Below are 72,089 nucleotides of genomic sequence, written 5' to 3' on the forward strand. Positions count from 1 at the left end.
GCACTTACACAGATCAAGATTAAAGAGACCTTTAGTAAACAACTCAGTGAGCTGTGTGCTTAAGCCAAAATGTTTTCTCTGTATTTTGTTCATAAAAATGGCTTTGAGAAAATGGCGCAGGATGTTTCTCTGAGAACAGACTTGTTGCCACAATACAGAAGAGGGCTGTACAAGTTAAGAAGGACTATGCTAATATCTGTGTGTTTGAAACAACTGGAGCTGCAAAGTAGCATTAAGTAATAATATGCAAACATAAAAGTAAAATTTCCTGTTAAAAACAGTAATGCTAATGTAACTTGTGGGATTTCAGTTGATTCAGCTAATATAATTAAACAAAACCTCCTGGATGAGATGCCTAGGGGAAAGAGTACCATAATGAAATATAAATGTAGTTTCAAGTTGATTACATTTCTTAGCAAACTCCTATTTCCCTACCACAGGTTGTGTAAAACACTAAAAAAAAAGAATCCCCCAGACTGGAATGTAGCTTATGAAAGTGACCGGCAGCTCTGGGCTATCTGTATTATCATTTGTAATGTCTGCCAGATGCTCCAAAATCCTAATTTTAATCTTCCTTTTGGTTTGCCCAATATACCATTTAGCAGCACCACACCCACAACCCAAAATGTAAACAACACCACATGAATGGCAATGGAACCTGTTCTTAGATACGTATTTATGCCCATTAATAAAAGTGTTTGAAATATTCTGAATTCTTCAACACACTCTACAATTAATGCATGGAAATGACCCCACTAATTTAGAAGTTGCAAGCCATCCAAACCAAGTACAACTTAGCAACTACTTAAGATTACAAAACCAGCCACAAATGAACATAATATTTTCTGGGAATAAATACCCCAGAAATTCATCCAAAACAATCCTAGGCCATAAACTCATAACCACCTTTCTCAAAACTTCAGTGACTTTATTTAGTAACATAAAAAAAGCTTTTTATCACAGTCCTTCTCCATCACATTTAACTTGTCATTATGTGTTCTGCAAGTTCTATCATTACTCATCCCTTTAAAAGCTCCCCATCCACTAACCTAAATGTAGTCCTTTCCAAAACATCCTTGGAATAACCTCTATCCAAAAGTCTTTGTTCAACTTCAGATAAATAACTTTGCCTAAACCCTGAATCAGAAGTATTCAGACAAATCCTCTTAAACTCTCCATAAGGAAGAGAGTTAATAATATGTGGAGGGTGCATACTTGAAGCATGAAGAACATTATTTACAGCCATAGTTCTTCTATAAGGCCTAAACTGAATTTTTCCACTAACATCCACAAAAACTCAACATCCAAATAATTGACGGCAGTATTATTTACCTGATAAGTAAACATTAAACCATTGAGGGTCCACAAATTTGGTCAACCTATATGTTTTTGAAGCCTTGGTGTCCACAATCAGATGTAGAGGGGGGTTCTGGATGGATTTATGTATCTTCGGGATGCTGAAGATGGTAGGTGTTCTGGGGGTTTTACATAAATTGAAAGGTCTAGTGGAAAAGACGCCTTGGATTATTAAAGATTCATGGGATTTTTTAGGTAGAATACATCCAGATATGTATGATGATGGCCTTATTATGGCCACATTGGACATCAAGGATCTATTTTCAGTAATCCCACATGAGGAGGGGCTTGATTGGTTTTATGAATATCTTTGTAGGCATTCTGATTTAAGTTTTGACACCAACCATGCCATTAGGACCTGTATGGAACTTGTTTTGGAAAATAACGTTTTAAGCTTTGATGGCCACCTCTTTAAGCAAACTTTAGGGGTGGCCATGGGAGCATGTTGTGCCCCTGCGTTTGCCAATGTGGTTTTGGCACACTGGGAGGAGGAATACATTATGAATTCATGCTACAAAGACCGTTGGGTCCTATGTGGTCGTTATTTGGATGACATAGTCCTTTTATGGAAAGGGGGTGAGGACAAGTTAGGAGAGTTTTGTGAATACCTTAATAGTACCACTGATATTTTAGAATTTACCCTGAATTCTGACATAGAGAGCTTGCATTTTTTAGATGTCATTATTGTGAAGGATTATATGAGTAAATCTTTTATATCTAAGCTGTACAGGAAACCTACGTATTCAAATACATTTTTACATTTTGAGAGCTGGCACCCGATTCATTAGAAAAAGTCCCTAGTTAAGGGACAATTTATCACTAGAATGGTGTCAGATGAAGGGGACTTCCAAACAGAATGTGATTAAACTTATTGACATGTTTAGAAGAAGGGGTTACCCCATGAATTTTTTAAAAGAAATTGAAAATGAGGTTATTGTCAAAAGACGGAATGGGTTAATAGTAACAATTTTATTAAGTGGTTGTGGTATTGATGATGGAAAGGTTAGAGATAGATTACATTCTAATAACAATATTTTTTCAAGATCATGCACCCTAACCTTCACCTTGGATTTTTATGAAATCAAAAACACATTGGTTAATTTTTGGTCAGTGATGTTACTGGACCAGAATTTCTCTAAAATTGTAGGGGATAAACCAGTGATTGTCTACAAAAAATATTATAGCTTTAAAGCAGCCTTGGAAAGACAGAAGAAAGAGAACAAAACTAGTGGATGCCTTAAATGTGGGAGGTGTGGGCATTGCCCATATGTTATGGAGGGTGAATATATATTTATCAAGAATTTTGGACGAATCTACCCCAGTAAAAAAACTTTTTTGTTTTTCGAAAAGGATGGTATATATTGCAAAGTGCGGGTTATGCAACTTATTTTATGTGGGCAAAACGAAAAGAGCCTTTAAGCAGAGAGTATATGAGCACTGCTATGATATTAAATGCAAAAATAAAAACAATGCACTTTTCAATCATGTGGACAAATATCCGACGCATTTTTTTAGGTTTTTTGCCATTGATCATGTGGACCTGGGACCCCAGGGTGGCCCAGTGGATGATTATTTAGAATTATTAGAGTTAAAATGGCAAATTAAGTTGAATGCAGGCTCATATCCTGACATTAACGAGCGTATAAGTATTATGCCATTGTTGAAGCTAAGAGCTTTGTTTTAAAAAATATTTAAAAGGTTTTTATTGTTATTTCATGGGTTTATTACCCCATTTTTCCGCATCATATTATTTACAGTTGTTTATTATATATGTATATACATTTATATTCATTGGTGATATGTATGTGTGTTTACATTTTTATATTTATATGTAATATGGGATTATACTTTTTCTTGTCTTGGCAATTTAAGTCAGGTATTATTTCCTTTAAATATGTGCATTAGTTGACAGGAAGTGATCTAATAGTAGGATGAGATGTCAGGGTTTTTGCTTTTTGGGAGGGTATTTAAATCCTTTGAGTTGTATTATGTGTATTCTGATGAAGTTGGTTATTCCGACGAAAGCGCTTAATCTGTGGACTATCGTGTTTTGAGTGTGGTTTTATTGAGATCCCAATAAACTGTCATTATGAGTACCTGCTGAGTGGTTGTCTGGATACCTTATATTTGTTTTTCTTGGTTTGTGTTTCCTTTGGACAGAACAGTTAGCTTACAAAAACTGTAATAGACAATTTTTTACAGCGGTATAATCAAAACATGCAACGTCAGACATTTTAGATAATACAGTTACAACTTTACCATGGAGTAAGGGGGTCAGGAACTGCACCCAGAGCCCTTGGTCAACTTCATACTGTTTACATACCCTCTCAAACATATGAATAAAACTATCAAAATGATCCCCCTCTTTAAACTGTGGAAGAAATTTACAGACCTTTTGTGCTTCTGTGGTCCAGTTACTCCCTTCTCCTTTACCTCCATGACTCTGGTGAAGAGTCAGCATCTCCTTCTCATGCTGCATCTGTCTCTCCTTTTCCGCATCTTCCAGGCATAGCAATTTCTCATTCTCCTCAGCCTGTAGACTCCTCTGTCTCTCAGCTGCTTCTATTTCCAAACGCCTGGCCTCCAACTCAAGTCTCTTTAGCTCCAGCTGGATTTTTAAATACAATGCAGAAAGGTTGAGTTGTCCAAACTCTGAGGGTATTATATCTGCACTGCCAGTCTGATTTTCCTCCTGGTTGCTATTTTCTGATGCCGCTGTAACCAAGGCTGCAATCAGGTCTGCCTTAGTCAGGTTTCCATGCACCAGTCCCCTAGCCTGGCATATCTCTGCCAGCTGGCTCCTTGTCAGCTTTCCATACTGCTCTGCTGACATGCTGCCTGCTCACCCTGACTAGCTAAGCTAACAAAAGAAATAAAACAATTGTGATCTGAACTCTGAATATTCATTGTGTGGCTGTTTTACAGTACAAAACACCTTCAAAGCTCACTGTACACAAGCTACAGTTTTCACTCTACCCACACCACTACAAGCCACTTAGTATTTGCCAACCAATTAATATGTGGTGTGGATATCCCACCACTGCCAAACCAAATGTGATGCCCGTGCCCTGGCCCAGCAATCAAGGAGCCTCAGTCCTCACCACTAACACCAGAGAGGGTGTCTCATATATGAGGAAAGGATAACAAATACACACAGTAAAGTGCAATTTCCCTTAAGAGCAAACAGAGATCACAGACAGTCCGGGGCTGGTCGCTTCCTTGCTCTCCAGGTCCCCAAAAAGACTCCCCATTGGCATAGCTATAGGATCCAGATCTCAGCCTGCTGGGCAAGCTAAAATCTCCGGCACCCTCTCTGTCCAACCAGTGCTTTGTGTCCCTGCCCAAGTAGCTGACACACACACACACTTTGAGATAAGAGTTTATACAGCCACACAGACACTTCTGGGGAAGGTTGTCACAGGTTCTCCAGCTGTGTCCTGTTTACCCAGAATATACAGTAGTACCACTTGCCACCACCCAGCTAATAATTATCAGCTACTCAAAGTCCCTTAAAAGGGTAGCCAATTATTACTGTGCAATGTTATTATCCAATTGGTAGTATGAATAAATAGTCAAGGCTTATTAGAGTGACTTGGTACAGGATCCTTATATACATGCAATGTACTCTTAGAGCTTAACTTATTTCTACACAACACAGCCATAGTTCAAAGGTTTTAAAATATTTAATAATAAATAATAAAAACACAAGACAATACTTCTTACTACACAGCGCTAGTCAAGAGTTCAGAGATCACAGAAATAATTAAAATAATTCAGTAGTACAGACTTGACATCACAGAAAAAACACTTAGTCTAATCTTTCTAGTTTCTAGCTATTTCCAAAAGAAAACACAAGTCTAAGATAACTTACATATGACAATATGCAGTGCTGTGAGTTGGATGGTCAAGACAAAAATGCTTAATAATCTTGATTCTCTCTATTTAAATTGCAATTTTCAGTCCTGATTCCATTACATCATTTCACACTTTCCTAGTGTTCCCAGGCTAACAGATATTACATAATTGTTATCTTGCACCTGCAGGAAATACTGCCATAAAAGACATTACATATGTAAACTCTAGTAATTATTCCTTAAGTTAAAACAATAGGCAGGATGTTTCACTCCAGACTCATAGACTCCAAATTTTACCTTCAAAGGGACAGACATGAAATAATTTTAAATTCAAAGGACAGACAAGAAATGCTTAACTTAGCTTTCTTTACAACAGAGGGCAATGTTGCTACATTGTTTTAAGTTTAACATTTCATAGCATATTCTTTTATTTAAGAAAACAAGCTTGTATTTCAACATTTCACAGTATTTTCTTTCAATTAAGAAAACAAGTCTGTAATTCAACATTCATATTTACAAATGACAGAATTATGTATAAAATTCTGTCTGGCTAGGCTGGCAGCCTTCATAATTGCCATTCAGTGTGTCCATATTTTTCAAATTCATCTACAACTTGTGGTGTGGGGGAGATGGGATTTTGCTAGGAAATTAAATCAACTTGAAACTACATTTATATTTAATTATGGTACTCTTTCCCCTAGGGGTCTCAACCATGAGGTTTTGTTGAATTTGGGTAATATATGCATTCAGTTTTTACCTGACCCATTAAGAAAAGACATCATACTAATATAACCACTGCAGATTATTTTTTTTTTGTCACAACCCTTGAACTGTTTACAGAGATTAGAAACAAACCACTTATTGCAATGACAGTACAACAACTGAACAAGACATCCTTACAGCTGATTCCAGGTAGTGAACCACCAAACCCCACTTCCCTGGCTGGCTTGTTCAACCTGGGATTTCCTTTCCATATTATACAATACAGGGTTACAGCATTTGAAAAGAGGAAAAGCAAGGAGGGAAAAAATGCTTTGCGACCACCCATAAGGTAGGGCTGTCTGTTGTTCCTCTTTCCTGGGCATACATAAACACCATCAAATCCCAATAAAACTCAGTTACTAACATGAATTGTCTAAGATGATTGCATGAATAAATAATCATAAATGCTGGAGAAGATCAAATCTCAATCATCAATCCTTTTCTTTAAACTTCTTACCTTCCCCACCACACCCCCAGAAGTTATATATACTAACTCAGAGATTGTTATACCTTAGAGGAAAGGAAAAATGCCAAGCAGGATCAACATCTAAAAACTCCTAGTATTCAACCTCATGAAAACCTAAATCAGGGGCCTGTTTGGAAACTCTGTGATTAAAGTACTTGTGAATGGTTTCTTCTGCTGAGCAAGTTAACATGTTAGTCCAACATAGCCTGGGAATAATAGATGACCAAGCCACTAACTATACTCTGTGGTGAGTACCACTGAGCCAAGAACAATATTGAAAAAATGTTAGCTAGCAACTTTATTTTAGGCACTATTCCAGTACCATGTCCACCAAAATGCAAAAGCATGTGTGATTGTCAAATTTGTTGCATAATGCTGTAAAAGGCTGATAAAAATTGTTTACAAGGCAGACCATGGAACATCATCAAATAATCTGTACTGAAATGAAATATAATCCCAAAATGATCCATTCAATATTGGTTCTTCTCTTCTGAATGCTATCATAACATAAGAATGACCAATAATAATAATGCAAGTAACACCTATAAAAGAGGGGAACTGACAACCTTAAACTTGATGATAGCCAAATTACATGGTCTATTTAAGAAAGATAGAAGAAAAGCAGCAACCAGGACTCGCTCTAATGATCACAGTGGATTGTCCTTCTTTGGTTTGATCTGAAGCCCTGCAAATACAGAGTGCCGGGAGATACAGGGGATGCGAAGTCCCTGTAAGGTAGTCACCACTGACAGGAATATAAACATGAACTGTTGTGCTAATTGACTTTAAGGACAGATCCTGATTTGATGACTTTAAATTGAGTTAATACTTCACTGAAACCCCATAAAGGTTAAGTCAGCAAGTAGTGAAAGTGCCCCTTAGGTTACCTTGTTTATAGATAAAAAGCTTGGCATGGTAAACTAACAACTAAAAAACACTCATACTCTATCAATGCTGATGCTCATGTCTACAAGTTAAAATGCTGATGTATATGCTGAATTACTGGGTGTAACTACATAGGATCATAGGAGGTTACTAGGCTAATGGCCCTGGGACCCTTACAAGCTTAGCCAAGAGTTTATCCCCCCAAAAAAAACCCTCAGTCAGCACCTGATACCCCTGTCAATGAGGGACAAAGGTGGAAACCCTGGGACAAATTTGTGGTTTCCCATCCACTCATCAAGGTTGCACATGAAGAGGGTCAGCGAGGTACTCTGTTTGCCATGTATGGGATGTTTATTCCAGAGACTGGCAGCCTCTGAGAGACAAATGTGTCCCTCCAGCAGGTTTTGTTGATGTTGCATATTAGATTCAGGCCTTTTGAGTGGGTAGTGAGTGAGGAGTTAGACTTATGGTTATGGATTATCTCTAGTAGAGCAGGATCCGAGATTGCCTTGTAGGCGAGGCATATATCACCTCTGAGCAATCTGTATGATACTGAGTCGAGTGATAGTGATAGTGATTTGAGCCTGTCCACATAGGACAGGTGTTGGAGGCCATGGATTCTCTTTGTGAGGTATTTCTTTGGCCTTTCCAGTTGGTGCAGATGTTTGGAGATATACATAACAAATGGGGTGTTATACTCAATTATTGGTGTAATGAGGGAAGAGTATAGAGAAATAATAACCTCCTTTTTTTCTGAATGCAATCCTTTTACTTATGAGATAAACCAAGTAGAAGGCTTTTCTGACCACTACCCCTACATGATGGTCGAATGTGAGGTTATCAACCTGAGTACCCAGGTCTCTCACCACAGGTTGTGTGCTTAGGTGGTTGCCTTTGATGTGCTAATCAGTAGGGGCCATGTTTTTGCCGAATGGTATGATGATACATTTTTTTTGCATTTAGCTTGAGGCCATGTCTTTGGGAGCAGTCACTAATTGCTGTGTGACCCTCTTGCAGTATGTTAGCATCATTTGGGGAATCAAAAACAGCACCCAACTTACACTCATCAACAAATTTGGTCAGGCAGAGTCCTTTTGTCTTTGCCTGTACCGCTGAGACATAGATGCAAAAGAGTAGGGGTCACAGAACAGATCTGTGGGGAACACCATTAGTGATAGCTCTGCTATTGGAGGTGGTGGCATCTATTTTGACATTGAGGATGCTGTCGGTGACCAGTTGACCAACCACCTAATGAGGCAGGGATTTACACCAAGTTGTGTTAGCTTTTCGATGATGCCTGAGTGGGGCATTGTATCAAAGACCTTGGCCAAGTCAAGGTAAGCTGTATGTACTGACTTTCGCTCATCCAGGGCCTTGGTGACAGTCTTAAAGAAGTCAACCAGGTTCAGCAGGCATGATCTGCCCAGAAATATGTCATGTATAAAATGATTTGAATAATAGTTGTAATACTTAACATCAAACCATACACCTCTGCTGATGATGATTTTCAGGGATATCCTTGATTTTGTCTCAAAATGTTTATCTGTCCCTCCTAATCTTTCTTAAAATTGTTGATTTTGGGAGAAATGGTGATGGATAAGACTTTTTTTTTTACTTCAGACAACACACAGTAATTGACAATTTCTTTTTCTGTCAATGTCTCAACACATCACTGCTATTTTAAAAATTGCTGAGTAGAGGTTCTGCCAAAGGACAGCCCATATCTTGCCTAAAATGCCTCACACAAGGATATACCCCCATTGGTACTCACTGCAGACTCAGTGATAATGTCCTCAGTGTATGATGATATTAATCTAACATGACATGTAGTACTCACGTAAAATGTATTCAGATGGTGGAGCAAGAGAACAAACCCATTCATCTGCTTCAGAGAATGTCTCTATGATGAACTATCTGAAAACTAGGTCCAGTGTTAACATGACATAGAAGGCCTTAGAACACTTAAGACAACTCATGACAGGTCCAGGGCTTTTCAAAAGGCAAAAGTAATAACAATCAGGCATATCACCAGGAAGCTGATGGCTAAGATGTTATCAGAAATCTTTATTTTTTTATACCAGCTGTTTTTCTTCAGGTCTTACAGAAATAAAACTAAACATAAATGCTAACTGAAGTTAAGAAACAAATGAGTTTGCTGTATTGAAGTTAGCAAGATTTGAATCATCAGGACACTGCAGATGATGCAAAAAACTTCTACATCCATATGCCAAAATTCTCTTACAGGTCACATTTTAAAAATAACAAAATAATGTAATGATTGCTGCCAAGAGAAAGAAAACAGCCATTATAAATGGATATTATTTTTATATATAACACCTATAAAGCATAGTTAAGGACTATAAGCAAGGCACATATGGTGTCAAAAGCAGGTGGTTCAGTGCTTTATTCCATTACAGTGAGTTATTAATGAATATGTTTAAACTTGAAACTTCTTATGAACATATGGTTCCTTGGGAACTCCTTCTGTTATAACTTCCTGGTATTTAAATACAGATATTTTAACTACACTTTAAGAAGGTCAGTTCATTATCAAGGTTGTGCTGCTATAAAGAAGGAACCTTATTTTCTTTGCTGTTCAGAATAAAGAATTACTATGAAAAAGTGAGTTTAAGCAACATTTGGATTTTTCTTTCATATAAAACTAAAGTATGGTATTTCTGCAGTTAAGGGCTAAAAAGAACAGTGGTCTTTGTTAAATATGTTTCATACCACATTTAATGTACTGTGCCCAGTTTGAGCTAAGATCGAATATTGATTAGTTTTACAAAATTAAAGTATTTCAAAAAGAAGACTTTGATTACATTCATGTTTTGACAACTGAGAACACGCTGGCAGACAAAACAGTATCAGATAGCTTTCTTATCAATAATCTATATGTATATATGTACATATTTGCTCAAATCTTGTGTCCGACCGTTAGTGAGGTGATTAAGGCTTTGATATCTTAGTAAGCTGCTTCTTGTAGTACAACGTTTGATTCCTTTCACCTCCATTTGCCTACTGTGAGTCTTTAAACAAGCCACCCTACTAGCTAGTGCTTCTGGCTTCCCACTGAAAAGGACATTTGTATTGAGTAAGCTTACCTGATTAACAAATGTATAAATAAAAGAATAGCAACAGCTAATTTACTGATGTCCCCTTTTTATGTCACACATAACCCCCCATTCCAGTACAATCCAGCTAAAGTTCATACTCAACCATATATGTACGCAAACACACATACACACACTTATTTGATATTTTCAAACATACAATGTAATTAATTTAGTCTCTTGATCTTCCTTTTGTATTTTGGAGACATAACCAGTGCAAAACAGAAAAGGACACTGTGAGTAGAAACTGAAAATATACCCTGAAATATGTATCTCTTACTTCAGGGTGGGGTAATTATTACAGGCATTAGTACAAACTGCAACTAAGCAACTTGCATATAGCTGTATATTTTACTATGTACATTTCAGATGCCTATTAAAATCCATACATTCATTGTCTTTACTCTTTGATTTTGTAACTCAGATGGTACCATCTTTTATCTAACTTTAATAGAATGCATCACCTTCCAGTGTTATAAAATAACTTTCTCTTACAGTCAGATGTGATGAGTTATTAACTTCTTTCCAAAGTGGTCTTAATACATACACAAGAAGTAGAAAATAAAAATTAAACAATTAAGTAATGGCAATAAAACTTGTTCACTTACTCAAGGCCAGTATGACATAAACTTGATAAGTGAATATCTGAAGCTATGAACTTTTATTAAAAAAAAAAAAAAAAAAAAAACTCAAGCAGTGATTATTTGTAATGCCAGCAGTATCAGTCCTGTCTGTTCCTGCAGCCACCATTCTGTTTGATGTTCCAGTCTTAAGATGTGTGTGATGAAAATTTGTACCAGCAGTCATCAATATATATGTGGTGGATAGGTATATGGTCCATTGATTTGCACTGCTTCTGTCAAATAATATGCAAGGGTGGCTGACCTTAAGTCCATATGATAAATTCACACTTCTCCCTTGGGTAATATCCACCATCTGCATCACCTAAATATGCTTTACACTAACCAGCTGCAGAGCAATCCCAAAAGATCAAAAGCCAAACCATTGAAAAAACAAATCACTCATGTTTTTTTTTTTTTTCTGGATAGCAACCCCACACCCCCACATCCCCCAACCACCTGTTAATTTATATATATATATATATATATATATATATATATATATATATATATATATATATATTTATATATAATTTCAGAAGGTCTGTAACCCTTCACATCAAATGCATGAGGTAAGTTAAGGCACTATGGCATGACAGTAGACATGTCATCCTGCCACGCATTTGTTTAAAGACCAAATCACTAATGAGGATCAATCTATGCCTGTTGCTCCAAGGCAGAGTTTGAATGAATGCATTTATGTTGATAAGCTAAACAGCTGGATAAACCCAAACACTGAAGACTCATGAAACACTACAGTGGTCACTGACTGAGGGGGTCAAACTCCTATATATCCTATAATCCTTACATGACTAGCAGACTTAGCAGATTAGTAGCAGCTGATTCTAAGGGAAAAAGAGCAAAGTTATAAATGTGACTGCAGTAGAATCTTGGGGAAATGTTTATGTTAAGTAGCATAGGGGGAATACTGGCTTTGTGGTATTATTACTCTTAGGCTGAATCATGTGGTAGGTCAGCTCTGTGGTACAGAGGTATAAAATGCTGAATAAGAGCCACCCTTATATAGGTTAAATATTGGCCCAAATACTACCGGACCTGAATGGCGGGGCAAGAATGAGCAGCCCCTTACAGGTACAGTTTCTTTTTTTATTTTATACCACAGTCTATCTAACTTCCCAACATAATGACATTCTGGTCTTCACAATTGTTGCATTTTAGCCTGATATTCGGGTATTGGTCATTTCAGCATGTGAGATTCCTACTTCCACTACAACATGTAGAGTTATATCTGGATGAAGTTATAGCCAGTTGAAAGCAGCTAGTTATGATCTCACCCCACAAAAAAAAAAAGCATTTTTAATGGGAGTAAGCCCCCTTCTCACCCAATGTAAGAGTCAAACCCAAGAAACACTTCAACTCAATGGTTGCACAAACAAGAAGGAAAAGATCTCACTGCTGGTGCAGACTTGAAAATTTGTAAGACAATGATTTTGTGTGGCTGACAATGACCATTGAGTTTACTGAGTGACTTTAAGTGGATGGCACCTCACCCAGTATAAACTTGATATGCAGCAGGAAAGCCAACATTTCTAACTTCATCCCTCCACAAGTATTTTTCTTGCTTTGCACACTTCTTTTTTTTTTTTCAATTTTCCCACCAGATTCCATTTTTTCACTTTAAGATAAATTACTGAAAATTACTCTAACTTCACAAACATACTGGCATTGCTTTCTCTTTTTTTTTGGTACACAGTTGTTCATTGCCCTTTAATTTTCATATCCACAAGCTGGCATGCCATTTCAGTTATAGAGGCAGGAAATGGCAGTATATCCTCACCTCTCATTTCCTTCTAGGTGTCTCACTAAGAAAAATACACTGGAAGCATCTTAACTCACAATGCATTTTTGTCACGTTAAGAGAAAAGTACAAGTAAACTACATTAACACCAGGGCTATACAATTTACAAGTACATAATATTACTATTAGAGTTGTATATTTTGGAAAAAAGTATGTCTGTGTGCTGTTGTTCACTTGCTCAAAATGACAATTGCCAAATGTCTGCTAATATGTTCTTTCACCAAAAACTTTGTTTAACAATAGATGATGTGAACTTTCTTCTGAATTTCATTCTGCTACACAAGGGTGACACACAACTTGAGCATATGTTAAGCCTTCAGAAATTTGTCGCGATGCAAATATACATAATATGAGATATTCACGGGAACTGCTAAGGCAAGACAAATGCTGACATGTTTTAGACTTTTGTCTATTTATCCATCATGTGTGAAAACAGGGAGACTACATGATTCAAAATTCAAAATTCATGGCGATGGCTTGGACCTTAAAAACAATTTAAAACTGGAGTAGTAAGTTATGAAATTTGCTGTTTTTTTTTCACAATAGCATTTCAGTTAGTTTTCAAAGTATTAAATTTAAACAGGATTGGTTGAGAAATGCTGGTTATGCCAATACCCTTTAGAGCAAACAAGGAAATGATAAAAAAAAATTAAAATAGAATGTTTCGCTTTCAGAATGCTCACAAAAGTAATGGAACAGTTAAAAATCACCAAATACACTTTTGGTTGATTGATGGAAATATTGAATAAATGTAGATCAAATTTGTTCAGATAAGGTAAGTGTGGAGTTGTGATTTTATTACCAAAACTTCTGGATATACCTAAAGATTTGACATGATCACATACAAAAGTGGTCAATATAGATTTCAGGTAAACTTTCTTCAAATAAAGAAAAGGCATTAGGGTAGAATAGTTAATTGCAAAGCCATCCCAAGTTAAATAGCTGTCCTACAGCAAAAAAATCTGGTGGCCACAATCAGCTGCAAGCAGTGGTCTGAGAAAGCTGTAAGATCAACAGAAACTCAGTGCTCTGTCACGTCAGGAAGACAAGGACATAGGCCGAGTTCAAGAAGAATGGCAACATCTCAAAACAGCATGTGTAAAGAGTAGAAAACCTGAATCAGGTATTGAAATAAGGTACATAAGATAAGCTTATAGTGATATGTAGAAGTCCAGAAAGTTATCAAATGAAAGAAGGAGTGCAAGAAAAATTGGTAGAGAAAAGAAGATGGACCAGGCTGAGAAGTAATACTGGTTGGCTAACACAAAGGTTAAGAGGACAGTCACAATACCTAATTGCTCACCAGTACCTAGTTACACACAGGACAACTAGTTTACAGTGACAAACACTGCTCACATAGTTGCAAACCCGATAAATACTTCTGATATTACATTATATATTCTCACTACAACCTCTAACGAGTAAAAAAGGCCTGTTGCCATGGGCTTGGTGAATATGGGCATACAGAGGCAATGTAGAAATTACCTCATGTTTACTGACAACCAGCTAATTCTCAAACAAACTGATATGGTATGTGAGAGATATATTTATACAATGCCATTACAGGCAAAGCTCTCACATAAAAACACTCCTAATGCCAATCAGATTGTCAGTAATACGGACCCTGCACCCATCACACTCAGTTCAAAGCAAACACATAGACTCACATATGCTGGGGGATGTAAATGTAACCTTTCTAAATCTCAAAGACCTCCTAGATGAAGTACACATAACAAATACCATCAGCAGCCCCAAATGTACTCTTTGAAAACAGCACCCATATCAACACATGTGGCCACATCTCATGGAGACTGCACTTCTAAGCCCATAAGGCAAACCACCATACAATCCAACATTCTGGTAATCGGAGACTCCATTGTGAGACACATGGATGTTCCTCTCACCAGGCTGAGTAACAAGAAAGTCATAGTCAGTTGTTAATCAGGGTCCAGGGTCTTCCACATTTCGCATGCACACACTCAGGTCATTGGACCACAAGTACCAGTATGACTAAGTTATAGTCCATGTGGGTGTAAATGAACTGAAACATACCTCCCTAGACTATATGAAGTTTATATGCACATACATCATGGAAGTCTCAGAATATGTGTCCCAGGCTGATATTATCTTAGCATTGAGTGGCATTTTACCTTCTCCAAGGATAATGCCACAATACAAACAGAAGATGACTGACTTTAATAATTAACTTAGTTTTTGGTATCATTCTAGAGGTGCAATATTGATCAGCATGGAAGGAAGTGGTCAACAGACCATGCTGCTTTGCACTTCTCCCTTCTAGGGTTTTGAATATTAACTGAGACATTGTCCTCTCCCATGGTGCCTTTTTTAGGCAATGCCAAACTAAAAGTACTTCCGACATAGCAAATCAAAACCAAGAAAATCTAAAGGTGTTACTGTTCAATGCTAGGAGTCTAAATAAATAACTCCACTCCTTTCAAGCTGTCCTCACCATAGAGAATGTTGATGTCTGCAAAGTCACTGAGACACGGTTTTAAGCCACAGAGAGCACATTGGCAGTGCAAGGCTATGACCAGCTTCTAGACAGACAGACAGGGAGTAAAGGTGGGGGTGTCTTGATTTAAATCAAAAATAAATATACTTCAAGGCTAGTCAAACAGCACAATGCACTTGAGCTTCTCCATGTTCAAATCACCATAGGCAAAATATCATATCCCTTCCTTGCAAGCTGTAGGTCCCCCACTATGGCACAAGAAACCATAATATGTATTTAAACTTATTGTAAACACTCATCATCCAACCCAGTGCTATATTCATGGGTGATTTTAATTACCCAACTATTAACTGGGAATCATATATAACACCAAATGTACAGGCAGATATATTCCTAGATTTTGTAAACATAAACTCCCTAGACCAGATTGTCAATACACCGAGCAGGGATGTAAACATAGTGTATTAAGTCCTCACTGATATGGAAGAGTGCTGCACACCACCTAGTGTAATGTCTTCTCTGGCAAGGTCACACCTCAAAATGGTCTTCTTTAAAGTTAAAACAAATCCTGCAACTGCTAACCCTGGAATGTTCAGGAACTACTCAAGGCTAGTTTGCTACTATTAAGTGATTATCTGGCAAAATTTCAAGCCCCCATAAACCCTGAGAACACTGCTGCCTATGCTGAGCTGTTCAGAGAAACCTTATACATGCATGTTAATAGCTACAAAGAGGCAGGTGTACCCAGTAGGAGGAAGAAAAGAACTAACTTAAAAAACAAGCCACCCTGGTGGAATCGCAGCATCAACAGGCTGTATAACAGAATGAAGAAAATCATGGCATAAATTAGGAAATGTAGCACCCAGCAGGATAAAGGCAGTCTCATCAAAATAAACAAATAACTCAAATGACAAATGAAGTCTACCAAAGCCGTTTTGAGGTAAATTTAGTCTTCCTGGCCAAGGACAGCAATAAGGCATTCTTTAGCTGTATCTGCAACCTCAAAGTTAATGCACAATTGTGTGCATAGCTCATTGTTAATGGAGTCACCTTTACTGAGCCAGAAAATATAGCAAACCTACTGGCCAACAAATTCATCTATAACTTTTTCCTCTCTCCCTCTCAACCTCTACTCAGGAAATATCATCAAATATACCCCCTATCACTAGTGATCAGGTACTTAATGCTTTCTCTAAGGGCAAAAACACTGCATCAATGGACCCCGACAATACTATATATATATAGGGTGTCTTCTAAACAGCATGAAACATGACATATCAGACACTCTGGAAATGCTAACTGTAGCTTCATGCCACATGAATGAAAAACAACAGTCATCCCTCTGCACAAAGGTGGGCCATCTATAGACCCTGAAAACTACAGACCCGGAAGTCTCACTAGTGTTATATGCAAAGCCATGAAATAAATTATCATCAGAATGATCGATAATGATAGAGGAAAACTCTAGGTTCTGGACCCAACCTGATTTAGTTTCATCAAGGGCAGGTCATGCCTACTCAACTTGGTGAACTTCTTTGAGGAGATTACCAAAGCAATGGATGAAGGCAAAACTGTTCACCCTGCTTAACTTAACCTGGCCAAGGCATTTGGCACAGTACCCTACTTGGCCATTGTTGACAAACTGAAAAGGATAGGTATAAATCCTTGTGTCACCTGTTGGATAGCCAGCTAGCTCAGATACAGGACCCAGGACGTTAGAATGGGAGTGTCCACTTCTACAAAGGGGCCAGTAACAAGTAGAGTCCCTAAGGGTTCAGTCCTGGGATGGTTCCTTTTTAGCATTTACTTCTCCGAAGTCAAGGTCAGTGTTAATGGCCTCTGGCTGGCTAAATTTGCAGAGGATTGCAAATTGGGAGCAGTCATAGAATCTCCCACTGACACAAATGTTCTCCAGGAAGGGCTGACACAGATAAATAACTGGTGTCAGAGCCATAGACTAAGTAGGTTCATAGGTTAGTACTAGGCTAACTGCCCTTGTAGACCATTTTAAGCCTATCCAGTTACCCCATGTGAGAATCGAACCCTGCACCTTGTGCCTGTAAGGTAAACACCTTAATTATTATGCCAACCTGCCAAAACATTTATAATAGTATCCCTCAAGAAGTCATACATACCTGGTAACTATCATATTGACAATACACCCCCAAGAGCTGACCCAATAGTCAGGGACTTGGGGACACACATAGCCTTTGACCATCATGTGTCTACAACAGTGAGGAAATCATTCTATGTTGTGCAATGTATAAACAAAGGTACAATGCCCCTTTTGGTATGTACCAAACCAGGCACATCCAACAATTGGAACATCCATAGAGGACCACCTCAAGGCCCCGTCCCTGTATTCTGTCTCCTACAGGCTGTTGATGGGAGATCTATGCCTGGAATACAAGGCACTGTCAGAGCCTACTTTGGAGGATGTCCTGCACAACAACAAAACAAACAGCATTACAATTACTCATTTAAAAGACTTAAATCTTGCCTGTGATATAAATAGGATCTGCTGGAGAGACAGGCATGTATCCCAGAGATTACCCCATCTCCGGGAACAGGTTCCCCATCCATGTGAAGTAGAGTCCCACCTAACCTAATAAAAGTGTAACTTGGACAGTTGGATGGGTAACAGGAAATTAATCCTTGGTTTGGAGCCTATGTCTCTAATGGACGCAGGCAGCCTGTAAATGTTTCATCTCCCAGGCCCCATCTTGTAAATGTTTCATCTCCCAAGCCCCTGCTTATACTTATATAGGGTACCAGACCTTGTCAGAGATTTGGGATGCATAGCTAGGCTTAAAAAAGTCCTTCTGGTCATTAGCCTAGTACATGCCCATGAAACTATGAACAATAGCAGAGAGCAAGGCATCAGAGGCACAGTACCTGCCATGGAAACTGATTCAGCACAAAGAAATTCTATAAGGTTATGAGGGAAAGACAGAAAGATAAAGAAACTAATCCTAAAACACCCTTCTTAAGAGACACCAGTAACAATCTGATCACCAGTCCTGGGGATTTCAACATCAGATAGAAGGATTACTTATATCAGTTTCTGAATGAAGAAAAAGCACAGAAACTGTAATTCCCCAGACACAACCTACAATGAAAGAAGAAGAAGAACCCACCATAAAATATGTAAGAATGCCACTGAAGAAAACAAAGTCAAGGAAAGCACCAGAGTCGGGTAAGGTTACTGCTGATATGACCACGTTATTGAGTGAACGTGGGAGAAATGGCTGAAGTGGGTGCATAGCAGTTTAGAGAGAAAGGTGTATCCAGATGACTGGAGAATAAACATTCTAATGCCAGTGTACAAGAGAAAATGTCACATCTGCAACTTTGGGTAGTATAGAAGTATTAAACTCCCATCACACTGCATGAAAGTGCAGCACAGCAGTAGAAAGTGAGATGGGGGATTGGCAGTTTCAGTCATATCAGGATGCAGCACAACTGACCTGATACTTGCAAAGAGAGAAGTTGCTGAGTACAAAATACAGATGAGAAAGAGAGTCAAACTGGGTGTTCCTACACTTGGAAAAGGCATGTGACAATGTCCTAAGAAAGCTGATTTGGACAATCCTTCAATGGTTTCAAGTCCTAGAAACATTGACATAATTAAGACTCTCAGAGTGATTCCCAGTAAGACTGGGTGATCATCAAGGTTTAGCTCTAAGCCCCCTGCTGTACATATTGGCGATGGACTACATTAGCACTATAGCCAGAGGTAAGCGATCAGTAAAGCTGCTGTATGCAGATGATCTGGAATTACAAGCAGACAGCAAAGAAGAACTTAATCAAACATAAGCGAATGAAACGGAAAGCTAAATTTAAGGCATATGGAATTCAGCTGAGTAAACATAAGACATTTGTCATGAACACAGATGGGGAAATTAGAAGAAGCTGAAAACTGAGATAGAGGGGAAAATAGTGACGCAGGTTAACAATATCAAGTATCGGGGATGGATGGATGAGGAGAAGGGAAGTCTGAATGAGGAGGTCAAAGCTAGAATAGGAGAGGCTGCATCCAATTGACACGGAGGGTTATGGCTCATGTGTGATAGTAAAATGCCTAAAAAGTTCAAATGTAAGGTCTATAAAACAGTGGTCAGTGAAGGCAGAGCAGATGAGGAAGGTAGAGCTGATGGAGATTAAGTGCCTGATATGAGTGGTAGAGCTGAAAAAATGAGGACATCAAAACAGAAGCCCAAGTAGTTCCAATTGCATAGAACACTAAAGAGAACAGATCACAATGGTTTAGGCATGTGTGCAGGAAAGCAAAAGACAATTTTTTGAAAAAAAGTTGGTACAGACAAGAAGGCAACAGGAAGCAAATATATCCAGCAAATAGATATACAGACAGACTGTAGAGGAAGGTAGGAGAGTGACATTGTATCAAATGGAAGAGGGAAGTTGATAAGACACCCAAACCAATGTAGAAAATGGTGAATTTTGATGATGATGATGATAACCCTTTCCCACCCTCCATATATCCTATGCCCTATAGTCCTGCCATGTCCTGTCAAGTAGGTTCCTTCATTTATCAGACCTAGATCACTCCAGGGTGATCCAGTATCTGTCAACCTGGGAAGACATGGTCTACAGGTCATGCTGCTTTGCCAGAGATGACCTTCATCTGTCTCCTGAAGGCTTTTGGATACTGGCAAAGATGCTTACCTCCCCATAGTGCCTTTTTTAGGCAATGTCAAAAACAACAAAACTTCCAGTGTAAAGAAATCCACTAGAGATAAATTCAAGGTCATGCTGCTTAATGTTAGGAGCTTAAACAGTAAACTGCACTCCCTGGAAGCACTCCTCACCTTGGAAGATGCTGGCATCTGTTCAGTCACTGAGATGTGGTTCAAAGCCACAGACAGCACCCCAGTGATACAAGGCTACAATGCCTTTCACATGTTCAGACCCCAAAGTGAGCATGAAAGAACCAAACGTGGAGGTGTATCCATCTTCATTAAATCCAAATACACCTCAAGGCTGGTAAAACAGTACAACTTTCTTGAACTACTCCAGGTGCAAAAAAATACAAGTAAAATACCTTACCATATCATTGCCAGCTACAGATCATGCATCATAAACCAGGAGAAGCACACCACCTACCTGAACTTTCTAGAGTCGCTCAGTATACAGCCAAACACATTGGTCATGGGAGATTTCAACTATACTTCCATCGATCGGGTGACTTACATGAGCACAAACATGATCACTATGAGTTAGGTTCCTGGACTTTTTTTAAATCAAATGCCCTGGAACAATTAGTCTGCACCCCCACAAGGGGCTCAAATGCTCACCAACATGGAGGGATCTTACTTAACAGAGGAAGAATACCCTTCACAACTTGAACAAGCAAATCAGATATCTTCTAAAATCTTCTAATGATAATTACAAGACTAAATTAGCATCCCAAGCTAAAGGCAATCATAAGGCATCTTTAAGCTACATCCTGAACCTAAAAGGGAATGCTCAACTCTGTGCCAAACTTATAGCGGGTGGTACCTCTCACAATGAAAATGCCAACCTGCTAGATGACAGATTTGGTAATAACTTCACCCCCCCTGTCTCCACCAACCATACCCCAAAGCATTCCTGACACCAGTTCTCTATCAAGTATCTCCAAAGAACAGGTAATACAAGTGCTCTCCAAGGCCAAATAATTGGGTCTACTTTAGATAAATGAAAACACAATCTCTCGAACGCTCATATGAATGAATAATCATAACATCAGAAGTGGTATTTTGGGATTGCAGTACAGTGAAGAATGGGATATTTGCCCTTTCCTCACTGTAGTGCGACCTTGGAGTAAGAATATATATTTAGTGGGGGGCACGCCCCACAATACAAATTTCGATGTTATGATTATTTGCTCATATGAGCGTTCGAGAGATTACGTTTTCATTTATCTGACATAGACCCAAAAAATCAGCCTCTATGGGATCAGATAGCATCCCGGGCTGCTTACTAAATTATATAAAACAAGACCTAGTGGAACCACTTGGCACTCTTTTTAACCATAGCCTGAGCACTGGCTTTTTTCTGGCAGAATGCAGAGCAGCAACAGTAATCCCCTTGCACAAAGGGGGCCCATTGTCTGACCCTGAAAACTATTGGCCCATATGCCTAACCAATCTTATCTGCAAGGCATGGAAAGAATCATCATGGACCTTATCAACAAGGACATAGGTGACCTTTAAACTCTCGACCACACCCAGTTTGGTTTTGTCAAGGGTTGATCTTGCTTATTGAACCTGTTAAACTTCTTTGAGAATGTCATGAAATTCCTGGGTGAGGGTAGAGCAGTACACACTGCTTATCTTGATTTAGCAAAGACATTTTTTTATTCATTTTGACATATGTTGATCGGGATAGTCCAACTGGGTAACAGTTCTTTTTTAGCGGAGGCCCGAGGAGAAAAGCTCCAGCTGTAAATGTAAAAAAGATATAAACATGAAATACTATGACATAATAAATATAGAATAAAAGTAATTCCATACAAATTACATACAAGAATTTAACAAGAAATATGCTCAGGGTAACTAACATTTATACAAGGCAAAATGTATGTAGTACAGCCTATTGTTAGCAGTTATAGTAGGATCTTTATAGGGGGAGGTAACAGATAGAGAGGCAATGTTTAGAATTCCTCATGCAGGGATCATTGAGAAACTCTCTTTGCCAGGGATTAACCCATATGTCACTAGATGAGTGGCAAACTGGCTCATCAACAGAACATACACTGTCAAAGTTGGGGAGTCCACCTCCACCAGTAGAACAGCTACCAGTGGGGTACCAGAGGGATCAGTTCTAGACCCTCTACTGTTTGGAATATCTTTCTCTGAAGTCAAGTAAGAATAGATGGCCTGTAAATTGGACACAATTATAGAGTCCCCCAATGATGTTAACATATAACAGAAGAGGCTGACACAGACAAAAGATTGGTGCCAAAGTCACAGACTAAAACTAAATGCAAAAAAGTATCTCATTATCCCCCTTGGCAAAGCTGTAGCCCCTGCTAATTATAAATATAGATAGCATCTCTGTAAGCTCAAACCGCGTGGCGATTATAAATATAGATAGCATCTCTGTAAGCTCAAACCGCGTGGTGATTATAAATATAGATAGCATCTCTGTAAGCTCAAACCGCGTGGCGATTATAAATACAGATAGCATCTCTGTAAGCTCAAACCGCGTGGCGATTATAAATATAGATAGCATCTCTGTAAGCTCAAACCGCGTGGCGACAGACTTGGGAACACAGTTTGATAGCAGTCTAAACTTCAAGTTACTATGTGTAAAGCCTTCTACATTGAGCATCTCATAAATAAGGACATCACATCCAAAACTAAGGAGGCTATAACTATGCTGTACTCCACCCTTATTAGACCACTAATTGAGTACAATACTTCCTTCTGTATTTATCACACCAGACACCTGCAGCAACTGGAGAAACCAAAGAGATTTCTAACCAAGAGAATCCAGGACCTCCAAAGGAGGAGCAACATGAAAAGTCTGAAAGCCCTGTCACTGTACTCTGTATCCTATACCTTGCTGAGAGGTGACCTATGCCTGGGCTACAGAGCAGTCTCTGACCCTGCCCTAATGGAAATGTTGCACGATGGGACAAGAGTCACTCAGTCCAGCGATCTCAACATATCCTGTGTCATTAACAAAACATGTTGGAGAGATAGCCATATCTCCCAGAGATTGTTGATCCCCTGGAATAAGCTCCCACTTCATGTGAAGCAGAGGTCTTCAATGACCATATTTAAGTGCAACCTTGACAATTGGATGGGGAATCATAAATTCACCCAAGGGGGGGGGGCACCTATATCACTCATACACAGGGGTATCTGGTGCTGATCATAGAATCACTCTACTAACAATGACTACCTAACTATAGTCAATTAGGGTACTACACGGCTAGGCTTGTAAAGACACTAGGGCCATTAGCCTAGTAACCTTCTATGAACCTATGAACCTATAATCTATTTTATATATATATATATATATATATATATATATATATATATATATTACACCAGTCTTTTCTTTTTTACTATTTGATATCTAGATGCTAAAGAAGTGAGCTAAAATGTACTGCATATAATGAATCTGTATCAAGTCACATAGTAAGTGCACTATTAAGTTACAAAACTACATTTTGCTCTGTGCATAGTAATGCCTATTAAATTGCATACATTAACATTTAAAATGCCCAGAAAATGTAAAATCTTCTCATATAACATTTGCAGTCGTTAGACCTTAGTAACACTTCAGTTCTCTGTTTTGTAATCCTGCATCTAAATGAAGCAGTCAATTGTTATCATTCCATTTATAGAAACATTGCCTCACTCAGACGTGACAAAGCATATCAGCATGAAACATTGGCCATAGGCAGAAACTGAAGTGTGTATGAAGTCAGTGAATAAAACACTGTTGGTATTATGTCCTGCTCGAGCCATGCATTCTTTTCTCTTTTCTTTTCCAGCTGTTTCAAAACACAACTGGCAACATCTGCAGTAACGTGTATACTAACAGCTGGTAAAACCTGCAGATAATTAAATTAAAATCGTTCTTCATGTATGTTTTTTCTGTTCCATGTGAATGGAAAACTACAAAAAAGCAGTGATAAGTTTTTATTTGTGATTTTCAGAATGAAATGAAGGAATTTAAATGGTGAAAAAGCATTAGATTGCTAATCTTTAAAAATCCCTTTCATTTTTAAGAAATCTGGAATGTTGATGGAACAGCCATGACCGATACTAATATCTCCACACATTGTAGTGAAGCTCATAAGCCCAAAATGAGGGGCATACCAGGTTTTATGCTACAAAAACATCCAGAAACATGGGCACTGCTGCATTTGAACATACTTGTTACCTTATGGCCATACTTCCAGGGCTGGCTTAAATTAAATTATGGTACTGACTTAAAAGATATGGTATGTTATTCCAGAGTACTTCTGTTTATTTGTTTGTTCCAAAGGGGGGATATGCCATGTTTATCAGTATAAATATCATTTAACTTAAACTTGTATGCTACTTTTATGGCCAGCTCTCACTGAATAGTGTAATCCCCCAAATGTTCACCTCTCATTCAGACATTGTATTGATTCATTGTAATCAATCTATCATAATAAATCAGAGTGGCAAAAGAATTTAGTATTCATATTTAGTATTATTATATTTTTATATTAGTTTGAGTTGATCAATATCCATCTTTTTATAAGCATAATACCGGGCCTCATATTCGATTATGGGCTGCAGCAGAGTTTTAAACATTCCATTTAAAATATTTCAGAAGAGATGTTATTAAATGTTGTCTTATCTTGTGCTGACATTTTTATTCTTGACAAGGTGCACTAACCCAGTTTACTTTCTATATATAGTTGTACATCTATCCCAAAACCTCTATTGGGAGAAAGCAAGTATCATAAACTGTAAGGTTTAATGTCTCATTTACAGATTCATAGGTTTAGTAACAAGATGAGGTTTGGTAACTTGATAATGCTGTCCTGTGCTGAAACGTACAATCATCCTTATGTTTATGGTAGAAAAAGAATGAAAAAAAATGTTCTGATACCCCTCATATAACAGTGAAGTCACAGGGTGGGCTGAGAAGGGCAAGGAGATTATATATAACGTCATGGATAAGGGTCAGGGGTCATTTTTGGCACTGCAGTTTGAGTTGATCACCCTCCCTTCCCTTAGTTTTGGACACTCAGTGGGCAGGGCAGTAGAATGACTCTAGATCCCCCTCTATATTAGTCAGCTGTCTCATTAGCTCAGGTGATGGGTGTTATCTAGTCTGCCATATTTAAGCTTTTTAGTGAGTGGAGTGACACTGCTATAGCTTTTGGAGGGTGGTCCAAATCACTTCCCTGTTTATCTTAAACTGTAGTTAAAGTTATTATCAAAGTCTTATGAAAGAGGTGAGCAGTTTATTGCACTGCCCACTGGCTTATAGCATTTAACTAGTGTTTTATTATGAATAAATGTTAAATGGTTATTGATGTTTGTCATATTGTAATAAAGCTGATTGCAAGCCATGAATGTGTCAAGTGCTCTTTTTTTGGGAAGGGATAGTCCAGTGACAAATGACATAGATAATTGCATAGACTCATCTGATAGCGTACAGTGGGAATGAAACAATAGCATGATGTGTTATTTATCTGTATACCTTGGGAGGTTACCGAGTATTGTAAATTATTTACAAAACATTAAAACATTGAATATTTACTGTCTGTTGTGAGTTATAAATTTCACTTTTAAGACCTAGCATCTAATGGAGTCTACATCTGCAAAGATAAGTCTGTGCTGGACAGTTTGTAAGTTATACATAATTATTAACACTTTTTGTTCTAGAAATATTAACATTTATTTAAGTTGTTATAATTAAGTTTTGCCAAAAGGCCACGCTGCAGCTAATGGATGTTAGAGCGCAGTATTTCAGAACACCAACGACCGTATGAGTTTTAATATTTAGCACTGAAGATGAAGTGAGAGACACAGGCTGCAAATGTGTATTTAAGTGGTAGCAGTACTACTGTCCGTCTGAGCATTCACTGCATGATTGCCAAGTATACATTTATGCAACAGTATTGCTATCTATGTCAGCATTCATTGAATAATCTGCAAGCATATATTTACATGGGAACTGTACTTATGCCCATTGCAGCATTTGCTACCGCTGTGTCACAGTGAGATAATGCCCTGTCTACAGCCCAGGGACCCGAGTTTGAATAGTGGCCCTGGTGTGTGAGGCACTAGCAGAGAGAAAGGAAGGAGATGTTTATAAGGCACACATTGTGGTTAGATTTCCCTATAAGAGGTTGTAGAAACAACCACAAAATCCTTGTAGTAGTGGGGAGCAGATCAGCAAGTTCCATTCACTGCATGCCCAACCTGCATAGTGTTAACAAACCACATATCTGGTGGGCGCAAAAGTTAGGAAAACATTGCAAATATAACAGCAGCAGTATGGAGCTGGCACAGGATGCCTTAATCTCTTCTCTGGCCCCACTGTTATTAGACTTAGTCTGAGGGAGGCCAGTAGGTGTAGGTAGACCTGGTGATTCAGGAGAAGCACCAAGATCTAGTGATGGTCAGCTGTGGTACACAAAAAATAAGCAAAAAAATATTGTCCATCTGAGTATGCAGTGCAGAATCTGCAAGCATACATTAACATGGGACCTGAACTACTGCCTTTCTGAGCATGCACTGCTCAATCTGCAAGCATACATTAACATGGGACCTGAACTACTGCCTTTCTGAGCATGCACTGCTCAATCTGCAAGCATAAATTTATAAGAGACTTGTACTTGTGTGTGTGTGTGAAAAGACCTAATCTTCAAGCATGTATTTACGTGATAGCAGTACTGCTGTCTTTCTGAGAAAACACTTAATCTGCAAGCATGAATTTTTTTCATGATGACAGTACTGCCATCTGTCTGAGAAATCACTTAATCTGCAAGCATGCATTTACATGATACCAGCAGTTTTGTGAGTTTGCAACAACTTCTATAGCACGGTGTTTATTTGGTTGTGAATGGGCTACAGCCCATTTGATTTTCCCTCCCAGACTGAGTGGGCTTCTGATGAAATAATTTGCAATCTACCCCAAATCTTGGCATACTCAACGTTTGTTACATTAGTTGGGAGTGATATATGGGTCTTAGCCCCATGTGAAAAACTATTTTATAAGAAATCCATTCCTTTTTAGTGGTGTAATTGAATGAACTTTGTACCATATAATACTAAGAAAGGCCTATTTTATACATACATCTACTACTCCTCATTTTGCTATCTCATTACAACAAACTCTTTGTCTTAAACTTTGTCACAATATCTTGAATTCTTGTCCATCAGATATCATCTGTGGTATTTAGTCAGTGCTCTGATCTCCATTGTCTAATTCTACTTCTGCATTCTCCACCTCTCTTTTCAGCCAGATGTGTAGGTAGAGTCTCATAATTAACTCATCTTTGTTAGTATTAGCTGGCCTTGCATTACTCCTTAGCATGTTCTGTACACATGTTGCCACTAGAGGATGATATTGTTAAGCATGTATTTTTCCATGAAGTAAAAGTAATACTACACTTCTTTGTTATTTTCAGTTCTACCTACTTTCTCTGTACTTATGGTTTTACGTTGCTACTTAACTCCACAAACTAGATAATGAACCTTTGAAGGCATTTTCCTCTTCGATCAATAAACAATATTTATATACTTGCCAACATGATTAGTGCAATTGCTGGTTTTAAACAACCATCATAGGCACTTTCTGAATTAGAGTAGTATTTACAAAGGGACCATAAGTAGAGGAGCAACGTCCTTTATATGTGGGTTGCAAGCAGCTTGATAGGAAGGCTGTGGGAAAGATTTCATGTTGTGACAATTTTGTTGTACTTGGTGTTAATGCAATCAGTGTGGCAAATGTTACTAGATGTGGGGCTTGGGGGATTTGTGGAAGTCATAGTCCCCTAGAGAGAAATACTGTATCATAGTGTTCAGTGTCAGCAAATATTTTGTTTGCAAATAGCTTAGTTCAACTTATTTTGCTGTTGTCAGAAATAATTAATTGTGAGACTATATTATATCCCAGAGGTCTGTCCTGTGCAATAGCAGGAAGAAGTCAACTTTAAATAAATTATAAGACAAAGTGTTCTCTGTTGCTACACACTAATTAAGCTCATCTTAGGAAGTACAGTATCTCACTTTGGCATGCACAGCACAGAAGTGATAAATGTCCTAGACCACTGAAGCATAATCCACATTAAACAAATATGGGCTGCAATCCCCTGTTCTGCTTACCATATTACTTATTAACACAGAAGTGTGAACATGTAGCAGAGGTAAGCAATAAATATGACAGAATCATCTATTTATTTTGGCTTGGAAGGTTGAACATCTTGAAATGCAATTTGTTGGGGCTTAGAAGTTAAGAGTCTCATCACTTTTGAGTCTGATAAATGAAATAGTGGTGTCAATAACTTAAGTTTGTGATAGGGTGGAGTAAAGTATTTTAAATCTCTTAAAACATCAACAGACAATTGCTAAACAATGTTATGACCTGAGAGAACAGCTTCAGAATTTCCAGAGAATGGTTTTACCACACTTTTAATCATTATTTTGACAAGAAAACGTGAACGGTCACACTAATTTGATGGACTGATTCACTTTAGTCCTATCAGTTTATTTTGTTGTTTTCTAGGACATTTACAAAACTAGCTGTAGGGAGAAATAAGATCAATATTGCCAAACCCCGTGGCACTTCTAATAAATTTATAGGCACTCCGTTTCTTTTGTGTGACAGCAGCAACACATCACCTTTTCTGTGCTTCTGAGATACAGATATGATTAAAAAGGCATCACAGTACAGTAACTAGTCTATTAGCTAAGAATATTTGGTTTAAAGTTACATTCAAGTCAGACTGTAGAGTCAGCTGTGTTCCTCAGTGTCAGTTATTAAGACCAGTAACTGATGAATTTGTAGGATTTGGAGTTACATTTTGCTATTTAATTTTGTATTATGATTAATGAGTATATACAACATAGATAATAACTGATTTCAAACATCACAGGTATGTCATAATAAAATTAATATTGCTAATACATTCAGTGAAGTTCCAGAATATGTTCATTTACTGCAGCATTCATTCATGTGAAGTTATGTGATGGTAAAACATGTATATCAAGTAATGTCATCAGCAGAATTAAGCTCAAACTTAAAGTTCTAACTTGCATCAAAATATAAAAAAGGCATCTCCGAAAACAAGAGATCCTGGAATTATATGTGAAAGATGTATTATTTGGCACACTCTGCTGAGATATGCCAAGTAACAGTGAAAACAAATCTTTGTTCATGTCATTATTTAGTATCGATTTTATAGTAGTGAGATTTGTACTCGATTGTCACATACATTTTCACACAGTACAGTGTTTCTCTTTTATTGCAGTTTAGATTACATATAAGTATAGATTGTAAGGATATGGCATTCAAAATGTCTCATTAGGTTCTATGATCTTGTCTTATTTTCACTATGGAGTGGAGGTAAAGTTAAATTATATACAAAGAAGGATTTAATGAGCTACCGAAGGTGTAATGGAAAACTCACTGATTAGCTCTCTTTATTTTTGTCTCTAATTCCTTTGCCATAACAAATCTTGTCACTAAAAGCAAAACTAAACTGAAATGTTTTGATAATTCTTGGTACAAATGTCTGCTTCACTAGAGCAGTTGAAAATGACAAATGACTTTTTGCCCAGTTTATATATATATATATATATATATATATATATATATATATATATATATATAAAATTAACCGCACTCAAAAAATTTGAACGAAGAGAAGAAATTTTAACTAAGAACTGAACTTCGTGACAATAAAAGCATTAAACAAAATAGTAAATCACACCAACAACTCTTGTAAAACGTGACAATAAAAGCATTAAACAAAATAGTAAATCACACCAACAACTCTTGTAGAACTTTACAAGAGTTGTTGGTGTGATTTACTATTTTGTTTAATGCTTTTATTGTCACGAAGTTCAGTTCTTAATATATATATATATATATATATATATATATATATATATATGGAATTTAAAATATAAACCTACAGATACACTAAGAGAGCAGACAAAAGAAAGTACAAAAAAATGTCTAAGAAGCTGAAGCTGAGAGAAAGGGCCTGCACAACATAATAGATCAATGCTTTCCATCTCTGCCTTACAGCTTTCAAGTTACTCTTTGTAGAGTTTGCACGTTCACCCTATGCCTACATATGGCCACTCAAGTTTCCTCTCATATTCCACAAGTATTCTATTCAACTGCTTATTTTAAACTATGCATGCATTTTTACTTATTCTTATGAAAAGGATCAGTTAACAAGCCTGACTGACAAATAAAAGTAAATAAATAAATAAGTGCTCAGGTTTTTAAATACATGTAACAAAGGAATTAGAAAAATGCCTACAGATATCACTGCTTTGATACCGTTAGTTCCAGTAAAAAAAATTAGACAGCACTATGCGGTATATTTGATTATGTTCCATGTGTAGTGTAACATGGTGAAAACCATTTTGTTGTGAATATTAATATGTTTCATTACCCAGGTAAGTCAGCCTTAGTGTGCATATTGTGAGTACAAAAATACTTTGGCATGATATTTTACCTTGATAAATTCCTGCATTTCGGTGGACCTATGAATAAAAATGCCTTCATTAAAGTGGCATTTTCAACATCTGAGAAATAAGACTATGTGAACATGCTCAGTAAAATTTGCGGGATGTTCATATTTTTTTGAAATTAGCCAAACAAATCAATCAAAATGAAAGTTTTTGATTAAACAGTAACTGTGTAAAATGGGTCCCAGGTAAGATTGATTTTTCTTAGGCACACAATGAAATCTTTATGTTATAATAGGATGCTTTGTCAGTTGCTTGGAAAAAATCCATTATAAATATAGGAGTGCATTAGCGTAAGGTGTAGCATTTGTCCAAGAAACACCAGTGTGTATAGGCTAGATATAAAACTCCACTTTGTAATGATAAACTAGTAATATTATATGTAAAGGAACATCCAGCAACCCTGCAAGGAATCAATTGACATCATCTTTGCAGATGACAAAGCATGCAGCCGAAGAACAGGTGCCATGAAATATTTGAGCAGCAGAGAAACATTTCTTTTATTTATTTATTTTATATTTGATTACCAGGTTGGTCTGCCTGAGCAAACAAGTACTCATAGTGCCCATTTTCAGTGGAGACATGGGGAGAAAAGCTCCACACATGACAAAAATACAAAAATTAAAGATGTGTACAATTCATAGAGCATACAGTAGAGCATGTGATAGAATATGATGGCACAGTGTGATAAGAAATTACAGAAGTATACACTTTATAGAGCGTACAGTAATATTCCTATAAAACAAAAATATAATGCATTTGAATAAAAAACCACACAAAGACTATATACAGTTATATACATTCATTTAAAAAATACTGTTTGTTATGGTAGGTTTTTACAAGATTAACATATGAATAGTGCCAGAGGAAGATTTATCTGAATGGTGGTAGTAAGGCTAGCCATGATTAGTACGAGCACATTGCCAGGTCAGATTAAGGTGGGCTTTTAGTTGGGCTTTAAAGATGAGAGTGAGAGAAGTCCCAGAAATTAGCAGAACAACCACGTAAAACAAAGAAACAAACAAAAAAAAACACCATCCCTCAACACATGCACAGACCTTAATGGTTCTCAACTCAGCACTAAGTTATTACCAAATTAAGAACAATTATTTTCAATGTGGATAATCTCCAAATCTGCTGTTGTTTTAACAACTGTACAGTCACCAGAATGGGTTTTATAATTTTACTAATGCATTTTCTTGTTGTTCATGCTTGAACAAATACCTCCCATCATTTATCCCTCTTGGTTTGCGTAGCACTGCCAGAATGTGAAACTGACCAATGAGTGCTGAAAACAAATAGTAGCATGCAGTACCTGGTCAGATTTCTATTCATGAATGCAAATAGTGATATAAAGATCAGATTATAACACACATGGATACATGTCAGAGACAATTATGAACCTGTATATGATGTTTAGCTGAAGTGAAAAACTATAACTAAGGTATTAAGTACTTTGACTGTATTCTTTATAATGTTAAATCAGTTAGTACTAAAAATTACCTGGATTTATAGAGAACCTTTTGAAGCATGATTGAAGGATGTGATGCCAGAACCAGAAATGTCGACTCCTGTTCCATGTAGTGCAGCACAATGTCCCTTCTGTTCCATGTAGTGCAGCACAATGTCCTTCTCCTGTTCCATGCAGTGCAGCACAATGTCCTTACTCCTGTTCCATGTAGTGCAGCACAATGTCTTTACACCTGTTCTAGGTAGTGCAGCACAATGTCCCTACTGTTTCACGCAATGCAGCACAATGTCCCTTCTCCTGTTCCATGTAGTGCAGCACAATGTCCTTCTCCTGTTCCATGCAGTGCAGCACAATGTCCTTACTCCTGTTCTAGGTAGTGCAGCACAATGTCTTTACACCTGTTCTAGGTAGTGCAGCACAATGTCCCTACTGTTTCACGCAGTGCAGCACAATGTCCCTTCTCCTGTTCCATGTAGTGCAACACAATGTCCTTACTCCTGTTTTAGATAGTGCAGCACAATGTCCCTTCTGTTCCATGTAGTACAGCACAATGTCCCTTCTTTTCCATGTAGTGCAACACAATGTCTCTTCTGTTCCATATAGTGCAGAACAATGTCCCTTCTCCTGTGTCATGTAGTGCAGCAGAATCTCTTTAATCCTATTCTAGGTAGTGCAGCACAATGTCCCTTCTCCTGTTCCAGGTAGTGCAGTACAGTGTCCCTTCTGTTCCATGTAGTGCAGCACAATGTCCCTACTGTTCCATGTAGTGTAACACAATGTCCATTATCCTGTTCCATGTAGTGCAGCACAATGTCCTTATACCTGTTTAGGCAGTGTAGCACAATGTCTCTTCTCCTGTTCCAGGTTGTGCAGCACAATGTTCCTTCTGTTCCATGTAGTACAGCACAATGTCCTTATTGTTCCAGGTAGTGCAGCACAATGTCCCTTCTCCTGTTCCAGATAGTGCAGCACAATGTCCTTATTACTGTTCCAGGTAGTGCAGCACAATGTCCCTTCTCCTGTTCCATGTAGTGCAGCACAGTGTCACTCTTGTTCCAGGTAGTACAGCACAATGTATCTTTTCCTGTTCCATGTAGTGCAGCACAATGTCCTTACTACTGTTCCATGTAGTGCAGCACAATGTCCCTATTGTTCCATGTAGTGTAGCACAATGTCTATTCTCCTGTTCCATGTAGTGCAGCACAATGTCCTTACACCTGTTTAGGCAATGCAACACAATGTCCCTTCTCCTTTTCCAGGTTGTGCAGCACAATGTCCCTTCTCCTGTTCCATGTAGTACAGCACAATGTCCTTATTGTTCCAGGTAGTGCAGCACAATGTCCCTTCTCCTGTTCTAGATAGTGCAGCTCAATGTCCTTACTACTGTTCCATATAGTGCAGCACAGTGTCCCTCTTGTTCCAGGTAGTGCAGCACAATGTCTCTTTTCCTGTTCCATGTAGTGCAGCACAGTGTCCATTCTCCTGTTCCAGGTAGTGCAGCACAATGCCCATTCTCCTGTTCATGCAGTGCAGCACAATGCTCCTTCTACTGTTCCATGTAGTGCAGCACAGTGTCCCTTCTATTCCAGGTAGTGTAGCACAATGTCCCTACTACTGTTCCAGGTAGTGTAGCGCAATGTCCCTACTACTGTTCAATGTAGTGCAGCACATGTCCCATCTTTTCCATGTAGTGCAACACAATGTTCCTTCTGTTCCATGTAGTGCAGCACAATGTCCCTACTCCTGTTCCATGCAGTGCAGCACAATGTCCTTACTCCTGTTCCATGTAGTGCAACACAATTTCCTTACTCCTGTTATAGGTAGTGCAACACAATGTCCCTTCTCCTGTTCCAGGTTGTGCAGCACAATGTTCCTTCTGCTCCATGTAATACAGCACAATGTCCTCATTGTTCCAGGTAGTGCAGCACAATGTCCCTTCGCCTGTTCCAGATAGTGCAGCACAATGTCCCTACTACTGTTCCAGGTAGTGCAGCACAACGTCCCTTCTCCTGTTCCAGGTAGTGCAGCACAATGTCCATTCTCCTGTTCCAGGTAGTGCAGCACAATGTCCATTCTCCTGTTCCAGGTAGTGCAGCACAATGTCCATTCTCCTGTTCATGTAGTGCAGCACAATGTCCCTTCTACTGTTCCATGTAGTGCAGCACAGTGTCCCTTCTACTGTTCCATGTATTGCAGCACAGTGTCCCTACTACTGTTCCAGGTAGTGTAGCACAATGTCTCTTCTCCTGTTCCATGTAGTGCAGCACAATGTCCATTCTCCTGTTCCAGGTAGTGCAGCACAATGTCCATTCTCCTGTTCATGTAGTGCAGCACAGTGTCCCTTCTATTGTTCCATGTAGTGCAGCACAGTGTCCCTACTACTGTTCCAGGTAGTGTAGCACAATGTCCCTACTACTGTTCCAGGTAGTGTAGCGCAATGTCCCTACTACTGTTCCATGTAGTGCAGCACATGTCCCTTCTTTTCCATGTAGTGCAACACAATGTCCCTTCTGTTCCATGTAGTGCAGCACAATGTCCCTACTCCTGTTCCAGGTAGTGCAGCACAATGTCCCTACTCCTGTTCTAGGTAGTGCAACACAATGTCCCTTCTGTTCCAGGTAGTGTAGTACAATGTCCCTACTACTGTTCCATGTAGTGCAGCACAATGTCCCTACTCCTGTTTCAGGTAGTGGAGCACAATGTCCCTTATCTTATTGCATGTAGTGCAGCACAATTTCCTTACTACTGTTCCATGTAGTGCAGCACAGTGTCCCTACTACTGTTCCAGGTAGTGTAGCACAATGTCCCTACTCCTGTTCCAGGTAGTGGAGCACAATGTCCCTTATCTTATTGCATGTAGTGCAGCACAATTTCCTTACTACTGTTCCATGTAGTGCAGCACAGTGTCCCTTTGGCTAGCATAGTTCAGTATTTCATATTCTAATCACACTGTCTACCTCCCTATCTGCCTAACTGTTTTGATATTCATTGTGCAGCAATATCAATAATGGGTGCCTCCAAAATAAGAATTGCAATGTAGCTTTTCTTCTTTTTTATTTTTGCCTTTTACATTCCCTCCTAAAACCAGTGGGTCTAATCTATTCAATACTTTTTCCCAATCATCTCATTTTTCACTGTCAGTGTGGCAGCCAGCTTGCTCCAGTCTGAGAAAGAGCCCTATGGACAACTGGGTCCTAGCCTGGAATAATGCGCACTAATTCCCCCCGGGGTCACGAGAAAGGAGGTAATGACTGGTCCTCTATGGGAGTCATGTGGGCCTCCTACAACCAAGACCATTCACACAGTGACCAGTGGCTGCTTATTGTTTCTGCAAAACCTTTACTAGCTCACTAAGGTCAGCATTCTAGTGGATCTAGTCTCTAACTCCACCCACCCCAGGATGGGCAAACCACTGTCAGACATACACCCCCATCCTCACCACACAGCTCTGTCAGACCTGAGCCTGCAGTCGCCAAATCTGCATTCCCTCCATCTTCAACATGAAAATGAGATCAAAGGAAACATACACAAAAGCATGCAAAAAAAAAGAAAAAAAAAACAGAAATAGCCCAGATCTGTAGCATATCTAAGCAGTAAACTCTTTGCTAAAGCTAAGTTGAAATCTGGATTCCCAATTCTCTTCCTCATCCATCAGAGATCCCCCAGGTGACCTACTCACTGTAGAACCATGTTGTTACATAATTTTTTGTAAGCAAATGATTGTTGTGAGTAATATGCACATGCTGTATGCCAACATATTTAGTTTTTTAAAGGCATTTTTTCATCCAGCATCTGACCATTGGCTGCTACCAGTACAACTGGATCTTGTCACATGAGCAGAGCTATGTGGTTGATAGGTACATCTTCAATAACATTTTAAATAGAAGAGATGAGGTGAAGTATTTCTGATGTCTGTTGGGACTGAGTTCTAGAGTATAGCAGTGTATACATAGTACAGTCAGTTATGCATTTATTTATTTATTTTATTATACATTTGTTTACCAGAAAAGTCCAACTGGGGACAAGTCCTTTTTCAGTTTAGGCCCGGGAAGAAAAGTTACAAATTAATAAAAGTACAAAACTGAAAAAAGTACAAAATTGACTAAAGTACAGATAAAGTTTGCATTATACAGATCTTAAACAATTGTTTAAATATTATTTTACTTTGATATATACATTTCAACATAGTTTGATAGTGACCTAGTTGAAAATGAAATATATACATAAATTCCATACAGGCGGTTGAAGAGTTACTAGAATGCAGTGATAGGAATGTGCATGAATTACACATATGTTACTGTTACAGTTACTCCTATGATTTTAGAGTTTGGAGTGAGAAGAAGGTGTTAGTTTGGTGAGTGTGGTTCTCTGTGGAGTGTGTACCACCTAAATATTTGGCTTGTGGCAGCACATCTCTCTGTGGTATAGAGGACGATCTGGACAGTCTTAATGGGAGTATAGGCTGGTACATTATATAGATCAAGACAGTTAGGGAACCATCATGCTAGACAGTGATGTGCCCATTTAATGCTGTTACTTGCAAACTTTCGTGCATTACCGTAAGATTACTCCAGTATGGATAGCAGAGAAGATAGTAAGGTAGTGAAAACTGATGAGGTAGTTTGTAGATCAAGAAGTAAATTGGTCTGAGTTATAGTCTTACATGCATATTCTGTCAGACAAAGTTTGACTTTATAAAGAGCTCCTAAGCTGTCATTTTTTTAATTGCACATTAGACGTGTTTCTACCTCTGTTCTACATTATAGACTGATGTTGTTGTGTCTTTCGGCTTATCCTGGTTAGGGGTCACCACAGCGGAACTCCGGTCCACTAATGTTTGGTAGTGGATTTTTACATGCCGAGTTACCAGCCCTGATGCACAACCTTCAACGAAGGCATGCCCATTCACGCATGCCTCCACACAGAAGACGCTCTAGCTGAGAGTCGAACGGGACAACGTCTTGCTGTGAGGCGACAACGCTCCAGCAGCACCACTACCGCTTAAATTACAATTACTTGATTGTTAGGTTGGATGTGGAAATGCCATAATTTACTTTTTTTTGACTTAGGAGTAGTTTATATTTCTCAAACTAGTTTTTAGTTTTTGTAATGGGATGTAGGCCATGCTGGAGCTATTTGACTGAAGAGGCATCTGAATATTGGATTAAAAAAATTATGATATAAATGCAATACTTCATTTTGTATAAAATGAAGAATTCTAGTCTTAACACCACCTTGACATTTGCTTATATTTTAACACCCTTTGTTTTAAATGTAGGAAAAATGGTATAGTTCTTGTCCCTTTTCAGAAAAAACTCAAAGTATATTCATAAACGCCAGCAATTCTTCAGATAAGTGAAAGACAAACAAGTATATAAACATGTCAGCTCAGCAGTAAGGGCGATTCTATGGTTTTATGTTTTCTCCTATGTATTTTAGTTCTCCCTCCCATTCCTCTCAGTCTAAACACAGCTAGTACACCCACCACCAAGTTATTACTAGTTTATTTTCTCTTTTCTTACTTTATAATGCATCTTATCCAAGGTCTGAGGCTCAATTTTTTGAACAACATAAGTTAAAGACCGATACCTTAATGACTTAGTTATCAACACTGATTTTTACGAAAGTCTCCCAGGCCTAACCTTCTCCAAAATCTGTTTTTTTTAACAAATGCCCCGTCATCTGTAGTGCTTGGTAAGCATATGCATCTCCAGGTAGTAAGGTACAAAATTTCTCTGCAGACATTATTTCTGCAGCATTTAACCTCTGACACTTCCGCCTATCCATTCTGCAGCTGTTTTTTCTGGTAATAGGAACACCACCTTCCCCTTCCCCCACAAGATTGGTAAACTGGACAGAACCACTAACCCTTATTCCATTTCAGCTGGTTATTCCATTGTCTGAGTCTGCTGCTCAAACCTGGGTTAACTGGCTAGACACAGGGCTCAATAATTCTGGAGCCAGCAGTATAAATAGAACAATGTTTTTGCTCATAGTTACTCATCGTAATTACTTGCTTCGCTGTCATTGAGCTATGCTTGTCAGAAAATGTGAAGAATGACTATAAATTTCACTTTGTTCATTCACATATGTATAAAATATGTATACACATGAAAGGGTATGCATTTTATATGAAGTTAAATACTGAACACTTTCAAACTTATACTATCCTATATCTTGTTTCTTAAAGGTTGTTCATATTTGCAAAAAAGGAAAGATATTTTCTTCTTAAATTATGCACAATATTAAACATACTCAATTTGTGGGGTGGCGGCGGTAGTGCAGCGGTTAGCATTGTTGCCTCACAGCAAGAGGTTCTCCGGTTCGATCCTTGGCTGGGGTGCCTTCTGTGTGGAGTCTGCATGTCCTCCCTGTGGTCATGTGGGTTTTCTCTGGTTTCCTCCCAGATCCTAAAGACATTCTGTAGGTGGATTGGACACTCTAAATTGGCCATAGGCATGAGTATGTGCCTTCTGTGGGTGGTTGGGTGCTGGGCTGGCAACTTGACACCATACAAAGCTCCACTGCCAATCATGAGCAGACAGGTGATCTGCTGTGGTGACCCCTGACCAGGAAAAGCCAGAAGAAGCTTAAACATTTGTAGATTTTTGTTTTGTGGAGAATAATAAGTTTACAGCAAAAATATGTATTTTTTTATTTATCTAACACTCGTGTGAGTGCCTCTGCTATGAATTTATTAAGTACTCTTTCTGTAATTGCATTTATTTAAAGGTAAATAGTATGATATCTTTAAGGGTTGTATACCTTTATTGCACCATTAATGTATGTACATAACAAAATGTCTTGTACTTTAAGGTTATTTTACGTACATCTGATGTTAGCATAAACTGAAGAAAAAATGTTTCTTTTCATCCTATTTTGTGGAGAAAGAATAATTTCTGATATACAAAAGGAGGTATTACCCTAATGCAAAATATCTGAACTTTTAATTTGCCACTGCTGAAAATATGGCAAACATTCTCACTCAACCCATCACACAAATAAACTTACTTAACCCTCTTTTGATGTCTTAACTTTTGGGAATATAGTATCTGGCAACACAAGAAAACATCTACATTGTACTAAAATTTAATTTGTTTTTGTTTAATGCTGTGGTGGTTTTGGTACTTTGTTCTTTGAGCTACTTATACATGTTTCAGTACTAACCTCTAGTGGCCATGATCTTTATTTTATTTAAATTTTGTTAACAGATATAGATATATATATATATATGGATTCACTTCAGAAGATCGAATTTCCAAAATCTCGAACTACAAATAACCGAAACCAAAAGCTCGAGTTTCGGAAACTCGAACTTCTAAAGGGAAACCATTAAAACAAAAAAAAAAACACAAGCTTCGCTTTTGCAGCTGTGCCCCCACACCCCCTACTTAAATATACCAACTCCAAGATCGCGCTACAGTGGGGAGATGGGAAATCTTCCGTCTTGCGCTGTATGCAGAAGCGCAAAACGGGAGATTTCTTTACTTCCTGCCAACACCACGAAACAAAAAATACATTACGTACACACAAGGCATGCAACAATACTTGCCTCTGTGTGCACGTAATGTATTCAGGTAAGTAAAGTGTTATTTCGGAACACTACACACATTCGATTTATTAAAATCTCGATCATATGGTCTCGACCATATGCAAATCGAGATTTTAATAATTCGATTATGTGAAGTGTTCCCATATATATATATATATATATATATATATATATATATATATATATATATATATATATATATATACACATACACATACATACATAAACTAATATACGCAGAAAGATATGAATAGTTAAGCACCAGATACTTAGTCGAATATTTTTAAAGTCGACAACTGTTGAGTTGACAAGATTTAGATGACAGCTGTTCAAGACTGTTACATTACCGGGGCTGGGGAATATCCCTTTCCTTGGTATCGAGCTACCTCAGTGTCAGAATAAATTAGCAGGCTACAAGGACACGGTTTTTCATTTACATGCTCTGAGTTTATCTCTCAAACCATGTTTAGGAATGTGCAAACATTTTTTTTATCTTTTCTTGTTGCCGTTAGTGATGTTGACATTTATTTGTTTCAATAAATTTTACTAAGTAGATGGATGGATGGATAGATAGATAGACAGACAGACATGTATCAGGGTATGAAAGTACACCAGCTTTCTCTTTCCCATAGTTAGAGTTCAACTCCTCTGGGAATTTATAGATTCATCGATTCTTAGATATTCCAAGGATGCTGAGTCTTATGACCACTCACATCTCACCAGTACCCTCCATTATGAAGAAACTTCTTTTTTCAGGAGGCCACAAAACTCAATCCTGGAGTAAATTTCTGGATATGGACCCAAAAGAGGAGTAACTCTACTTGTGTTCTTGTAAGCTACCTAAATCATATCTGTATACTTATATTTGTTTTAAAAAAGCATTATGTAAATTATATTTATTTATAAAGCAGCACTTCTTGTGATTCTTCTGGAGGAAAAAAATAATTACATTATCACGGAGAATAAGGCTAATAATGTAGTGGAAAACAAACACACTTCTACACATATCAGAAACAACACACACGCACACACACACACACACACATATATATATATATATATATATATATATATATATATATATATATATATATATAAGCTTGTGCCATTAATATGTAGCACACCTAGCCAATTCCATGTGAACAGTGTACTGTTGGAATATATGTATTCTGCTTCTTTTTGGTGAGGAAGCGAATGTTGATACTATTGGCAGTGACAGTAGGGTTTAATAATAGCAAGCGGACTGTACGTGGAAGCATACACTGGGGACATGGACACCTGCATTGTCATGGAGAGTAGGGTGGGTATTTATCAGTTATGAGGAAGTGCGCAGGATTTCTGGATTGAAAGGTATGATGTCTTTTCTTTATTGTGATCTTGTGACAGATGTGGCCAATTTTGTGATATTCTTCCCATGTTAATAAAAGGCATATGTGGAGGAAAGTGTATTGCCACTGGAATCAGCCTGAAATGGTAATTATACATGGGCCGACTGAGCTGGCATAAATAATTTATACAGGAAGCTGAAAGGTAAGAACTTGGAGAAAACGACTCATTATTCTGCACTATTCTTTTATAATGGTTCACTGATTGTTCTGTAGATTTTGGGTCAAATGCACCCATCATTGTTTTGCTTCAATAGGCTACTACAGGTCTTATGTGTATATTTCACTGTATCATCTAGCTGGAAATAAAGAGCTCGCAAATATCTGGCAGTATGGAACCTTAGCAAAATGGTAAAAAGCAGTCAGCACCTTAGCAAAATGGTGAAGTGGCAGTCTAGTACCTTAGAAAATGGTAAAGTGGCAGTCTAGTACCTTAGAAAATGGTAAAGGGTTGTTGTTGTGCCTTTCGGCTTTTCCCGGTTAGAGGTCGCCACAGCGGAACTCCAGTCCGCTAATGATTGGCAGTAGATTTTTACATGCCGAGTTGCCGGCCCTGACGCACAACCTTCAGCGAAGGTACACCCATTCATGCATGTCTCCACACAGAAGACGCTCTAGCTGAGAATCGAACAGGACGTCTTACTGTGAGGCGACAACGCTACCGCAGCACCACCACCGCAGTTATGAACCACTAATACATTTGATCCTGATAACCCTGTGTTTAATTCCATCATTTACATGTTTTGTGGCTCTTAACTAGTTATTTATGCAGATATTCCTTTCCATTCAAACTTTTAAAACTTTATTTGTGCAATGTATGGTTATCAAATTAAAAAGTATATAAAAAAGAAAAAAAAGATAGTTCAAGTGCTCTGACAGGGATTAAACTGCGTTATCATAGGAGTTCTACAGAATGCACAAAAACTGAAAAAAAAAAATAGAATTGACAATGTTCTGATATTTTTCTTTCATGTAAATCTTTGCACAATTATTGTGACATTTATGTTTTCCTGCATAGGTTTGGATCCTTCCTTAGTTGGTTAAAGACAGGCCATTCACTGAGGAAATGGTATACTATGTTACAGAAAGAAGGCGTCTACCTTGTTGACTGTTTTCCATTTGTAAGAAATCTCATTTCTCAGAAATAATGCCTTCTGCGGCATACATTTCAAAAGTTAGCCTCAAGTATTTTATCTTCGACTATATATCTGCTTGACTTTGAAGTTCACCTTCCCACCAGCACCACTACATCCACTCCCCAAACTCACAGATCTTTATTTGGTTTATCTTGTTCCTTTTGGACTTTAGAAGCCATTCATTTCACATCTGATCAATAAATGGTTCAGTCAGCCCTTCCAGCTACCTACAGATGATTGCATTAATTTAAAAGCTATTTAGACTTAGGTGGGAACAGTTACTAGGAAACAATGATAAGCAGATAGCATGGTGCTAGCTATAATACTCTAGTACATGTAACGAACAGAGTGTATTTTCCAAAAACACCTATATGAATATGATTTTAAAAAATGTATAAAGAGTGCATATATGAGAATACAATTCACATACCTAAAAGAGAGATGGTTTAGTAAATCAGCCTGCCTTAGTAGTGATCAGCCCATGAGTTGTGATACAGTTTAGTTTCATTACATTCTCCTTCATCACTTTAATTTATTTTTTCTAAGAATGCTATTAAAAAATAGCAGAACCCACAATTACATACAGCAGAGAAAAGGGATTGGCTACTTATAAATGGAACCAGAGAATGATACATCATAATGGCTTTTAAATACTGCAATAGCGTTTCACAGTACAGGCCAGATGTAATACTGAAATCAATCAGGAAGTCCTACTTCCCTCTCTGTTGCTGTCATCTTAATAAAACATATGGCCCAACAAATGCATCAGATTTAATTTTTTTTATTTATTTGTCTATTTTTGTTTGTTTTTTGTTAGGATCACCACTGACCAATAGCAGATATAACATAATTATATAAAGTGCATAATCATAACATAAAATTTACAAACAGTATTGTCGTAAAGCTCCCAAAATGTTTCCTGTAATACATTTGAGTCAATTGTCACAATTCACATCTTTTAAGCAATCACTTATATACACTAAGAAAAATAATGCAAGAGCCATACTGGGAAAAATCACATATTTTAACTCTTATGCAGCTAGTTTGCTCTTATGGAATGCATACATGGAAAACTTCCTTAAAAAGGAATGGGGAATGTTGGCCTGATTTTGTTGGTAGAAAAATTAAACCTGAAAAAGGCTATGGCATTAAAGGATAGAGAACACTAAGTTTGATTAAAATACTCAATCAGAACTCATCAAAGGTGTTAGGATATAACAGAGCCTATAACATCTAGCAAATTATTTAATCAGTGATTTATAAATTTTTAGAATTTTGCCACAGGAAGCCCAAAGGTAGAAATGCTAATAAGGGATGGTAAAATCACTAAGCTTTTCCAAAACAGTACACAAATCATAGTATCACAGATCATAATGAAGCTAATGTAGCCCCTACAAGTACTACAGGGTAATTAGTTTCCTAGGTTGATATATTATTTCTGTGCAGTTGATCTCAGAGGATCATTTTTAAATCCACCAAAGAGATGCCAGTACTAATTTATACCTTTCTCTAGGGGCTTGAAGGCATATTAAGGAGAGCATTTGTGATTTTCCAGCCATACTTCCACAAAGCACTTAAAAAGTGTTGGGAAACTACTTTTTGTTTGTTTTTAACATGGAAGGGAACTAATTTCAGAAGACAGGAACTGTATGGGAGAGGTATATGTCCCTCCTGCAGGTTCTACTTATGCTGCATTGGAAGTTTTGTTACCTAGTATGGGTGCTTGTGGTGTTACATGTAAGGAGACTGTGCAGAAGGTTACACAAGACAAGGTCATCTGAGACCTTATAAGCTAGACAGAGGTCACCTCACAGCAATCTACTTGAAAATGAGAAAAGATAGACAGATTTATGGTGCTCTGCATAAGACATGGAACTTTAGGGAGTGTTGTCTATGTGACAGGTAAAAGTACCAATGTTTACCAAAAGACACAATATTGCACTTTTTTAGTATTTACCTCTATCTAGACTATGGTTTAGCTCTATCTAGACTGTGTATCAGCCACCATGCATCTGCACATGACGGACCTTCTTACACGATCTGAGAATCTACTGGAGTTTATGATAGATTCTAGTTTGAAATCATCTGCAATCCTGGCAATCCAAAGAACCCTGACATCAGAGTGAACACCAGGGAAATAGTTACCAAACAAGAGATGTCTCAGTATATCTCCCTGTTAGACCGCACTGATAGCAAGCTTTCTGGTTGAAGGGGATGCCTCTTATCTTGATTTGAAGGGTTCTGTATTTAAACCAGTTTGCTGTCTAGTATGGGATGGTTATTAATGCCTTTATCAGATCAAAGTATGCTGTATATATATTTTTGCCTTCATTCAGGGCCTTAGAATCTTTCTTTCAAAGTAATTTACAAGATGGATTAGACAGGATCTTCCCTTTGCAAGTCCCCACTGGTTTGGGTCGAGGAATTCTAAGCTTTTCTGAAATTTCTATAATGATGTGTTCCATTATTTTGTATAAAAGGTTAGCAGGGCTTATTGTCCTGTAGTTGCCTGCATCAGTGGAGAGTTCTCCATTATGAAGGAAGGGGGTGATCATAGCTGATTTCCAGATGTCAAGTACAATTCTATTTGAGACCCTGATGGAGAGCAGATTCCAGACTGGCTTACCTTTATGCCATTGTGAGATGTTCTGATCACTGACTTCTCATCAAGAATTTTACATTGCAGTCCATTTAACCACATTTAGTTGCATTGCTTGCATTGGCAGTGAACATTTCTTTGGGTTTTCCAATTTTCTGTATTACAGTGCAACCAAGACATTGGTACATAAATAATTTAGGGGTTGTGGAGAACAAGGCCTCTCACAACTGATTGTGACAGGCCTGTACATCATAAAAGCATTTTTTGCATGTTTTGTATGTTCTTAAATTATGGGTTTAATGTTCAAAAATCAAAAATTGCATTTGATTTTAGATAGTTCCAGTTGAACACAAAGAAACCTTCCAGAGTGGGCTTCCAAGAAAGGGCTTCCTTTTGACAATGTGCCATTGTGGTTTACCTTCAAGAGAGGCTATAGAACTTGTTCATACGTGAATCTTGAGTGGGGAAGAGACAACATATCATGGGGATGGAGAGTTGGGGTTGGCAGGGAGCAGAAGTTTGAACTATATTTGTCACCAAATGTTGCTATATCTTTAGGGTTTGATTGGGTAATACTGTTATGAATAATTTTAATATAATGCTGGCCATAGTTTCTTAGATTTGCAAATTAGTTGGAAAGGCACTTAAAGTAGTTCTTGCGAAAGGAATTTATTATCAGTTCATTTATAGCCTTTTTGGACTTGATTTTATTTCTAAATTGTTTGTTTAATTTCTTGAGTTTAGTTTTTAAATTTTTTAGCTTGTTCCTAAGGTCGGGTTTCTTTTTCATTTGTTATAAGGCTTTTTAGGCAAGAGGTACCATATTGGTTTGTTTCTAAATGTGCACTGTATTTGTAATGGATTAAGGCTATCATAAACACTCTCTGCATATGTGGTACTGTTGCCCACGGGGTCCTCTTAGGAGTTGCAGCTTTTGAACTACATCACAGTATCAGCTAGTTGTAACCAGTTTGCTTTAGAGAAATCCCTAAAGATAGTAGGATTTGGGGGTATGTTAGTCTGAGTTCTAATGGAAAATAGCACCTTGTTATGAGACCTGACCAGTGATATTTAAACTATAGGTGTAACATACCTCTCAACTGTCCAGGTTTTTGCCTCATATGTGTGGCCTTTTCCTCATATAATTTCTTGTTTTCTGGCACATCATTAGGATGATCTAAGGACTGAAGTCAGTAAATAGTGACCTACATTTGAGTTTCATACTTCATATCCTTCAGAAAATGCATGCTAACACAAATCCTTTTATTCTAGCGGCTTTCTAAGTTTATAAGAGTAATATTTAAAATATGTCCCTACTTTTAGTCCTTTGTCGCCCCATTACATCAGGCTTTCTCCAGATTTCTTAAGTTATGAGGTTGAGAGGTATGGGTGTATAGCATAGTGGCGCAATGTTTGCGATGACTAAGTTGAATAAATGTGTCTGCCTTGTGTGTGAGAGAACAACTAGAGAAGTAAGTTGGCACTGATAAAATCTAGGCAGCATTGTAGGTCTTCCAACTTTTAGATAATTAATTGAAATTGCCAAAAATAATGGTGTTTGGCTGAATATTAATGGACTCAAGATTGTTTAGATAAGACTCACGGGTGGGGGGTTTAATTGTTTGAACCATGTCTTGGTGATGATTTATATGTCAATATATTCAAGAAGGTTTAGGGGCATACATTTTGGTTGAGGCTTATAGAATTATGCAGCAGTCAAATGCACAATGGAATGAGAAAAGCTTCAGCTGGTGTACAAAGTAATTTGGACTATTAATCATCTCTTTCCAGGCAGACATATGTTGACCACCTTGTCTAACCCCATCAGATATTTTTTGTTTAAATTGAGGCATCATTCTCAAGTGTGGGTAGAATATGTCTCAAGACTAGCTATATTACAGCCTTGTATACATAGGCAGGGAGCTCCATCATGTCTTTCCTCAAACAATCAAATTTTTTGTGTTTCAGTACTTTTTTACCTACCTGCATAACAACTTTGTCATTATTTGTTCTTGGTGTTTAAACAACTTGAGTGGCCTAGAAACCTGTCATATACTAACAAGTGCAAGGCAGTTCATGCCAACATTTCTTTCCTCTGCCAAGTAGTTGGTGCATCTCTGTGTATTTTACTACAGAGTCACATATGACTAGGACATTTCCATATGAATTTACTGGCTTGAGAGGTTTTATGGGCTCTTGGAGACAGTGGTATGACCGATACCTGCAGTGCTTGTTGGGAAAGGCATAATTCCTGCAAGTGATGAAGTTTATGTGTCCTACTGACTAGATTATATATCTGGTTTGTGCCTCAGAGGGCATTTAGGCTTGGGAGAGACTATATAAGTATGTAAGTTTATCGAGGTTTACTTTTTTGTAATTATCATGGTGGTATAGGATGAATGTGAGTACTGACAATATAGTGGGTACTGATAGTAAGTTTACCTTAGACGTTAGCCTCCAAACTTAATAGGTACCTATATGACTCATATAAAGTGTCTGTGTGAGATAGAATTAAATAGTTATTAATAAACACAAAGTTCAGTGTAGCTAGTATTAATAAAATGTCAATAGTATGTGTAAGGGAATGGTGGCCTGACAATATAATAGGCTGAATGATAAATAAGTGTCAAAGAACTTTACACAATGTGAAGAATCTAAGCTAAAAGCATGATTTCAGGTATCAGAAGGACTAATTAATTTACATTATTTTAGGGTACCTACCATAGAGATATCTGTTTTCCCTACACAGTCAATAAAGGAATTGTGTGCAGTAGGAGTTTCACTTTGTTAACCCCCTCTAGGCACAGAAATACGCTAAAATACCACAAGTATCAGTAGACGTGTGTTGAGGTGTTTGACAAAGAAGGAATAAAATAAAAGCCATTCCTAGTGTTAATGGAACTGGTTTGAGATATAATCCAGTATAGTGAGTTGAACTGGAACCGTAAGGCTGTAGCCTGAGTGTACCTGAACTGATCTGCACCTGTGGAGTACATTGTTCTCCACATGTAGGTGATATTCAGTTCATTGAAGTCAAGCAAAGTGGGGATCAGAGATGCACAGAGCCGCACAAATCATTCTTATTAAAAAAAATGAAAAAAGCTAATAATCCAATAAGTAATAGATTCTTTGTCTGTTGAGATTTGAAATTTCACTGAGGACAAAGCCAAGTTTATTTTTATTTATTTACTGGGTAATGCACTGCTCATTATTGACAAATTTCAGGTTCAGCCCGGGTCCTTTCTCTCATAAATCAACTCTATAGAAAGTAGGAATGTTGATACTAGTAAAATAAAAAAGTAAAAATCAGTGCCGCATCTTTATGTTAAATAACTGACCAGCCAAAACAAAATACAGACAAGTTTCTTTCTTTCAAAAACAAGTTGGTATGAAGTGACAGCAAGTAAATTAATCAGTACACCACCTTTTTGAATTTAGCAGTATGCAGTAATTTATATTTAGACTAATTTAAATATTTTTTTTTTTTAAATGAGCAACTAAATAAGTCACTTTCCTGATGCCCATGAGATCAACAATTTGGATAAGTACAGTTGTAAGCAATCAAAGCAGGAGATTGGTTATGCCGATCTGTCAAGCCCAGCCAAGTTTGTAAGTCCAACATTAAAGTGAAGGTTGTATGGATATGCGGATCTGTCAAGCCCAGCCAGGTTCTTATGTCCTACTTTAAAGTGAAGCTTGTACAATTGCACAAGTATAATAAAGTTGTGAGTGAGTGTGTGTGTGTGTGTGTGTGTGTGTGTGTGTGTGTGTGTGTGTGTGTGTGTGTGTGTGTGTGTGTGTGTGTGTGTGTGTGTGTGTATGTCCATATAGCCTTCATTTGTACTCCAAATTAGCAATAACCTGCATTTTGTTCTGCAGCACCTCTTCTAAAGTTCCATTGATTTCCAACAAAGTATATTGTGTATTTCCAGCAGTAGAGCATCAGCCCATTCAGTAGAGCATCATTCTATTCTCTCTTTAAAACATAACTTCAAGGATTTGACTCCAGCGAAATAAACAGTGTTTTAATTTTCATGTAATATCCAGTAATCAGTTTGCCTTCATTGTGGTGTAACTTCAGAGTTAGTACGCATATTTAAGTTACAGAGGTATGAGTACCACAGTGTACCCCACACTCTGGAGTTCACCTTCAAGGTGATGTAACTTCATAGTTAGTACACATATTTAAGTTACAGAGGTGCGAGGAACACAGAGTACCCCACACTTTGGAGTTCACCTTCACTGTGGCATAACTTCAGAGTTAGTCCACATATTTAAGTTACAGAGGTATGAGGACCACAGTGTACCCCACACTCTGGAATTCACCTTCAAGGTGATGTAACTTCATAGTTAGTACACATATTAAAGTTACAGAGGTGCGAGGAACACAGTGTACCCCACACTTTGGAGTTCACCTTCACTGTGGCATAACTTCAGAGTTAGTCCACATATTTAAGTTACAGAGGTATGAGGACCACAGTGTACCCCACACTCTGGAGTTCACCTTCAAGGTGATGTAACTTCAGAGTTAGTCCATATATTTAAGTTACAGAGGTACGAGGACCACAGTGTACCCCACACTCTGGGATTCACCTTCAAAGTGACTTAACTTCAGAGTTAGTACACATATTTAACTTACAGACATATGAGGACCACAGTGTACCCCACACTCTGGAGTCACCCTCAAGGTGATGTACCTTCAGAGTTAGTACACATATTTAAGTTACAGAGGTATGAGGACCACAGTGTACCCCACACTCTGGGGTTCACCTTCAAAGTGACTTAATTTCAGAGTTAGTACACATATTTAACTTACAGACGTATGAGGACCACAGTGTACCCCACACTCTGGAGTCACCCTCAAGGTGATGTACCTTCAGAGTTAGTACACATATTTAAATTACAGAAGAGTTAGTACACATATTTAAGTTACAGAGGTATGAAGACCACAGTGTACCCCACACTCTGGAATTCACCTTCAAGGTGATGTAACTTTAGAGTTAGTACACATATTTAAGTTACAGAGGTACAAGGACCATGGTATCTCCCACATCCTGAGAACAAGCACCATGTACAAATAAATCTTCATGCACTTTTACAGGAAAGCAGGAGCCATGGTGCACTTTTCAAAATTAACCAGTTGTGTCTTTTATGCACAGTGTTGCACAACTGCTTGATGTAAAGTGCCAGAAAAAGAAACATCACATCTACAAGTTGATCAAGGAAACCATTATTTATTGTTTGCATCTCTGTAAGTCAGTGCTGAATAGCAGTAATGATAAAATAGAAGTAAAATATGGATTTAGGCTATTAAACACAGGCATATACATTGTTTTTTCTATTTCATTAAATCGGTTCACAAAAAGGATTGCTATTCCACAATATTACAACATTAAGGAAAGATTTAAAGACATGAGAATGATTTAAAGGTAGGGATATGACAACGTCTGCTTCAGGAAAAAGAAAACTAGTGGATCAGAATTATGAAGAAATAAAAAAATAAGTTTTACTGCACATCTAAAGTTGCTGCCATTAAAGTCTGGTGAGTGGATATGACTGTTTATGTGTTTAACAAAGATTTATGCATAAGCAATGGAGCACTAACATTTAAATTGGCCATATGTACATAAAGCAAGCCAGTTCATAGAAACATATCCTGTTATTCACATAAAATATATATTTTAAATCAATACATTGTTCTCTTTAGGGAAAATCATCTTAAATACATGCATAAGTCCTGGCTCTCTACAATGGTGTTTAAGGTATTTCTGCAGTATTTCTGTAACCCTGACTTAATTAATGACATTATTCATAACAGATCCCTGAACCTTGTTTTCTATCAACGTGCTTCATGCTAAGGTAAAATAGTTTTCACTGATAAGCAAAGTATAATATGTTGAGTAATCTAAAATATATTATTGTACAACTCACCTCTTGGAACACCCTGGTAACAAGGGGAAGGAGTTTATTAATAATACACATGCAAAGCAAATGGCCTCTTTTACAGAATATATTTAAGGTCACAGAACCTACCATAGCCATGAAAGGTATCACCACCACTACATTCTATAATATGGGTGCACTTTTACACTGCCCTACTAGCATTTTGGACTCCTTAAGTCACAGTTGGTAATAAGAGGATTACAAGAATTAATCACCAAGAACATTTATTCATTTAACATTTGTTTACCAGGAAAGTCCAACTTGGAACGAAGCCAATCTTCACTGGAGGCCCAGGGAGAAACACTCCAGATGCATGTCTTTGTAACATGGGAGGAAACCAGAGCACCCAGAGGAAACCCACACAAACTCAGGGAGGACATCCAGACTCTGCACAGAAAGCACTCCAGCTGAAAAATTGAACCGGAGAACCTTTTACTGTAAGGCGACAAAACTACCGTTGCACTACTGCACCATCAAATAGAATGGGAAATAAAATCTCACCTGCAAGGATCTTTTACTTTGTAAGTTCCAGGCCACAATGTATGCATCTCAGTGTTGTACAACTACTAGAGAATGCTCTGCATTACAAAACAGACCTTATGCATTAGTATAACCCAGCAGATGCAATGGCCTCAACTCATTCTATATTAACTGGAAAAAGGACTCCACAAGTAGGAAAATATTTTGTCATAGTTCCATCCATCCATCCATCCATCCATCCATCCATCCATCCATCCATCCATCCATCCATCCATCCATCCATCCAGAACCGCTTTTGCATTTTTGCACGTGGGGTCAAGGTGTCATTTTAACAGTGACAAATATCTGGAGTCAAGGCTTACACCACTGCGGGGCTAGCCCTGCCATGGTAGTTCTTCTGCCACACCACACACTCACATGCACACTCACACCTATGGACAATTTAAAGTATCCAGTCCACCTCTTGCATCTCTTTGGAATGTATCAAATTGTAATTCACTTCTTTGCAGGTAATGTTATCTCCAATTATCTATCCACTGGAGGCACCTGCAGATTGTTACTACATTTTATCATAAGCCTACCACTTTTTACATTTAGACATTTTGTAGGCAAAGTTGTTCTTATGTATCTCCAGTAGATGATGTTCTGATGTGAAATTAGAGGTTCAGAATACAGATATGTGAATGGAAGTTAAAATCCTGTGAACACAAAGGCACAGTGCTGCAAGACATGAGCAAACACACAGATACACACACATACAGACACACACACACACACACACACACACACACACACACACACACACACACACACACACGTGCACACACGCACACACACACGCGCACACACACACACACACACACACACACACACACACACACACACACACACACACACACACACACAGACACACTCACGCACAGACATTTTTCTATTGGTATATGCTTGATTTACAATGAGCATGCCGGCCGGGCTGTCCAATCATGCTCACTTTTAATAACTTGCATATGGGATTTGTTCGATGATTTAAGTACCCAAATGTGTTTAGTCAAAAATTATAAAACACACTTTTAAACAATGATAACCGATTGCTGGTCATTTAGTCTTCATGGGTGTCAATTTTGGAGTAACCAAAGATATCCAAAGACAGCAGATCCTGCTGGAAGGCATGAAATAGAGATGTTTGATGTGGGTAAAGTAATCACCTAGTCGTGTACTTCCAAGATGGCGCTGCATTAGGTGATGTTTGATGTGGGTAAAGTAATCACCTAGTCTTGTACTTCCAAGATGGCGCTGCATTAGGTGATGTTTGATGTGGGTAAAGTAAACACTTAGTCTCCTAGTCTTGTACTTCCAAGATGGCACTGCATTATGTGATGTTTGATGTGGGTAAAGTAATCACCTAATCTTGTACTTTCACGATGGAGGTGCATTAGGTGATGTTTGATGTGGGTAAAGTAATCACCTAGTCTTGTACTTCCAGGTTGGTGCTGCATTAGGCGATGTTTGATGTGGGTAAAGTAATCACCCAGTCTTGTACTTCCAAGATGGTGCTGCATTAGGTGATGTTTGATGTGGGTAAAGTAATCATCTAGTCTTGTACTTCCAAGATGGCGGTGCATTAGGTGATGTTTGATGCGGGTAAAGTAATCACCTAGTCTTGTACTTCCAAGATGGCGGTGCATTAGGTGATGTTTGATGTGGATAAAGTAATCACCTAGTCTTGTACTTCCAAGATGGTGCTGCATTAAGTGATGTTTGATGTGGGTAAAGTAATCACCTAGTCTTGTACTTCCAAGATCACGCTGCATTAGGTGATGTTTGATGTGGGTAAAGTAATCACCTAGTCTTGTACTTCCAAGATGGCGGTGCATTAGGTGATGTTTGATGCGGGTAAAGTAATCACCTAGTCTTGTACTTCCAAGATGGCGGTGCATTAGGTGATGTTTGATGTGGGTAAAGTAATCACCTAGTCTTGTACTTCCAAGATGGCGCTGCATTAAGTGATGTTTGATGGGGGTAAAGTAATCACCTAGTCTTGTACTTCCAAGATCACGCTGCATTAGGTGATGTTTGATGTGGGTAAAGTAATCACCTAGTCTTGTACTTCCAAGATCACGCTGCATTAGGTGATGTTTGATGTGGGTAAAGTAATCACCTAGTCTTGTACTTCCAAGATGGCGCTGCATTAGGTGATGTTTGATGTGGGTAAAGTAATCATCTAGTCTTGTACTTCCAAGATGGTGCTGCATTAGGTGATGTTTGATGTGGGTAAAGTAATCACCTAGTCTTGTACTTCCAAGATGGTGCTGCATTAGGCGATGTTTGATGTGGGTAAAGTAATCACCTAGTCTTGTACTTCCAAGATGGTGCTGCATTAGGTGATGTTTGATGTGGGTAAAGTAATCACCTAGTCTTGTACTTCCAAGATGGTGCTGCATTAGGCGATGTTTGATGTGGGTAAAGTAATCACCTAGTCTTGTACTTCCAAGATGGCGCTGCATTAGGTGATGTTTGATGTGGGTAAAGTAATCACCTAGTCTTGTACTTCCAAGATGGTGCTGCATTATGTGATGTTTGATGGGGGTAAAGTAATCACCTAGTCTTGTACTTCCAAGATGGCGGTGCATTAGGTGATGTTTGATGTGGGTAAAGTAATCACCTAGTCTTGTACTTCCAAGATGGTGCTGCATTAGGTGATGTTTGATGTGGGTAAAGTAATCACCTAGTCTTGTACTTCCAAGATCACGCTGCATTAGGTGATGTTTGATGTGGGTAAAGTAATCACCTAGTCTTGTACTTCCAAGATGGTGCTGCATTAGGTGATGTTTGATGTGGGTAAAGTAATCACCTAGTCTTGTACTTCCAAGATGGTGCTGCATTATGTGATGTTTGATGGGGGTAAAGTAATCACCTAGTCTTGTACTTCCAAGATCACGCTGCATTAGGTGATGTTTGATGTGGGTAAAGTAATCACCTAGTCTTGTACTTCCAAGATGGTGCTGCATTAGGTGATGTTTGATGTGGGTAAAGTAATCACCTAGTCTTGTACTTCCAAGATGGCGCTGCATTAGGTGATGTTTGATGTGGGTAAAGTAATCACCTAGTCTTGTACTTCCAAGATGGCGCTGCATTAGGTGATGTTTGATGTGGGTAAAGTAATCACCTAGTCTTGTACTTCCAAGATGGTGCTGCATTAGGTGATGTTTGATGTGGGTAAAGTAATCACCTAGTCTTGTACTTCCAAGATCACGCTGCATTAGGTGATGTTTGATGTGGGTAAAGTAATCACCTAGTCTTGTACTTCCAAGATGGTGCTGCATTAGGTGATGTTTGATGTGGGTAAAGTAATCACCTAGTCTTGTACTTCCAAGATGGTGCTGCATTAGGTGATGTTTGATGTGGGTAAAGTAATCACCTAGTCTTGTACTTTCACGATGGAGGTGCATTAGGTGATGTTTGATGTGGGTAAAGTAATCACCTAGTCTTGTACTTCCAGGTTGGTGCTGCATTAGGTGATGTTTGATGTGGGTAAAGTAATCACCTAGTCTTGTACTTCCAAGATGGCGCTGCATTAAGTGATGTTTGATGGGGGTAAAGTAACCACCTAGTCTTGTACTTCCAAGATCACGCTGCATTAGGTGATGTTTGATGTGGGTAAAGTAATCACCTAGTCTTGTACTTCCAAGATGGTGCTGCATTAGGCGATGTTTGATGTGGGTAAAGTAATCACCTAGTCTTGTACTTCCAAGATCACGCTGCATTAGGTGATGTTTGATGTGGGTAAAGTAATCACCTAGTCTTGTACTTCCAAGATGGCACTGCATTATGTGATGTTTGATGTGGGTAAAGTAATCACCTAATCTTGTACTTTCACGATGGAGGTGCATTAGGTGATGTTTGATGTGGGTAAAGTAATCACCTAGTCTTGTACTTCCAAGATGGCGCTGCATTAAGTGATGTTTGATGTGGGTAAAGTAATCACCTAGTCTTGTACTTCCAAGATCACGCTGCATTAGGCGATGTTTGATGTGGGTAAAGTAATCACCTAGTCTTGTACTTCCAAGATGGCGCTGCATTAGGTGATGTTTGATGTGGGTAAAGTAATCATCTAGTCTTGTACTTCCAAGATGGTGCTGCATTAGGTGATGTTTGATGTGGGTAAAGTAATCACCTAGTCTTGTACTTCCAAGATGGCGCTGCATTAGGTGATGTTTGATGGGGGTAAAGTAACCACCTAGTCTTGTACTTCCAAGATCACGCTGCATTAGGTGATGTTTGATGTGGGTAAAGTAATCACCTAGTCTTGTACTTCCAAGATGGTGCTGCATTAGGTGATGTTTGATGTGGGTAAAGTAATCACCTAGTCTTGTACTTCCAAGATGGCGCTGCATTAGGTCGAAGGGTTTCTTTAAACACCTGCTGCTAAACCTTTGACAGGGTACTAAACTGATTAATGTTACTGTCCATCTGCGATTCCTTTAAATTAGCCCTAACACCCTAGTGCATGCCTTGTGTGACAGTTGACTTTAAGTGGTAAAATGAGGATAGAAATGATACAATAGCAAAAGTGAAAATGGCAGATGCTATAACAGAGATCTAAAACAACAAACACTATATCTCTTTAAGAGTTCAACTCTGCTCAGTCCTTTCAACATTTACTGAAATCCTATACTGCTACTTCAATTAAGCGATATGCAACAACTGTGTGTGGGTATATCAGGATTTACCCACAGTTGATGTGGTTTGATCACGAGTGTGAAACAAAGCCAGCAGTGAGCAAATCCTGTTATATCCATGCACAGGAGGGGATTATTGCTATCATTGAATGATGTTATTTAAGAAAGAAATTGCTTATCTTTCTTAAATAATGTCTTTGTATAAGAACATTGGTGTTCCTCCAAGTTACTCCTTTGTTTACTGATTTACTGTGCATGTGTATAGGACTTATAGTGCAGTGCAGGATAAACAACAGTGAACAGAGAATTTCTGTTGCTGTTTTCAGTGCCTTTCACTGAGATTTTCAAGAGACAGTACAGAAAGTCAAGTAACAGCAGGTTCAATTCTGATTCTTTACTTTTGCAGAATGTACCTGATTTTTCTCATATTTTGCTCTGTTCCTCAGCATATACCATTAGAAAATCTGGATCAGTACTTCAGCAGCCAGTCTTTTTTTTCTGTTGATATATTCTTGATTTGCAATGGGCACCATATATGGGCTGTCCAATCACATTCATTTTAGTAACTTGTATGTGGGATTTGTATAATGGTTTATGCTCCCGACTGTAGTGTTTCTAGGTTTAAAGCAAATATCGACATCCTTCAGTAATTTTAACATAGAACTATTTCTTCTACTTCATACTTTGGGCTGTCACTGTAGATAAATGTTTTGTATGTCATCTGTTTAAAGAAAAATATATTAGGACTGTCCGTAGCTACTCCTGCACAGTTAAGTCATTACTTTCATTATTATTCATATAAACATTTATTGAACACTTCCATGGTTTCTCAGTCCAAATAAATCTTAACGATATCAAAATAATTGCACCATATAATTTAGTAATAAGAGTTACTTATTTGGCAATCTGCTGCTGGAATAATGTTGTATGACAAGTTGTTTCAGGTACATTATGGTTTACTAGATGCAGTTCCCCTCTTTGCATCAGTTACATAAAAAAGGTCTTTGAAGTAGCAGTTTTGTCAAAATTCTATGAATGTCAAAATAACTATGGGGCCTTAGTCATTTTTGTACTTCTACGGCCTGTATGACCCGAGTTTGATTAGTGGCACATCCGATGTACTGGTAGGGGAACTATGGCCGCATTCATTCTTGTGGTAATGCCCATTCTTGGATATGCCCTTTCCCCAAGAAGCCCCATACCTGGATGCAGTTATGTTGTAGTTATGGTGGAGGCTGGAGAAACAGAGGGTCATTGTTCTAATGAGCAAATAGGTGGGAATATTGGTTGAGTTACCATTGAGTTCTGGCACATGAAAGCATATCCCCAAAGCTAATTTGCCACAGGACATATTAAAACGCATGTGTGTGTGGGGCAGAGAAAGGAAAAGGAAAAAAAAAACACTCCATAATAGGATGTTACATAACATTAATATAAGGCTGCACGAGGAACCCTGATGGATGAGGAGGAATCATATATACTTAAATATCGATCTGTGATGTATACAGAAAATGGAAATGCATATTTCAGCTCACCAACTTCAATCTGTTAAAAAAAAACAACTGAACTCCCTATCCGTTTACGTCATGTGTTTCAAGTAATAGTAGAGGAATATCCATTACTTTTAAAAGTACTAAATAAAAATTGAATCTTCTATAAAAGATCCACAAGAGAGAGATATATTTTTAAAGGTTGCATTCACAAAGACATCTCTAAGCCCATCTACCTTGTTACTATATACACACAGTGTGATTACAAGTGATTCATTCTCTTGGCAATCAGTAGTAACTCTCAATATCCTTTGCAGTAATAACCTCCTTTTTCTTGGAGAATTGATCATAAATCCAGGCATACCATCAATAAAAAGAACTCTGGCACACCTCTAATAATGTAAATATTTTATTTTAATTTAAGCAATATATTTTAGCATATGATTTCACTAACCCCAATATATTTTTAGCATATGATTTCACTAATCATTACAGACTTCCCCTTCTGGATAGAAATGACTTTTCTTGCTACTTACATTTATGAAAATCATGGGCAAGGTTGGATTCCCTTTTAATAGCCACAACATTTGCCTTGGGGAATCAGATTGCATTTATAATTCAAGATCATTCTTTGAAAACACTGTTTCATCCATTTAACTTGAAACACAAAGGAAATATGACAATAGATGGAATGAACAAGATAAAGCCAGCTAAATGTTTTCTATATTGGTAAAAATGACATATTTTATTATATTAGATTGACATCATTGCTATAACTTATTAGATGCTGTTTATTCAGTGTAATATCCTACAACAAAAAAGACACATGTTGAGTATATGCCAAGTATAGAATAACACATTTAACATATGTACAAGAAACTTCAAATCAATTTTGTGCAAGAAAGGCTTATCAATTTTACAGATTTGGAAATAAAATTATAATAAAGAAATATTTGTTGACAATTGTATTTTGAAAGAAAATATTAATGCAGACTGGAGTGACATGTCTTCAGTATTAATAGCTTCCATTTTTATAATTAACGTATTCCAACAGTAACACTGAGACAATGACATCAAAAGCTGTCTATTTTAAGAAATGGTTAGATACTTTGCAGGAAATTGTTGAGACATGGCCAATGATCTATTCCTCTAGTGACTTAGTAACCTTTTTTTTCATTTTTACAGCCTTAATTGGTTTCATCCTCATTAATGGGACATTTAGACTCTCTTTCTTTAGAGCAAGAGATATATGAATGCATCAACAACTTAAAGTTAGTCAGTGTTTCAGGATTGCATTTTTTATGCCTATTTTTAAGACATTAAAGACCACCAATAATATGCTTAATTTAATTACATTCCTAAAAAGTATACTCCATGCCCATATTTAAATCAATCAATGATATTCATTCTGATGCAAAATATAAACTTGACTTTACTTTTTAGTTATAGAACTATATTATTAACTCATATTGTTATAACACTTATGCCAATGACTATAGTAAAAAATGACACATTAACAGGACTTTTCAATTAGTTTTTAAGTAAGGTCACCAAATGCTGTATAATAATTTAATGTTCAAAGTCATTCTTCATCATGACAATTTAACTCCTAAATAACAAGAAGTGCTCTCTCTAGATGCAATTAAGATATTTAATAGAGCCCATATACCATACACATTTGTACTTCTAGAAATATGTAAATTCCCTAAAATAGTTAGCATATAATCCATTGTCTTTATAATTCCGTCCCTAGAGCAAAATACATAAATGGATTAACCGTCTCCCTATTCAAGTTAATACCTGTATAAGTCAAGGTTATCTTTATTCCATGGTATCCTTTCCTTGAACCACTTTAAAAATATACAAGCAATTTATATACTGAGCTAGGTTTGCAAATTTGATTGCAAAAATCACCTTCTTTGCCAATGGCATTCAGATATATTTAGATAACTCCTTAATTTCCTTGAAGCATAATTTACAGCTATTTTATTGCTATATCAAATTAGCCTATTCTTAACTAAATGTTGATAAAGCCACTATACTTCTATTCAGTCATCATCTATTCTTAAGTCATGTGTCTCAGATTAATATAACTCTACAACAACTGAAATATTTCATGTGAATGACAAAGCAGATCAAAATATCTTACCAGGATTAAGTTTAAGAAGACATCTCATTAATTAAATTTTAAGCTGCCATTTGGACTAGATTTAACATTATCCTTGGGGATACAGTCTCAGCACTGAAAATGAGCACTTTATCCAAATGTTACTTTTGTAACAATTCTATTTCCTGTATTAACAATTAAAACTGTAAACAATTTAAAACATTAATTTATAAATATGTTTTGAATGTAAAAATCTTTAGAATATGTTTTAAAAATGTTTAAGATCTGAAGCAAAGAAACAAGTCTTAAAGTGCCTAGCCATAAGCTATTCTGTAATTTCTCATTTATAACATCATTATTAAAAATTAATGGACATCTGTCCTCATTAGACAAATTGCTTCTGATGTGGACTCATTCTCTCATATTCATAATATTAAGCAACAACTCTACATATACACACTTATAAGAATCTATCAAAAATACTAAAAGTATTTCATGTTAAACTCACAAAAATATTTGAATATCTGGGACTATTTTTTTGAATTTATTCTATATCAGGTACTGCTGGAAATGCTTAAGAATGTGTTTAATAACACAGCAGACAAGAGCTTTCAAGGTGGCTGCACATTGAGTAACAACTTGTTTCTAGCTCTTCTAGTGTGAAAACAGAAACTCAGCGGAGAAGGCCAGTAGACTTGTGTTTATGGGTAAATTTCAGTAACTGGCTAGTAAGTGCACTGCCTGAATGCCTGGAATAAAGAAATAGAGAAGACCTGGAAAAATCAGCAACAAAAAGTCGGGAAGAAACACTGACTAGGGAAAGATCTGTAGCTGTTCATCAAAAAGCAATGCAACTTTCAGACATGACTTCCAATAACCTACATGAATATACAAGACAACTGCATACAGACCTGGTTAAAATAAAAAAAAAACCCACTGATGGAGTATATCAACACAAACAACAAAAGGCTGAAAAAATGGAAGAAGCTTTAACGAGATATTCAGATGAGATGATAAACCTGCAAAAATCAGAGGTCAAAACAAAGAAAAGGCTGGCTGAATATGAGACTGCTCAGGAAGAGATGTTTCAAAAAATAATAGGATTAGAGGACAAAGCATGTAGGAAAATCCTGAGATTATCAGCTATACCAGACAAGCTGGAAAGAACAGACCACATTAATTTTATGAAATCACAAATTAAGTAACTGGACTGGTATTCCACAGCAGGAGTTGTTAGTTGAAAGGGCAGATCGTGTGTATGCTCCAAACCTAGCTATAACAAAGCAACTCAGACCTTTAATAGTAATTATGCAATCCTACCAACAGAAAGAGTTGATTCTAACAAAACTGCAGCAGAAAGGCAAAGTACTAAAGCGAGACAGCGGAGTGGAGAGAATGATTACTCATTGTACACTAGACTGAAGCGGAGCAAATTTGTTCTACAATTCAAGAAATGTTGAGATGCAGGTGTGAGATTCAAACTGCTGTATCTGGCTGTCTTCAAGGTATTCTTCCCTAGTGGGACAAAATCATTTTTTGATGAAGTACATGATTAGGAATAAATACAGAAGTTTGTCCAACAAATAGTATGCTGTGAAACAAAAGGAGATTCAGCTTCTTGTTCTTCTGGTAACAAAGACCACAGAGGGACTGTACATGTGAAACCTTTTCAAAATTTTCATTGTAAAATGTTGAAGAGAAAGAAGGGAGCAAGACAGTTGACTAAAAAAAGTGAGAGTATGTTGGAATGAATTTTGGAGATGAGCAGTAATAAATCCAGAAACTTAATATGATATTAAAAAATCTGGAAATGGACTTTTTCAGAATTTGTTGGACTTATGGGGGACTGTAAAACATATGCCCCACTTCAAGTCATTAATGTTTGCAAATGTGCTTTGAGGGAGTGAAGCGAAGGGGAAAGTTAACTGAAAGAAAAGATTTTTCTTTCTAAAATAGTACCAATTCTGAGGCATGATGCTTTTCCTTATGTGCTATAAAGTAAAATTTTTTCAGTTATTTTTAAGTGTAATTGAGATTGTGAACAGATGCTGGTGTTCTTTTTTCTTTTCTTTCTCCCTTCTTCTCTGTTTCTTCTTGTTAAGTTTTAAGCAATGTAGGCAGTGCAATGTAAAAAAAAAGCCTGGTTAAAAAACATGATAAAAGAAAAAAAATGTGCTTGTTCTTATTTGTGCATGGGGAAATGACTGGATTAAAGACCTTAGAAATTATTTAGTAACAGGTTTTAAGAGACAGCAAGTAAATGAAAAAGCACATTGAATATTATGAGGCTTTTTTCTAGCAAATGCACGTATGCTCAGTAACAATTCTGCAGCTGGTCTTCATGTTTCCATGGAAACAATCTGATAAAGAGAAACTGGCTGCCTGGTTCTCATGTCTCAATGAAGACAATCTGATAAAGAGAAACTGGCTACAGTCAGGTGGGGACTGATTTTCTGAGGGGGAAAAGAAAAGAGAAATTGGCTAGGTGATAATGTTCTCTGAAGGCATTTAGGGGTTTTCTCCAATGTAGATAATGTTCACTGAAAGCATTCCGGGACTTTCTCAAGGTAGCTAATGTTCTCTGAAAACATTCAGGGGGTTTCCCAGCTGAGAAAGCTGTAAGCATAAGACAAAACCAATCAGCACTTAGTAGAAGCACAGACTGCACCATGCATCTTAGCATGGATAACCTTTCTTTTAGGTTAACTCAAGTTTGTGAGTGTCGCTGTCAGTTTGGGACTTTTGTTCCTTTTAGGAGGGCAAAACTTCAACATTTGAAGGTGTACATAGTTTTGTGTGTTAGTACTAAGTTTACAGGTTTTGGAGAGGTATTGGGGGTGTGTTTGATTTTTGTATGAGGGCTTTCAATAAAACAAAAAGTTTTATAAGATGTGACATTGGTTCAAATGGATATGACAAGATACAACTGTATAAAATGTTAACCTTCTAAACATAGTATGCGTATAACACAAAAGCTGGAACAAAATGTTTAACAAACAAGGTGTTATACATAAAAGGTGGGAATAATAACTTTTTAGTACAATGATGCTTTTTTAATGTCTTTAAATGTAAATGGCCTCAAAGATAATTACAAACAAAAAAGAGTAGTGAACTATAGTAAAATATGTAGATTACAAATAGCTATGATACAGGAAACACACATAAATAACTGAACATGTGAATTTAACAAAGAAAGGTTTTCAGGATGGTCAATCAGCAGAATACCCAGGACAAAGGAAAACAGTAGTACTTATATTAATTGCATGAGGAGCTCCAATATTGATAGAAGAAGATAAAGATAATAATGGCAGATTTGTAGTGCTAAGGGGCTACTGGGAAGGGAGGAGGATTGCACTGGCATGTACTTACATTTCACCTAAAACTGCAATAATGGAGCTCAAGAAAATCCTGGGAAAAATAATCCATTTCCAGCAAGGAATATTACTTATAGGTGGGGACTGGAATTTGATTTGTAGCAGTGAAAATGTGTCTGGGGGGCAAGAAGTGAAAATATAATCAAGGAGGGTGGATTTTAAAGAAATTTATGAAAATATTTGGCATGGAAGATAAGCCACAGTGGTGCAGCGGTAGCATTGTCGCCTCACAGCAAGAGGTTCACCCATGCGATTTTCGGCTGGACAGCCTTCCATGTGGAGTCTGTATGTCCTCCCTGTGGTTGAGTGGCATTTGAAAGACATGTGTGAATGAATGGGCATGCCTTCATTGAAGGTTGGGCATTGGGCTGGCACCTCGGCACCGTAAAAATCTACTGCCAATCATTAGCGGACCGGAGTTCTGCTGTGGTGACCCCTAACCAGGAAAACCAAAAGAAAAACAACAACAACAGCATTTGGCATGGAATATGTGAATTCAGTAATAGGAGTTTGAAGTGAATTTACATATTATTCCCATAGACATAAAAACTGGGCTAGGCTAGACAGAATTTACATTTCACAGGAACACGTGCATTTAATTGAAGGTCTTGATACTCACCTATTTCAGATCATGCAACAATAATAGCTAATATAAAACCACAAGGTAATGAAGTAAAAATGAGATGGGCATTTTCCCACCTAACTGTTGAAAAGAGAGGAATTTAAAGAATGGGTTGTAGAGATTATCCAGGAGCTATTAGAGAAATTTAAATTTCTTTTGAAAATATAGCTAAGGAGTGGGATAAAATTTTAGGTGGAATTTAAAAATACAGTGGAAATAAAAGAAAGGGACTTATGGTTGAGAAGTAACAAGAATTATTTAGAGGGACTGGCAAATGTTAAAAGTATTGCAGAATATGGGGATTCTCACAGAACAAGAAGAGGATCAACTGCAGATGCTAGGCAGAAAATAAGGCATTACCTTGATAATATGCACAAGCTTAGAAAGATTGCTGTTAAGTAACTGTTGTTTGATAACACTAGAACACAAAAACTTTTAGTACAATGACTCAGGCAATAGAAAGTAGAAAGGGCTATTGCCAAACTTAGGGAGCCTATAATAAGGAAGGTAATAAAAAATTCTGTGAAGGTATTAGAAATATTTTAGAAATTTTATGAGAGTACCGATAAAGCAGAGAAATATGAACATCTAGAAATTTTTAGTACAATAATGTTTTGTTAATGTCTTTAAATGTAAATGACCTCACAGATAATTACAAATAAAAAAACAGTAGTGAACTATAGTAAAACATGTAGATTACAAATAGCTATGATACAGGAGACACACTTAGAAAGAAGTGAGCATGTGAATTTAACAAAGAAAGGTTTTCAGGATGGTTATTCAGCAGAATACCCAGGACAAAGGAAAACAGTAGTACTTATATTAATTGCAAGAGGAGCTCCAATAGTGATAGAAGAAGATAAAAAAGATATTAATGACAGATTTGTAGTGCTAAGGGGCTACTGGCAAGGGAGGAGGATTGTACTGTTGTGTACTTACATTCTACCTAAAACTGCAATAATGGAGCTCAAGAAAATTCTGGGAGAAATAATCCATTGTCAGCAAGGAATATTACTTATAGGTGGGGACTGGAATTTGATTTGTAGCAGTGACAATGTGTAAGGGGGGCCAAAAGTGAACATATAACAAAGGAGGGTAGATTTTAAAGAAATTTATGAAAATATTTGGCATGGAAGATGTGAATTCAGTAATAGGAGTTTGAAGTGAATTTACATATTATTCCCTAAGACATAAAAACTGGGATAGGCTAGACAGAATTTACATTTCACAGGAACACATGCATTTAATTGAAGGTCTTGATACTCACCCAATAACTTTTACAGATCATGTACCAGTAATAGCTAAAATAAAAAGCACAGGGTTTGAAGTAAAAATGGGACATGGGCCCTTTCCCACCTAACTGTTGAAAAGAGAGGAATTTAAAGAATGGGTTGTATAGATTATTCAGGAGCTGTTTTCGAGAAATAGAAATTTCTTCTGAAAATATAGATAAGGAGTGGGATAAAATTAAGGTGGAGTTTAAAAATATTGTAAAATAAAAGAAAGGGAGCTATGGTTATGAAGTAACAAGAATTATTTAGAGGGACTGGCAAATGTTAAAGTATTGCAGAATATGGGGATTCTCACAGAACAAGAAGAGGATCAACTGCAGATGCTAGGCAGAAAATAAGGCATTACCTTGATAATATGCACAAGCTTAGAAAGATTGTTAAGTAACTGTTTTTTTTGATAACACTAGAACACAAAAACATTTAGTACAATGACTCAGGCAACATAAAGTAGAAAGGGCTGTTGCCAAACTTACGGAGCCTATAATAAGGAAGCTAACAAAAGATCCTGTAAAGGTATTAGAGATATTTTGGACATTTTATGAAAGTACCTATAAAGCAGAAAAATATGAACATCTAGAAAAGATACAAATGGAAATGTTTATGGAAGAATTAAATATGCCAAGGTTAGAGGTAGATGAGGTTCAGTTACTAACAGTTAGGATAGGAGGAGAGGAGATAAAAATTGTGATATATAACTGATCTACAGAAAAGACCCCTGGAATAGATGGTATTCCTGTGGAAGTTTGGAAGCTAGGAGGAAGAAAACTGATAAAGATCTGAAAGGTTTTGTTTAACAGTATCTTAAGAGGAGGAAAAGTAGCACCATCCTAGAAGAAAGCAATGGTGGCTGTAATACCTAAAGAGGGTAAAGATCGATCAGATCCAGCTTTATACAGGCCCATTTCAGTACTAAACCATGATTATAAAGTGCTCATGTCTATAATGGGTAAAAGAATGGCAAAAGTAATGGCAAAACTGATAGATATGGATCAATGTGGTTTTGTGGAGGGGAGGCAAACATTTGACAACATTAACAGAACACTGATGATCCAGAGGGAAGCAGAATGTAAGAAAATACCATTGTTGTTGGTGTGTCTTGATGCAGAGAAAGCATTTGACAGAGTAAGCTTGGTCTTTATTAACAGGACAATGGAAGCATTTGCATTTCCTGAAAAAAATTATAAGGTTGATTAGGAGAATATATGAGAGATCAGAGGTAAAAATTTAAGTGGGTGGGGTCCTCTCTGATAATTTCTGCTTGAGCCAAGGAGCCAGGGAGGTATGCTCTCTTTCTCTTTTATTATTGGCATTATATTTAGAACCATTTGCAAAGAAAATAAGGAACTCAGAAATTCAAGGATATAATTGGTATGGTGGTAAAGAAAAACTGGCTTTATTTGCAGGTGATATTATTTTCTACCTGACAAAACCAAAAGGAGACATTAGAATGTTGTGGAACATTTTGAGACAGTTTTGTATCTTTTCAGGATGCAAAATTAAGAAGCTAAAGCAAAGGTAATAGTTGTAAATTATGTACCCACACACAAATTGGTTCAGGAATATCCATATTTATGGGAACATGATAAAATGTATTTAGAAGTATGGACTAAAGGTGATTGTAGTGTGGCAGCAAAGGATAAGTGGGAAGACACTAACAAAAGATAATACAAAAAGTGAGAACATGGAAGCTTTGTTATATGAATATAGACAGTAAGATACAAGCAGTTAAAATGTTTTTAATCCCTTTAGTCTTATACACGTGTCAGGTAGTTTTTTATCAGTCAGAGGAAAAGTTGTGGATAGTGATTAATAAAGAATTGAATGACTTTATCTGGGAGCTGAAGATGGCAAGAGTCAAGTGGGATAAACTGATTCTTCCAGTAGAACAGGGCAGATTGGGATTACTCAGTTTGAAGGGATATTTCAGAGCTACACAGTTAAGACTCCTATACATAGCACAAGCAGAAAACTATAAGTCAAAGTGAAAAGGGATGATAATGAAATGGAGAAGCTCAAGAGACAAGGAGAGACTGGGATTTTGGATGCAGGCCTTTAAGGAGCATAGCAATAATCATATCCATAAGGTAGCAGAAAGTATTCTAAGAACTAAACCAACATGGAAATGGAGAAAGGAGATTCTGCCGATAGGGATGACTACAATCAGGGATACAGGCTATAGGCAAGATGGGGACGGAATTTATTAGAGAAAACTGCCAAGGAACCGAGGTACTGGAACCCTATAACTAGAGAGGGAAAGATGATAGAATGGGAAGACACTAAGAATTTATTTGGACTGCAAGTTGGAGATTGTCTTCAATATCAGGGATTGATATCAGAGTATAGACGAAGAGAAAGAAATAGGAGGGTCCTAAATGAAAGCCCAGCACTGGGTGAGTTTTTAACAGAATCTAGAACAGAAGCTGCAATTAGAAAAGGAATAATTAGTAGAGCATATAAAATATTGAATGATAACTATAAGAATCAATCAGAGGATGTTAGAAAGGATTGGGAAGAGAGACTGGATAAGCAATTCACAAAGAAACAATGGGAGGATATATGTATGTCTCCCTAATATGCAGCAAAATCTAGAAGATTTAGGATTTTTGCCTGGAAATGTTTACAGGCAGACAACAAATGTTGCAGGTGTGAAGGTGAAGAAACAGGTAATTGGGAACATATATTTTGGGAGTGTGGTGAGTTGGTGGGCTTTAAGGATTCCCTGCAGGATGCACTGTTGGAGGTGGTGGTTAGGCAGATTGGTCTGACGAGAGAGATGATTTTTCTGACCTATGGTCCAGAATCAGAATTGTCTAGACATAGTAAGGCCTTGCTGTGTCTAATAATGGTGGCTGACAAAAAAGCAGTTATTAGAAAATGTAAATCAAAATCTAAACCAGCTGTACTGGAAGGTGTGAATACAGTAACAGAAATTTTAGAAATAGGTAGGCACAAACTGAATAGGAAAAATGGGAATTGTGGGAACAATACATACAAGGTAGGAATGAGGTTTAAAAGGCATCATGACTTAAATGAGCTGTGTTGTGTTTGAGTGAGAAAGATTGGGTAGATTTTAAGTAATGTATAATGTTTGCAACTGGGAGTGTGTCAGTATGGTATTTGATGTAAAATGCTTGCAACTAGGATTGTGTCACTGTGGTTTGGTTTCATTTATACAAAAGTATGATTGCCTATGTAGTATGTGATGGTTTGATAAAGATGTGTTCTTTCTTAAAAAAATAAGGCAAGAATTGAATTATTTATGTAATGCTGCTTAGGTTATATGATTTATATCAATATATGTGAAGAATAATGTTTGTTATGTTAATTATTATTCCTTCCCCCAAACAAGATTGTAGATATTTTGCATTGATTCTGGGTATGTGTTAAAGTAAAACCTAACTGGAGCTGTTTCTTAAATAAATTCAGACAATATATTTTACTTGCAAGTGGTTTAATATAGCAATAACCCATGCCTGGGTGTGGGTAATGCGGGATTTACCCACGGTTGGCGTGGTTTGGTCCCGAAACAAACAAAGATAACCGTGGGTAAATCCCACATTACCCACACCCAGGCATGGGTTATTGTTATTATACTATGACATTATTTAAGAAAAGAAATAATTACTTTTCTTAAATAATGGCATTGTATAATGCCTCTTTGCTGCCCTTCCGCAGCTGTCTGGTATCCGCGGCAGTTCTGATGTACTGCGCATGCCTATGCAGTACATCAGAGCTGTGGCCAAAAGCAATGGAGAAAGCAAGATCTCCATTGCTTTTTACTGTTTCACTATGTTAAATGGGTTTAATGTAGCGAGACAGCTTTAAAATAGGCAACAGAGATGTCCGTTGCTTATTTTAAAGCTGTCTCACTATGTTAAACCCATTTAACATAGCGAAACAGTAAAAAGCAACAGAGATCTTGCTTTTTCCATTGCCTTTTTTTTTAAACCTGTCTCGCTATGTTAAATGGGTTTAACATAGCAAGACAGCTTTAAATTATACCATGACCCCCCCCATTAATATTCCAAAACGTGCACGTTGATTGGCCAGCGTGCACGTTGTAAATCGACTTATACTAATAGAAAAAGGTCCAGTCACCCGGACTTTTTCCATTAGTATAAGTCTCTTTTAAAACACTGTGTCACTATGTTAAAAGAGTTTAACATAGTGACACAGGTTTAAAAAAAGCAACGGAGATCTCCGTTGCTTATTTTAAAGCTGTCTCACTATGTTAAACCCATTTAACATAGCGAGACAGGTTTAAAAAAAAAAAAGCAATGGAGAAAGCAAGATCTCTGTTGCTTTTTACTGTTTCGCTATGTTAAATGGGTTTAACATAGCGAGACAGCTTTAAAATAAGCAACGGACATCTCCGTTGTTTATTTTAAAGCTGTCTCGCCATGTTAAACCCATTTAACATAGCAAACAGTAAAAGCAATGGAGATCTTGCTTTCTCCATTGCTTTTGGCCACAGCTCTGATGTACTGCGTAGGCATGCGCAGTACATCTGAACTGCCGCGGATACCAGTCAGCTGTGGAAGGGCAGCAAAGAGGCATTATACAATGCCATTATTTAAGAAAAGTAATTATTTCTTTTCTTAAATAATGTCATAGTATAATAGCAATAACCCACTTCTGGGTGTGGTAATGATTTACCCACGGTTGTCTTTGTTTGGTCCCTCGGGCTTCGCCCTCTGGACCAAACCATGCCAACCGTGGGTAAATCCCACATTATGCACACCCAGGCATGGGTTATTGCTATAATAAGCAATGGAGATCTCCGTTGCTTATTTTAAAGCTGTCTCGCTATGTTAAACCCATTTAACATAGCAAGACAGGTTTAAAAAAAAGCAACGGAGAAAGCAAGATCTTCGTTGCTTTTTACACACTGTCTCGCTATGTTAAAAGAGTTTAACATAGCGAGACAGCTTTAAAAAAAGCAACGTAGATCTCCGTTGCTTTTTTTAAACCTATGTCGCTATGTTAAACTCTTTTAACATAGCGAGACAGTGTTTTAAAAGAGACTTATACTAATGGAAAAAGTACGGGCGACCGGACCTTTTTCCATTAGTATAAGTCGATTTACAACGCGCACGCTGGCCAATCAGCATGCACGTTTTGTAATATTAATGGGGGGTCATGGTATAATTGCATTTAACTGTTCCCACATTGAAAAACTGAGAAAAGAAATATTTTTCTAATCTAGTTAATTTATTTTAGTGTAAGGAAACAATAGCTAAACATAAATTGCATTATAATAAAGTTGGAATATTTTATTGTTAACTCTTTAAAAGAAAATTCACTTAGAAATGTTGTAATTTAATAATAAAATGTCCAAACCTTTTAGCAACATTCACAATGTTTGTGCATTACTTTTAAATATCTAATTCGTAAATGTTGTCAGTTTACTTTATTATAGTAAAAATGGTCTATATCAATAACCCATGACATAGAAGTAAAAATAATGAGCAGTGCATGTGGATCATTAGAGTGCATACTTGCTCTTCAGTATGGATTAAAAGTAGACCATGGGTTCTATTCCCCCACCAGCTAACTGCATTCTTGTTTTGTAATTAAGACCCTATGCAATATTCTTAAATGTATAAAATAAAAAGCCAAATCTGTTGGTTCACCAACACACTTTGTTAGAAAAACATGCAACTTCAGTTAACACTTTTGTCTCCTTCACCTCTTAGAGATTTCAGAGTCTGAAGAAGTCTTTAAGAGGTGAAGGAGACGAAAGCGCTAATTGAAGTTGTGTGTTTTTCTAGTAAAGTGTGTCGGTGAACTAACAGATACTGCTTTTTATTTAATGCTGCTTTCCTGACAGTTATTGGCATGGTTTTGCTGCTTTTTGAGAAGAATATTCTTAAGGGTACCATCCTTCAGATCCAATGTTTGAACAAGGTCTCATCTGCTTCAGTTGATGCTAGCTCAAGTGGATGTAACATATTCCATGAAACTTACAAGAAGGGAAAGGAATTTCCCTGATGCCATTACCACATTTCTACTAGCCATCTTTTGTTTCTCCTGTAAAAGAGTCCAAAGAGACTTAGCCAGTCAACAAAGCATAAACAAAAAAATAATTGCAAGTCGCCCCGGTCACCTTTGATAAATACATGTCACACCAAATGACATTTGGTGATCTTTGTTGAACTTCCATAAACATAGCTTTATTGACCAATATTTGAATTTATTAATGACAACATAAACATCCATATAACTGTTACCTGGGGCAGCATGACCTCACTCACCCTGACCAAATCAGCAGCATCCTACCCCGGCTTGTTTACTTTATTTATCAAGTAGTGTCCCATCATTCATTCAATTTCATTTCCCACTTATTGAATTAAACATCCAACCAAATAAGCAGCATCCTTATCTCCGCTCACTTACTTTTACTTATCAAGCAGCATCCCATCGCTCACTTTCATTTCCCAACTCATTGAAATGAACATTCAACACCAGAGGGGGAACAGAACAGGGGCATGCCTACCCCTCTTCTCCATCCACCACCCTTACCAGACTATTTCCCCTCCTTCATACGAACAATTTCCAACAAAACCTTCCAAAACAAACCTAACCATACATTAAAAAAGATGAATCCAAACATCATTTGTTGTACTCCATCCTCTCTGAACCAAGCTCGATCCTGTCATCAATATCCCAAAGCCCTATCGTATAAATACCCAAAGCAACCAGTTGCCTAAGCAGCTGAAATTAAACCGGTGATCCCAATCCAACACCAAATAATACCCATACCCTTGCAAAACTTATGCAAATCAAACTTATCCTAACTTATCCTAACTATCAGTGGTAGCTTTGTAACTATTCCCAGGTCAATACCTGCCACATGTACCACCAAAACACTAAAAAGCCCAATGCCATCCAAGCAAAGCAAGCCCAACTACATGCCACCCTGCCTAACTGCCACATCCTCTCATGTAATAATGATCAAAATGAGATTTCCTTTTCAAACAGATCAATTTAATAAGAGTCCAACCACCGTACCCACTATCTATTATAAAGCAAAACATCCAATGATCAACATAGCATTTGCTGACCAACACACCACCCTCACAGTGAATTCAATACATCCATGAAGGCAATACCCCAATGAACTGCCATCTACCAACATCAGCCCTCACAACAAAACTTATCTTGTCAATAGCCATAGTCTGACAGTCTTCACACTATCAAACCAATCCCAACCGTTCAAACATATGACTCACCATCCCAGATTTAGTAAAGTCACATAACCCTGTCACCTGTGCAAAAATACTAATCAGAGCTAAATCCACCTTAACCAAATGAACTGCCTTACCTTGTTCTCAAGTCTAAACACAACTTAACAAAATATTGCAATATCCTACCACATACCTTCCCATCAAAAGCTGCT

The sequence above is a fragment of the Protopterus annectens genome, chromosome 13.part0 (assembly GCF_019279795.1).
Source record: "Protopterus annectens isolate FY-2018-M chromosome 13.part0, PAN1.0, whole genome shotgun sequence".
In the NCBI taxonomy this organism is placed as follows: domain Eukaryota; kingdom Metazoa; phylum Chordata; order Ceratodontiformes; family Protopteridae; genus Protopterus; species Protopterus annectens.